Raw genomic sequence first — 70,435 nt, 5'->3', positions numbered from 1 at the left:
TCACGTTAGAAATAAAAGTAACTTGTGTTTATTTTTACTTAAATAGATAATAGAGTTTATATTTATATTTGATTGAATAATTATTTTTTATATTTTTAAATTAAAAACTATATTTACAAAAATATCCTTATATTTTTGTATTTATGCATTTCTCCTACATTTTCTCTTTCTACTTTTTTAAAACAAAATTATTTTTCGATTTTCATTTTAGATCGTATCCATTTTTCATTTTCATTTTCATACGACCGAGACCATAAGTGTGAGCTAAAGGAACATGAATATTAGTATTATTAGCGAGATAATAATGGAGATTTGGATTGAAAAATTGTTTCGGATTGGATTGATTGATCTTTAATTTATATTTATATTTTAATAATTTTTGGTTCAATCCTATCCAATTCAAGATTAGTCACCGAAAATTGATTTAAATTATGAAACTTTTTGTTTAAATGGTATATATAAACACACATCATTATATATATATTTTAAAATTTTATAATAAAAAATATTTAGAATCAATTAGGACCGATCGAGTTAAACTAGACTAGACCAGACCAAACTAGTTCAATTCTAATCCTAATCGATTTAACATTTTATTTAAAATTCTTAGAAATTTTAGTCTTAATTCGATCTGGTTCAAAGTGAGTGAATACTTCTAATCATGAAAGCATCAAAGCATATTTATTTGGTGTTAGAATTAATAATATAATGTTCTACTAAAATAATTATATACTTCGGGTAGATAAAGAGAAGGTTCCAACAAGGCTGTAAAGAAAGAAGGCAAAGTACTATTCCCCTTTTGGGAATCCTTTTGATTGGTGGGGCATTCGATTCCCCCTCTTCTCTTTTTAACTTTAATCTTTTAGCAAATATATATATATATATATATATTAAATTATGTTATAATGTACAAAAATGTTTTAAGAGTGATATTTTTGAAAAGTCAAAAATATCAAAAAAATATTTCGACATCGTTTTATAGTATTAAGAAAAAATAAAAAATACATTTTTTATTTTGAAAATTATTTCCGTTCACAAAGAGGTTTTTTTCATCTTTAACTTAAAATTTGTAATTTTTTTTATAAAATTTATTTTTAAAATTTGTTTGAATACATTAGATCTATTTTTAAATTGAATAATTATTTTTTATAATTTTTATATTAAAAATTATATTTATAAAAAGATTCCTATATGTTTTTATTTATGTTTTTCCTTACATTTCAGTTTCTTATTATTTTTCTAAAAAATATTCTTTTATTTCTATTTCGTATTATATTTATTTTTGTTTTTTGTGAAATTTAACTGTTTTTAATATATATAAATGGACAAATTTGAGTTAAAGTAATGAATATTTCATAGGAAATTATTATTTAATAATCAAATGGAGGCAATAATTGAAAGGAAAAGTGAAGGAATAATGCCATACTTACCCATAAAGAAAGAATAATGACGAGCTTCCACTTTTTGTACATGTGCCTACGGAGAAAAATATAAAATTGGAATAAAAATATTTATAATAATATTATTTTATTTTATTTTATTTATATACTTCTTGAAGAGAAAGATAACGTTGTAATGATTTGAAAACTTTGTTTAATAAACCAGTCAAATTTAAGCATACCCGTTTATGTTCATATTCATGAATAAATTTGTTTATAATTTGTTTAAAACTAGTTTATTAGTTTGTTTAGATGATTGTTTGTTTATTAAGAGGAGTATATATATATTCCTAAGATGATTTAGATGTTTTTATTCTATAAATGTTCATGAACAAACTCGAAAGTTTGTTCATGAACAAGCTCGATAAGTTTTTATAAATGAATTTGGTAACTTTTTGTTCATAAAGAAGCTCAAATTCGGATCATCTATCTTAAACGAACAAAGCTTGAACATAAAAATTTATTCATTAATCAAATTCAAACATTTTTTATGAAATTCTACTAATTTAAACTTGAACACCTTAATAAAATTAATAAACAAACAAGTCCAATAAAATAAAATTAAGCTCAATTTGACTCGACGTGATTAGCTTAAATTAAGTTTGTTTATGGGATTCTTACAATTAAAAAAGTTGAATTTCAATGCAATATTGATGGTGTAGTTATTCTTTGGCTAAAATCATATATAAGCCCCTCACATTTTCTCATTTAACCACTTAATCCCTTCAACTTGAGGAAGGACCTATTAGGTTCCTCAACTTTTAATTAAGGGCCTCTTAAACACTCTAACTTCTAATTTAAGACCCATCAGCCCCCTCACAGTCCAGTCAACTCACGCGTGAAGTAAACTCCTACTGTTTGCGCGTGAAGTAAAAACTGATAGTTTAAATTTAATTTAAACTATTACTAATTGCTCTCTTTGCTGTGATTTTCTTATAGTTCAAATTTAGTTTAAATTCTGACTATTTGCTTGGTTTGCTGTAATTTTCTTGCTACTCATTATAATTTTATACTTCTTATTTTTTACTTATTATTTTCTTACAATTTACTATAATTTTAATTTTTTTAAATGCCAATCTTTAAAAAATATAAGTGTTATATCCTTTAAAGTCAAGTGCAAAATCAATCCCCTGTTATATTATAAACGTGAAGATCAACTTATTCATATTAGATTATATAATAAAAAAATTAATACCCTATTACATTAATTCATAATCAAATATTCATTCATCCTGTGATAAAGCCAAGATTGGAAGTACCAGAATTGAAAGTAAAATTAAAACAAATTAATCTATTCATAATCAAAAATCAATCCCCTGTTGCATTAAACAAATATTTGCATTAAAACAAAATTAATTTTGTTGCTTCAGTACCAAGATTGGAAGTAAAATTGAAGCAAATTAAACAAATATTTACATTAAAACAAAATTAATTTTGCTATTGAGCTCTAGTTTGTTGCCGTCATCTTCACAATTTGTTAACATTTTTGTTGTTGAAGTTGATTGGTTGTTATTGCATTCTTTCCTTTCCATTTCAGCCCAGGTGGTTTAAAGCCAAGATCCCCTGTGACAATTGCTGAACTCTTTATCTTCCTTGGGTCATGTATGAGTCTGGGGGTGGTATTTAATGACTGTAACAAACAAGTACAAAATTCAATAAAATAGAAGAATTACAAAAATTTGCAAATAATAATGTATTTGACATATGTAAATAATATACCTGATATGTCATGACCCCAGTAACTTTGTTGTACAAGACTCCCATTCCGCTCATCACATTTTGTCGCTTGGCTTGCGAAGATACTGTTGGTGCTGCGTACGACCTTTTAGCACCATCAATTCCATGTCCCACCCCAATTGAACTTGTATTGCATTGATTGACAGTACTCATGTTTCTTGACTGATGTACATAGATATGTAAAATAAAGACAATAAATGATAGATAAATGTAATTAGATTTCAATTAAATTTGTTAATCAAAACTTTACCTCATGATTACTTGAACTTGCCTTGCACCCCTTCTTATTATGGCCAAATTGCTTGCAATTGGAGCACCTCATTGTTAAACCCGTTTTGGGATATTTACCAATTTTACGTTGGGATTCTTCTCTATCTTTCTTTCTCTTAAACCTTGGTCTACCTGGTTGTTTTCTAACTTGAGGTGGTTGAATAGTTGGATTTTGTGAATCTGGCCACAATTTAATTCCTCTCACTGGTTCCAAAAAAAAGCTATATGCCTTCAGGTAAGTCTCCTTTCGATACCACTTTATAATGTAGTCTTCAGGATTCAGTTGTCTATGAAACAAAACACATATAGCATGTTGGCAAGGTATCCCTTTCAGCATCCAGCTCCTGCAAGTACATGTCATGTTCTTAAGATCTACATTATGTCCATACTCCCCTTCCAACACCTCAAACCCATTGTCTCCATTCCACCGAATGTGACACTTCATTGCTAAGATCTTGTTCGCCTCCAACTTCTGCATTGCATGAGGTGAAATGTCTGATATCCATGTTTCTGCGAATTGTCTCATGGTTGCAATCCTTTCCATCACCTGTACCCTGATTTCTTCTAACATTGTATGAATTGACTTCATTCTAGCATTAAGAATCCAACCATTGAAAGCCTCAATCATGTTATTCTCCAATGTATCACACTGACAATCTGTTCTAAAGAATGCCCTGCACCATCTATTATGATTATAATACAATAGGTCATCAACTATCCCTTGTCCGAGCTTATTCATTTCATTTAATTTTTCCTTTGTCAATTGCTCAAACGGTGCTCGTGCAACCTCCCAAAATTTCTTCCTCTTGTCCTCACCTCTCCACTTCTTAGCCCAGTTTGACCATATGTGTCTAGCACACATTCTATGCTCTACATTAGGCAACTCGTCAACAATAGCAGAATCCAAACCCTTTTGCATATCCGTGACCACTGTCCAACCAGCACCTGTTTCCATACCAAGGTCCATCTTAACCATAGAGATAAACCACTTCTAGTTTTTCTTATTTTCTATATCCACAACCCCCCACGCTACTGGATACATTTGATTATTACCATCTTTTGATACACAACATAAAAGTTGACCCTTACATGGACCCTTGAGAAAGCATCCATCGAAACCCAAAATCGGTCTACACCCAGCCTTATATCCTTTCTTAATAGCATCAAAACAAACATAAAATGTCTTGAACTGTTGCACGCCATCTTCATCCATTTTTAGTTTAACAAAACATGTCGTACCAGGATTGGATCTCCTAATTTCATCTGCATAGTCATGTAGCCTACCATATTCAACTCTGTAGTCACCTGTCATACTTGCAATCACCTTATTCTTTGCTCTTCTACACACTGTTTTTCCCACAAACATATTCAAAGACTCTCTACAGAGTTGTTGTATTTCTCTAATCTTTATCTCAGGTTGAGACAAAATCCTCTCCCTGAAATGCCTAGCAATAAACTTTGAATTGCATAACCTATTCCTATTGCTTTTATAGCACTTGTGTACAGGGTTATAAGTCTTGATAATGAAGTTGTTTGATTTTCTATCTAAACTACCAAATAATAACCATAGGCATCCTTCCTTACACTTCACCCTGACCCTTTTCCTCTCATTAGGTCTAATGGTTAGCTTTACTCCTCTTGCCACAGCATACTTGGACACAGCCTCTCTGAACTCATCTACACTCTTAAATATCATACCCAACTCCCAGTATGGAAATTCTGAGTTTGGATCATAGCGAAAATTTCTATGTTTGTGTCCTCTTCCTTGAGTAACCTCAACCCCATCCTCATATTCTTCGTCAGTGCCCCCCCTGCTATCAGGATCAAAGCTATTCTCAAAAGGCTCATCACCCCCAACAACACCTTGAGATGTACCAGACATAACAAGTTCCCCATGAAACCCCACATCATTACCCACTTCCCCTAATGATAGTTCCCTTTCTTGTGTAGAACGAACACTCTTTCTGTCATTCCTCAACCTTTCTCTTGCTATTCTAACCTCATCATCAACATTAGTAAATATAAATTGTCCACCAACATCTTCTTCTGGTGGGTCAATACTTTCCTCACTATTGCTCTCACTAGTGTCAGTACTACTATCATCAGTGCTTTCCCTCAAACCCTGCAATTCGAAATCTCCCACCCCACTTTCCTCATTTCTTAAAGGGTTAACCTCACTATCTATATGCTGAACAAACACATCCACTATATCACCGTTCCCAATTATCGCACAAAAACTAAGCACATCTTGATCTCCTTCAATTAAAGTGTAATGCGGGACATCAACATCTTTTACCCATCTATAGTAAATGGCCACGTGATTGGTGTAACCCAACTCCTTGACACGTGTATTTAATTCAATAAATGACAACAAATCTGGATCAACAATGTCTTCAGTTTGAATGCCCCCAACATACCTCCTTACCCCATTATCAATTACAAAATTTCCCCCATGATTCCACCTTAACATCACAACTTTTTCAGCCATGTGCAAATCAAATTTCCTAAACAATATAATAAACAAAAATAAATTCAATTTCGGACCAACATCAAATTCAATAGAATCTATTCAATTCCAAAAATATTTTAATTTCCAAAATAAACCCCTAAAATTCATCAACAGATTGAACCTACAGTGAACATCAACAAAATTCATATTTTCATTTCCAAAATGAACCCCTAAAATTCATTTCCAAGCAAATTTACATACACCACAGTGAACATCAACAAAATGAACCCTAACATTCATATAGACAAATAGTAAATGTTAGCCCATTTTGCAGCAAATTGAAACACAAAGGCACCTCACCGGAGATAGCCAGCGACGGCGAAAGCGTGAGCGACAGCGAGATCGGCGATGGCGACAGTGAAATGTCGCAAGGCACCTCACCGGAGAGACCCAGCAACCACCACCTACAGAGCGACAGCGAGATCGACGACGGCGAGATATCGAAGGCGACATCGAGAGCGAGACCGAGAGCGAGATCCAACGCGAGATACCGACGAAGAGATCGACATCGACGATAACACAAGGGTATCGACGGAGAGACCGAGATCGAGACCCACAGCGACGGAGAGACCGAGATCGAGACACACGGAGACAAGAAGATCTCGACGCACAAACCAGGATAGATACCGAGATCTGGACGGAGACAGCGTGGGCGAGATCAACAGCGTGCTCGACGGCGTGGGCGAGATCAACGGCGTGGGCAAGATCGACGGCGAGCGCGAGAGCCACAGCGAGCGCGAGCGAGAGAAACACCAAGGCAAGTGTTCTGTTTGGGTGTTTAGGAAAAGGGGTTTTTCTTTTGTGACAGAAATGAGTGCGTGTATTGCACGCAGGTAGATCGGTGATTTTGAGTGTTTAAGAGGTCCTTAATTAAAAGTTGAGGTACCTAATAAGCCATTCCTTAAGTTGAGGGGGCTAAGTGGTTAAATGAGAAAAGGTGAGGGGGTTATATATGACTTTAGCCGTTATTCTTTAAACAAGCATGTCTTTTTAGGGTCTGTATATATAAAATTATATATGCACCATCCATGCATATATATATATATATATATCATGCGCACTTCATATTCTTCTCCCATCTCCATATCACCTCTCTCTCTCTCTATTAGAACAAGAGAAAATGTGGAATTCTTCATTGTCAACACAGCAATCGGGCCTCCGATCGGCTCATGTAATCGTACTCATTCTCTTGACCACTACAGTATGGGTTTCAGTCAGTGCCACAGATTCAAGGAAGCTTGATGCGAAGTGCGCAGCCTGCTCATGCTCCAATCCATGCGACCAGCTGATCCCTCCGCCTCCGCCGCCGCCGCCGCCGAGGTTCGTTTACTTTACTGGTCCAATGGAGAATGGGGGTCCGACTGATGATCCACTCGATCTGTTTGTCTACTCGGGTGCAGCTGGATGCGGCAGGGTTGTGGGTTTGCCAGTATTGCTTGGATGTGTATTGCTAACGGCTATGATATAATTTATGAGTTGATTGGAGTACTAAAGTTGCTAAATCCATTACGTACTGATCCAATTTGAGTACCTCAAACTTGCTTTCTTTTCAGGAAGGTTCGTTTTCTATATATTTTGCTCTCTTGAAAGTAAAACTTTGTCGATTTATGATTGTTCAATTCGTTTTATATTTTAAATCCCTTCCAATTAATAACTTTATCATAATTGAGTTGAATTTAAATTTACATAGAAATCAAACCAATCCAAACTGCCACAACAAGGCATTTAAATAACAATGATTAAGGTTTAAATTAGTCCATGACTTTTTTAATTGCGATCAGTCAAATTCAATTTTTAATTTATCATCTTATTAGTCTATGATTTTTTTTAATTGCCATTAATTAGACACAATTTTTAATTTATGGTCTTATTAGCCAAATACTTGTATTCTGCGGCCATTTAAACCCAAAATAACCTTTCCTTCAGTGCATGACATGACATTCATTCAGAAAAATAAATAATTTATTGTATTAAAATGTTTTTTTAATAAAAGATAAAAATTTGCCACAAAATAGAAGTATTGAGCTATTAAGATCACAAATTAAAAATTGAATCGGATTGACCGTAATTGAAAAAATCGTGAGCTAATAAAGCCATAAATTAAAAATTGAATCTGATTCACTGCAATTGAAATAGTGGTAATTGAATTTTAATCCAAATAGCAAATAGGTAAGACCCAATTCTTTGGCCGACCTAAACGGGCCATTGGGACAGCAGAGGAAACAGCCAAACACTGCTTTTGCTGGTTCTTGGCCTTTTTTTAGCATTTTCCTCTTTGTTTCCATCACTGCCTTTGGTTGCATGTGCCTGTGTTTTTCTGCATTCCCCATTTGCTTTCATCACTTTTTTATTTTATGTTTTTGGGTTCCCCTTTCCTTCTATTATTGTTTCCACTCAGCTGATACTCACTGGCAGACTTATCATCAACCACTCTGCAAAACTTAAGAGAGGATCATTTTTATAACTAAAATTCGATACATAAGAGGTTATAATCGCGAAAGAAGAAGCAGCTTCTTATTGTTAATCAAAACTCAACCATTTCTACCTCCAAAATGCAACATTCATCTCCCCACAAACTGATCTTTGTATAAAGTAATCGTACTAGAATCTTCATAATGTTAATGAAATCTTATTTACAGAGAGTTGAATCTATTATACATGGGTTTGAGCAGCATATTTGTTTCCCACAATAACTTAGGCTAGTCATCCAAGGAAGGAAGCAAATATAACCAGATTGATTCTAACCAAATTTTATTGATTTTATCAGATTCAATGCACCAAAAGAGAGGAGAAAAACCTTCACTTACTGAATCAGATTCAATCAACAGCTATTTTACAGGAATCCACCCCCCCCCCCCCCCCCCCAAAAAAAAAAAAAAAAAAACACTTAAGAATTTCAACCTCGTACATTTTCTGATTTATTAACATATACCGGTCACCTGGTGCCAGCAGAAAAGGCCTGGACCGGCATTCTACACCATCTTATTTATTTCCTCCTGGCTCCTGTGAAATTTGTTCATCAATGACCACAGGAGATGGAGGAAACTGAAAAAAGAAAGAGAAAGGAAGACAAACTCGTGTATCATTTGGAAGGAACTTCAGCAGCACAAGTAGGAAGAGGCAGATCAGCTGGGGTGCAAACCAGAGCCCTCTGCTGTAAATGTCTCAAGCTCTGTTCCATGCTAATCTGCACCATCTCGGCGAGCATCTGCTTTGCTTTCCCAGATTGATCCTCGACTTCAATATCAGATATAAGGTTGCTTACTATGTTCTCTAATGTGTCGGGCTGAAGCTCGGATCTGGGGTAAGGAGATTCTCTCAGTAGCTGCAAGAGCGTCTGTGCTTTCGACTGAGATTTGGGTGTTCCTTGAACGGTGAGCTCAAGAAGACCAGGGATCACGCCTTCTTTAAGAATAGGCTCCCTGTATTTACATCGGTCGCTCTGGCACATGGTCAGAAGTGTCCCAACTGCATGCTCACGGCTTTGCAGAGACCCGCTTTCCAGCTCCTCAACCACTGCAAGCACTCCCCCTTCTTCGGATGTCAATACAATTTTGGCCTCATCGAAACCTACTAGAGACTCTATAAGTGCAGTGCATTTTTCAGCAGTTTTTGGAGACTTTTTACAGTTTTTGAGCAGGTCAACCAGAGGAGGAACGGGTTCTGCCTTGAGAATTAAGCTAAGATTGTCTGAATGTGTTGATAGGTTGTAAAGTGTCATCACGGCATCAGCCTTGGCTTGTGAGCTTCCTATTCTTAGGATTTCCACAAGGAGAGGGATGACACCCGAAGCACCAATTATTGGCTTGTTGACAGAGGAAGCAGATAATGTGAGTAGAGACGCAGTAGCATGGTCCTGCAGATTTGACCTCTCTGACTGAAGAAAGCCGATTATTGGTTCTAGGGCACCAGCGTTCACAATACTAGTCTTGTTTCTGCAGATAGCAGAAATAAAATCAGAGAGAGACAGAGTTACTTGATTCTGATCCCATGAAGGAACATCTAACAGAAGGTAAAAACTAACTGTCAGCTTGATAGTTTGAGTTCACCACATCAAACTCCCTAAAGCCATTTGGTACTACCACATGTCTGATTGAATAATGGTTACTGGCCTCGTCCATAATAATGCTCATTGCAATTACCTCTTCAATGAGCCATGACATGCTCTATGTAAGTCGTGATATAACTTTCTGACTCATTTATGCATGAGGAAAATAACGTAAAGCATCCATTTAATCAAAGGTGCCTGCCTTTATTTAGCTAAAATCAGGCTTGATGCATTTGATGGGATTCAAAATGGACAATGCATATGTTGCTCAATATTCAGCCAAGAACTGGATTATGAAAATTGTACGCACTCCAAATGAAATTTCTAAAGACTCATGATGTCAAGATTCATAAGAATAAATAGAACAGACCAGGAATGTTCTCTTAAAGATTCTTTGCTACTCTACATACGTTGTCTGTGATGATAAGAAAAGAGGGATCACACGCATTTCTTTGGCTATCAAAAAGACAGATTTGAATATTTTGCTCATGAACAGAAATCAATGAACAATAATAGTTTCACAAGTTTTTTTCGTCATAGTATGAAAAAAACTTTGATGCTATCTGGCAGAAGGTGTAATAGCAAGAATCAAATAAAATGATCATTCCCTCCACTTTAATGTCTCGAATGGATCAGTGCATCCATGGCTGAAGGGTAACATGCCCAACTCATAATTGACAAATTCATAGGTCCAAGTCCTATTGAATGGCACTAGGCAACTCTGATTGTCCCATATCCGCATTGTGACACAAATAAGCATCTCTTATCTTTGATTGTTCCATAACCACATAGTGACACAAGCAAATGTCTCATTCACTTTTGCTGCATAACTTAGAGCAGAATGTGAAAAGGCAAGGGATGGAAAATATGACGTCAAATGAGGAATATTCCCTTTCCATATGGATCTTTCTACCGGTTGAGAAATATTGACCTTAAAAGATACAATAACTACAAAAGCAATTCAATTTTGGCATGCAATCCCTCTAATCTTGTCAAACAACAGTTCCATTGCTTCCTTCAGGCTATGGTAGATTGGACTACTTTTGAGTAGCATACATATATGTATATATATATATATATGAATATATATTAAGCATCCAAGACCTCAATTTTCTAAGATAAGAGTAACTGAAGGTGAGCCTTGGTAGAAACTGTAAGATTACTCCTTTGTCACTAGAAGGCCGTGGATTCAACTCATGGAATAGCCTCTTTGCAAGCCAGAATGCAGCTACATACGAAAACAACCCTTCTCCCGACCCCCACAATATATATAGCCTTGTCCACTAGGGATGCCCTTAGAGTAATTGGCTTGCTAGAATACTTATTTTAGAAAGAAAAACAAAAAAGAAATCATTTTTTCTTTTCCAAAGAGAATCTAAACAATAGCTTGAATCTTAAGTCACAACGAGAACAAGGAAAAGAAGACATTAAGACAAAAGAAAAGAGTAAATATGTAAAGAACAGAACATACCAGGCCATGACCTACTGCATAAAGCATCCGATGCTGCAGCATGTACTTAAAAGCAATGGACCCAAATACAAAACTCAACAACTTTTGCAAGAAAAATTACTATTTCATAATCAAAATCAACCCTCTACTTCTATTGTACCCTATTCTGTCCAATATCACGAACAATTCTGAATTAGATAAGAATCCCAGCAATTAAGCATCAAAATTAAAATCTTAAAATCAAAACTTCACCGAATTAGACAAAAAAATCCCAGCGATCAAACTGATCACGGCTCAGCCACACCAATTCTGAGACTTTTCGTGACACACGAGGATTTACTTACGATTCGTGTTTGACGGCGAGGTTGAGGAGGGCGAGAAGGGCGGCCTCGCGAGCTTCGCCGGAGTCTGACCGGAGCATACGGACGAGCGGCTCGACGGCGGCGGAGAAGTGTCGGCGGAACCTCTGGGAGGTCTTGGCGAGGCGTCGGATCTCCTTGGCCGCCTCGATTCTCGATTTGGGGTCCTCCGATTGGATGAGGCGGAGGGTGCGGTCGACGGAGGCGCTGGCTCTGGCGGCCTTCGGAGAGGGCTTGTCACCGCCGAAATGGGTCTCCAACTCCATCACACACACAGAGAGAGAGAGAGAGAGAGTGCGTGTGCGTGTGTGTGTGTGTGTTGTCGACACTCGACAGGCAGTGGAAAGGAGAGGAAAATGGGAGACAACACAGTGAAGGAGAAGGGTGTATAAAAGCAGCAGCCAAGGAAGCTCCTGCCCTGCCCCCATGTTTTTTTCTTTCTTTCTTTCTTTCTTTCAAAGGCACTACTCATTACCCTTGTGAATTTTTTTCATGCCTCTCACTCGTGACTCTACGTTGCCACGTGGCATCCAAGAATTATTAATGTCCCCAACTAAGTTTAATAGGATAATAATAACATCATATTCATGAGTTACATTTGAACGTCATTCCGTTTTAAGATTAAGATTTCACGGTAATATTGTGTCTAGTTAGATGCCTTATCCATTGGACATTAATCTTTACCATTTTAAGATCGGATAATAATAATAATATCATTAAAGTTATAGTCTAATGATAGATAATGATATTAGTGACTACAAAGTCTCGAATTTGAGCCTTAAGAGTTTGTAGTTACTCACTTACTCATTTTTATGATATTTATGTTTCTATATATGATAAAAGTATATTAAATATTATTTTATTAGGTGAATTTTAATTTATATGATCGAAGTATATCTTGATTTTTTAAAATAAATTCTCATAAAAATTTGACTCTATCCGAATAATTTAATAGAAAACTTAAATGTGATTTTTTTTTTTAATCCAAGTTGGAAGCCAACCATTGCTCCGGAGAGGGTGTGGGGGAAAAATATGTATTACTACTAATATTCGAATTATTCTTTTCTTATCATATAATACATAAACTAATTATGCTCTTAATTTTAATATTTTTACTTGAGTCAAATAATGGATTATTTTAAATTTAATTTAATTACTCAACAAAATTATCTATAATAATAATATTATTATAGTGACACATATTGAATATAAAATATGTTTATGTAATTAATATAAATATTTATAATATAATAAATTATGTGGTATTATTTGAATTCAATTTTTTATTTTATATAGTTATTTTAATTTAAGGAAAAAGAATAAAAAAAAAAAAAGGGGCGCGATTGCGTTAAGCAACAGTTAGATAAAAAGGGCGCATTTTGATTGGTCTTCCCAATGGCTTTTCTTTATCGACGGTTAGGATTTTGGTTTGGGGTGGGGTTTGTTGAAAAGATGCCTTTATCTTACCTATAATAAAAAATTAAAAAAAATTAATTTATATAGTTTATGGTGTTTTAACTCAATGGAATGAATTTGTCATTTAGAGAATTCTTATTAGAAATTATTTGAGATAATCTTATCCACTTCCTTAATTTAAATTTGAAATCTATATAGTAAATATCATTTTAAATAATTAATAAAGACAAGAAATAATTTTAAGATATTGAAAAAATGTCGATGTCCCTTACCTCCAAATTACATCACTTGTCTGATTGCTCTCACGAGTTATGCATAAGATGAATGTCAAACTCACGATCCACCGGTACGAACCTGACATATCGCTTATTCAATTGCTCGACTTATATCTTGAGGATTACCTATCACATTCTACTTGTTATGACTAATAACTGATCTGTGTGTTGAAGGCTCAACTAAGAAATCAAATCCCATTTCTTCTTACAAATACTCCCGTTAAAACAAATTTTGGTGATTTGTTTCTACCATCATAAAAAATGTTGTCAACACATCTCAATACTTTAATATACTTTAATATGTATGTTGTATGTTTATACTAATGTGACATAAAATATATCAAATTATTATAGAACATCACATTATAGAATTGGAGGGAAGTGTAAGGAAGGTGGGCCTATTGTGAACCCTCGTTTGCCAAGTATCAGTTCTTAGAGTGTAAGTTTGGCTTGCATGGGACACTTTGAATAAAATAATAAAAATTATAACACACACAAAAAAATAAAGTTTTGGAATTCCTTTCTTGGTCTTCAAGTGATTTTCCATCAAGGATCTATACTTTTACTAAAGATAATATCTCTTTTTTATATCCATCTTGTCCACTTTGGTATCTTCATCCATTCATCTTCAATTTATTTCTTTTCTTCAACGGGAGGAAACTTGAAATCCTAATTAATTAACAACTATTCTAATTAATGGAATTTAATGTTTTGGAGAATCGATTTTATATATAGTTTTATTTAGACAATGTTTTAATTATCATAGACTATCTTAGATAGTGTATATTTTTTCAGGCATCTCTACCTTTAGAATCCTTGTATATTTTATTTTATTTTATTAATTTTTCTTGTACTTTTGTTTCTTACTCGAGATATATCGTAACTTCGCTTGTGTGTGATTTTTCTATATTATGAATTTTTTAATTATAAAAAAATATTTTTTTTATTACTATTAAGATAGATGTTTAATTATTTGACTCCTAAAATACTAGTTCACCACATTAGTATGTTTTTGTTAAGAAAAAGTGTATTATTAATGGATGAAGACCACTTTATAATGTCACATTTTACAATAATTCAAACTTTTGCACAGTAGTTATTGTACTCTATTAAAGACCACTTTTAGCAAGTAATAAAAGAAAGGCAACCTTTTAAAGCATTATATCAGTTTTGGCACTTAAATTTATGGATAGTATGATGTCACCTTGCTTATTTATTTTTAGTAACCTAAGCATCTAACACGGATTTGTTAATCTTTATTCTGATAATTATAGAAATGTCTAAATCAATTTACTTAATTTGTAGATACTTTGGATAATTCTCTAAAGTCTGAATCTTTATAAACATTTTAAAAATATTTTTCATACGTTTAAATAAAAACTATCTTTTTTACATTATCCAAGTTCTCATATTTCCAAAATCACACAAAAAGATAAAATGTTTATTTGTTTGAGTGATATCTCTATTAAAAATCAAAATTCTTTTTTTAAGTTATTTGACAAAAATCATATTTATACTTCTAAATTTTTATCTTTTTTTTCTTGTGAAATCTTAAGGCTTGTTTTATTTGTTGTTTTCGGGTTCTTTTCTATTTTTAGTTTTTCAAAATACCCAAACCTAATTTACTTACCCATTTTCAAAAATATATATTTTTAAATATAAAAAAATTACACAAAAAATTCAAAAACACCAAAAATGCATTTTTGACTGTTTTCAGCCAAAACAGGCTGTTAAAATTCAAAACATGAAAAACGACCTACCTCTTCTATATTCTGTTCTCGCTCTTTCTCTTATGTATTCTCTTCTCATTTTTCAAAGAACACTATCGTCATCGACCAGCAACTAAGATCAACCCCTTTCAACCACTGTCATTCTTCTTTCTTCGGCCACTATTTTTGTTCATCCTCAATGTTCGCCACCGTCATCACTGCCACCACCCACCACACCTAGATTCACCATCCACGCCTTCCAAGCCTAGATTCATCATCACGCCAGCCACTGCCAATTTCTTTTGCCTTTTTACCATTTCTATTTTTCGCCATCGCCCTCTTACCCTGCCCAAATTGAATATGTAATATGTTTTTTTTATTAATTTATCTTTTCAATGATACTTTTTAAAATATGGATAAATCAATATTTTTGTAATGTTATGATTTATAATTTTTTTAATATTTATGTTGTGCGTAATCCCAATTTCAAAATTAATGACACATTTCAATTTGTAGGTAAAAACAAATTTATCATGAAACTAATAGTTGAGTTAAATTAAAAATGGTTTTAGAAAGCACTTTATAATTTTAATATATTATATACGATTAAATTATCAGTTATTTTGTATTATATTTTAAATTTTTTGAATTAAATTTATAATTTATTAATAAATATTTACAATTTTGAATTAAATTTATTAAATAAAATAATTTTTCTAAAAAAATTAAAGTAAACACATTTTTTAATTTTTTATTTTGAGAAATAATTTTTTAAACTGACAAAAAAAATGTGTAATAATCTCAAAATACAAAATCAAAAATAAATTCAAAACTCAAAACTAAAACACGCAAAGAACATCACCTAAATTTTTCGTAATTTTAAATATATCCTTAAACTTTAACCGAAAACATATTTATACACCTAAACTTTAAATTTTTTTAACTTTTTATAGTTCTTAAATGTACCTCTAAACTTTACAAAATCACTTATTTAAACACCTAAAATATGTTTAAATAAATGATTAAACACCTTAAACTAGGTGATTAGTGTTTAAATAAGTGATTTTACATAATTCAAAAATACATTTAGAAATGCAAGAAATTTAATGTTCCATAAGTAAAAAAAATATAAAAATTTAATAATATAAATATACTTTTGACCTAAATTATTTTATTATAAATTAAGTCACAAACTTGATCTTTCCCAAAGTAGATAAGTAGTTTTCTTCTAATAAGTGTGCTCTTACTTATTATATTGCGTATTACATCTAAACTTTAACCATTTTCTCATCTTTTTTATCTTCTACCAAACTTAGAAATTATATACTTCAAATTGTTGTCTTCTCTTTTAGGTACGTATATGCTGTAGGTTATTGAAATCATTAATGAAAAATATTTGGTCCTTGGTAAAGACCTCACAAACATTATCTTCCTTTTCATTCACTTTATTAACCATTTTTTGAATTCAGCATTATACATGAAGAACTTAGTAAAGCCACAAAAACACACAAAAATCTATTCTTCTTGATGTTATACGTACCTTATTTTCATATTTGCCAAACATCCCAAATCATCTTAAAAGTTATTTCAAACTAAGTTTAAAAATTAAGTCATTTTTTTGTAAAATTAAAAAAAGAAAAGGCCAATTCAACACCACCCCCCCCCCCCCCCCCCCCCCCAACTCAATAAAAAATGGGAAATGAGAATGAAGGTGGCATTGGAAGAAGAGCAATGAACAAAGACACCCCGATGGAAATTTTCGGCTATGAACAAAGATGCCCTGATCACAACCCAAAATTCATTGTTCATTTAATAGCTTGCCCAAATGCCAAAGCTTAGGCCAAACCTGGCAGATTATTGTTAATGGCTGACTAAGCCCTGGCTTAAACCCCATTGTCAACCAACCAACTAACCCATAATCAGCCTACAAACAAACCATGATCAATTTGGGGTGGATGGAATCAAAATAATTCAAATGGAATGGAAACTCCGTTCTTATCATTTGAAATAATAGGAAATAAAAAAAAATAATTCCCTTACTCAGGAGAGTGCTCCACATGAAGGGAATCACAAGATATTAAACAAATAAACGAAATTTTTTGATTAAGTTAAGGGTAAATTTAAACTTTAAGAAAACTACAAAGGTTAATATTTTCAAAACATTCCATTTCCATTTCATAACCATTTTCTCTCTGGAACGAGGACAGCTCCCTTTCATTCATTTCATTCCAGCCCCTCCTCCTAAACGCAGGTAAAAAGAGGAAGAACTATGAAAGGTAGCAAGAAGAAACAACTTTCAGAGTCACGGATGATACATACATTTCCTTCCTGCTTTTCCTGGGCAACCAGAGAGCCTACCGCACAAAACATGCGGGCATAGTATTTACCCAAGTTGACCACTTCAGTTAAAACTGCAACCATAGATCACCTAGAAGGATATTCTTAACAGCAAGTATTGGATTTGCCCTACATACCATGATACCATACTACACACAGTTGAATGGGGCACAAGAGTGACGCCTGATCCACACCATATGAACAAAGAAAAATGGAATGCGCATCTTGTTGCACCATTGATGACAGGTTTGAACCAGGGCAAGGCAACAACCTAAAACCTGCGTCTTTCCAAAAAGATGGTATATTAGTAGACTGGGAAGAATTTGATATCCTTATACAATCATCCAAATAAACATAATTTGTTACATGGGCTCCAAGAATGATGGTTTACCTAACGAGAAAATACAAATTTTAGCTGCTACTTATTGAGCGACTGAACAAGTTGGAACTTGACTAGCAACTGGTAAACTGCATATTAGCAACAATGAATCTTGATTAAGCAAAGCAGAAATTCTGATAGCATTGTGGCAAGTATTCCAAAACAACCAATGAATCAATGAAACATCACCAAACAGTAGGATACAAAAACACAGAACTAAAAGGCATGAGCGTAATGAAACCTAAAACACAAATGCAAAGTGGTCAAACATCAACATTGGAGGATCACAAACCCCAAACAATTAACATAGTTTGTTAGCTTAATAAGCCTAAAAAATTACCACAAGAATAAGATTTCACTAACATCATGAGATGTTACTTACATAGCATTAACTTGGACTTGCTTCTTAGCTTTCTTGTTCTTACGTCTTCGCTTTCTTGCAGGGCCTGAATCAGCATCCAGAGGCTGTTCAAGGACTGGAGGCACAAATTCAATTGGGGCAGTATTTGCAGCAAATGATGATGTAACTTCAGGTTGCATGAATTGCAGGGAAGGCTGCTGGTCCTTTGGAACATTAGTCAGTTGGCCCAAGCAAGTCTCTGAAATTTCAGACTTTGGTAAAGTAATGGGGCCCCCAGTAACTTGAGATTCCTTGTCCTTACTTGCATGGAAACCTAAACCAGTTGCCACATTTGCAGCCCCAAAGCCTATACCAGTTCCCACATTTGCAATGCCCAAGTCAGAACCAGCTCCCACATTTGCAGTGCCCAAGCCTGAACCCGTTCCCACATTTGCAGCACCCAATCCTGAACCCACTCCCACATTTGCAGTGCCCAAGCCTGAACCAATTCCCACATTTGCGGCACACAAGCCTGAACCAGTTCCCACATTTCCCGCACCCAAGCCTGAACCAGTTCCCACATTTGCAGCACCAAAGCCTAAACCACTTCCCACATTTGCAGCCCCAAAGCCTGAACCAGTTCCTATATTTGCATCACCAAATCCTAAACCAGTTCCCAAATTTGCAGCCCCAAAGCCTAAGCTTGTAATAACATTTGCAGCCCCAGGCATACCCCCACTGTAGGAATTGTGAGAATAATCCTTCTGAAATACAGTATAAAGTTTGAATTTAGACTTAATGATCTCAGACATGGACATTCCTGAGTCAGAATCACCTGCACAACAGTGTCAACAAGTCAAAACACTCAACAGAGCAAGTCTACTTGAACTTTAACAAAATAATACACACAAAATTGCATACATGTGAATCCACTCTATGCAAAAGGCAGAAAACTTTCTAAGAATACATTGCTTACCTACATACAGAACACAACTATCTAGTTCTCACATAACAGGAGAAAATGTTGATTCAGCATAGTGACAATTCCTTCTTATGTCCTGTGCTTTTTTTACAGAAAAAGATTTGCAAAATTTTACCAATTGGAAAAACCTATTATGGGTACCAGTATCAAGAGACTGCAAGCTTTTATTCAGTACAAATTGAAAAACCTAATTTGGGTACCAGTATAGCTAGTCCATCTTTGAACAAACTGAAAAACCTATCAGACAGTCTTGATTGTCACCAAATTTGATGGGTGATCTCCTCAGGTAAAAACAAAGCTAATCATGCACGTACCAAAAAAAGTACTCACTATGCACGTACTACGAGGTGCCAAGATTTCGACAAAATATGTAAGACTAGATATTCAAAACTGTCAAATACAATTGTGGCACATATAAAAAACAAATTTTATCTGTAATGGAGATTTGACACTGAATTCCTCAAACCAATGTTAATTTGGATAAAGAGACAAGAACAGTACAAAAAAGACACTACATTGGGGATGGCTCCTTTTTTTTATTTTAATACCCAAAAATAAAAACCTTGATTGACCGACCACCACAAAGAAGTAATTAAGAGCATAGATTTTGGTATGGAAGTGGTAACAAAATTTAAAACAGAAGGCTATACATAAAAGAGGAAAAGTGTAAGCACTTTAAACCATTCGATAACGAATGTTTCAAACCTCTATAAGACCCAGTGAATAAAAGCAAGTATCAAGGTGATCAGCTAACCTATATAGAAATCAGTCTCAGTTTAGCATGGTTAATCGGCTATTTAGTGGCTATTTGGGCTCAAATCATTCCCTAAAATGGCTATACAAATGTTTAATCCAGATCTCTGATGTTGGTAAACACCCTAATGCAAAGGGGTTGCATTTTGGAATGGTTTTGTAGACTCAATACCCTTGGTTGGCATGGTCTGTACTAGCTGTGATAAACTGCTGAATGTGTAGAAATAAGAGTTCTATATGCACCCAAAACAATTTGACAAGGAGTGGAAACAAAGAGAAATAAAAAGGGTGGCGAAAGCTTGATTCTTGAAGCAAAAATTTGGGGTGACTGTAGCTCCTAAGACCTCAGTTCATGGGCTGTTTTAGGTCCTAAAAGTGCTGAAATTGAACTAATTAGAGCTTAAAAATGATGACCCTTGTTACAATATATTGAGAATATTGCTAGAATATTTTATAGATCTGTTATATATTCTTTCTTGCACTTATTGAAGATAAGATGTTGCAGGCATGATTAAAATGGTTTAAACATGTGAGAAGAAAACTGATAAATGTACTTGTAAGACGAGCAGAGAAAATGAAGGAAGTTCGTAAGAAAAGTGGGAGAAGAAGACCAAAGAAAACTTTATGGGAAACCTTTAAACATGAAATATAATGACCTTACTGATGATATAGCTGTGGATAAATATGATTAGAGGTCTAGAATTCATGTAGTCAACCCCACCTAGTGGGATTAAGGATTGTGATTGTTAGTGCTTATGTGATGCTCTTCAAAAATAATCATTTATACTAAAACATACAGCAATAAAACAATCAGCCACAATGCCCATATCTTATGTTCCTAACATCAATCTTATCAGCTCCATCTATTTTATAATGGAACTCTCTTAAAAGAAAACATTATTTGGTTAAAGGAATATTTTTTTCCCTTTCCATCCAAACATGTATATCCTAATAAGTTCCATTTATTTGGTTAACAAGGTGCACAAAAAGATCAAAAGGAAACGGTAAACAAAACTGATTTCATCAAGCTTATACTACACATATAACACAACCATACACATTGGATAAATACCTATACCAAAAAAACTCTCCATGCATTTGGATGTATTAAAAAATGAAATTGTATATAAGGATTTTGGAAGGGTACCCAAAATTGAGAGGATAACAACACGTGCTGCCAACTGTTCAGCCTCTTTCTTGTTTCTTCCTGCCTTGCCCATATACGTGACACCATTGAACACCAGAGATGACACAAATAATGGAAGCAAGCCTTCTTCCTGAATCGTTTTATAAGTGGGCTTCTCTAGATTCATCTTGGCTGCATATTCATTGAGGATAGACTTGCAAAATATTGTATCCTGAATGAACGAGCAAGAGAGAGAGAGAGAAAGAATTGAAGGTTGTAACAAGAAAAAGGTGTAAATAATGCTCTTCTAAAAGATTTTGAAGCTAAAATTGATTTGAAGAAGAGTATATACATTTTTGGGGGGCAGAAATAATAACTAAATGGATGATTTTACAATGAATTGATTGAAATGTATCTTCTGGTGGTGTTAAACAAAAATAGCTGGAGAAGGGAATAGACCACTTTAAGTGACAATATACTGTCTTATACAAGAAACTGGTGCCAGAACTTGAGGGCATAAATATCAAAGGGGTGTAGCTACCTATCATAGATCAAGAGATGATGAAACTGTTCACAAACAAAAAAGAAAAACGATAATCAAAGGCAATGGTGTGTTAATTAATAGAAAAGAAACGGAAATGCAAGGAGATATATTTGAGCCAGAGTTGTATGACCTGGTTGCAAATTTCTACTTATTAATGAGCATTACAGAACAAGTATGTGGCACAGTGAGAGGGAGGGAGAAACTAGATGTGGAAAGTAATGTTTAAGCCCCGTGCAGTTATATTAAGGGAGAATGAACTGCAAAATGTAGGTCACAAAAAGGAAATTTTCCGAAGGGTATGAAAGAGTTGGGCTGCCAAGCAATTTATGATTCCAAGATAACACAACACTTAGCTCAGTGACTTTTAATATAAAACTATTGCATGTCATAGAACAACAGTTGCTTAGCCAACAAGTCCCTAATTAAGTTAGAAACAGAAACATGCCTATTGCATACCTCACCAATGAGGGGACATCCTTCATCTTTTATCTTTTGCATTATAGCATCCAAGGCAACCCGAGCAGCATCTTGCTCTGCAGCCCTTCGATGTCGGAATGCGTTTGGTGATGTATAATAAGCTCCATCCACCAATACAGTAGACCTAAACATTGGTGCATGTTGAGATCCTTCATTAACTGTGTCATATGATGGGAAGGGCAGGACCGATCTTTGCGTGTATTCTTGTAAACGGTTCTTGTACACTAAGGGTCCTGGGACATCTAACAAAAATGAAGGAAAATAAATGAAAAAGTACAATGTCTATGCTCTTTTATGTATCATAAAAAATCAAGTCCTTGTTGATAATATAGAATTAGAATGCATGGTATTTTTTTTATATATAAAGGCAATGGATAAAAATGAATGGAAATCTAGGATTCATGGAGCCAACCCACCTAATGATATAAAGGCCTAGAATGTTGTTGGTATTTTTGTATACAATTTTTACCTTTCAAATTTAAAAAAAAAAAAAAGAAAAAAAGAATGCACAGTATGGAAAGTAAGAGTTATGCATGCTTACAGAAGTACAAAATTTAAGGAAATTCATAATCAACTAGTTAATTTTCAAGATTTGTCAATTCTAACCTTATCTCAAGAAGAGAAAAATTGAGGAGTGACTTTGAGATGGCCAAGGACAAGATGTGGAATACTTTTCACATTGATAGCCAACTAGTTGATTTTCAAAGCTTTGCCATCTCTAACCTAATACTAAGAAAAAACAAAAAAAGACAAACAGGACTTCATGAAAGTACAAGGACAAGATGAGAATATGTTTTCCCAGCCACAAATGAAGCTTCAAAGAAGTTCATCAAGCCGGCAAAACTTCTCAAGAAGACCTAATTTTACAAAAACATGTTTAAAAAAAATCTCAAATTTCACGTTTGGAATACATGCATAAAAACCTCAAAAATTATATAAGTGGAAAATAACACATAACTAAGGTTATATATTTGAAATTTGGTTGCATAATATATTGGAAAATATTTAAGGTATAGCACAACTATGTAAATACATAATCACAAGAGCACGCATGCCAATAGTTGCTTAGTAAAGATATGTAAAATCTACATCTGAAAAGACCAGTGATGTAAATGGGAAGTACATATAATATCAATGCAACATAAAGCATCAAGAGTATATTTAGGATTATGTGAAATATTATTTATAGGAAATTCTACTAAGTGTTCTATTTCTATCCTAAAAGAAAAGAAAAAGATAAAGATAAAAAGAAATCATGTCTGGCAGTATTTCAGCAACAAACAACAAATGTACTATCTTAAAGGAAGAAGCTTTAAGCAAATAGTCAATGGAACTGGATTGGACTGTCTTTTTCAATTCACACAAGAATTGGCAACCCGGGCAGCAACACTTGATTATCCAGCTAATATAAGAATGCAACCATTGGTTTCAAAAGGGAGTAACGATTTCAGTTTTAAATTCATCGGAGCACCAACTATTGAAATTGTAAATGAAGTCTTTCAAAAACCGTAATCAATCAAATGTGTCAACAAAACCGTAACCCTCAGAACAAGAGAACTTGCTGCCAACCAATAGCCCACACCTTGATTTTAACAAAACATATCTAAATATTTAACAGCCAAGGCGCCGACTTGATGCCGTGCTTGGCTCTGTGAACGACCCTTAAGCAACCAAAAGTGTAGCAACGTGAATATAAACATAAAGAACAGAGCTATAAACAAACCCTAGCCACTCGCTCAAAAGCCCCAAGCAGAAAACAAAAACCTCAATGAGATCGCACAAACAGGCTCGTCTTCGAGAAAATCGCATCACTAACTCCTTTCTTGGCCATTTCCTTATCAACCAAAGGGAGACGAGAAAGTGCAAGAAAACGAAGAGAAAAGGAGGCGGCTTACTGGCGGCCGGAGCCGGAGGAGGCTTACTGGCGGCCAAAGCCGGAGGAGGATTACTGGCGGCCAAAGCCGGAGGAGGATTACTGGTGGCCGGAGAGGGAGGAGGATTACTGGTGGCCAAAGCCGGAGGAGGACTACTGGTGGCCGAAGCTGGAGGCTCCATAAGTGAGCCTGATGGTCCCAATTGGAGCCCCGGCGGGACGGTGTCTTCCGCGGACATGGCTTGGGAGAAGAGAGCGGCTTCGAACTCACAGACCAGATCTAGGGCTTTAAGTACAGGCTGTACAGCAACCGTCTGTGTATTGGTTGTCTTGAGAGTGGCCTTTTATGTCTCGGCTCAACTTCCAAGGCAGTTTGCGCGAGCCGCTGGTTTCAGGGATTAAATGGCAATTATAATGGATTTCTAGAATATCACAAATTTTCCCCAAAAAATTATCAAATTATCGTGCTGATCCAGGAAATCATGTCCTTTTCCCAGTTTTACCCTTTTCAAGTCATGTGAAATGCACGTGCCGATAAACCTACATTTTCCAGCTCTTTGTTGTCATTTTTGAAAAATAAATAAATAACATAAGTTGAAAAAAGTGAAAATGCATAAAATGTGTTGGTGGGTTTTAATTTTTGAATAAATTTATGTAAATTTTAATTTAAAGACTTATTATTTTTTTATTTTCAAAAATTACTCATCCCCCTAAGTTTAAAAGATTAGAGCACTTATTGCTAAAATATTTCAGATATTTTATTATTATCTTTTTAATATCATATTTGAAATTTTATTTATTATATAATAAGTTAATTTAAGTATAATTAATATCTCATTTATAACCATCAGACATTAATTTTTAGTCTTCTTATTATTTTATTCCATCGTTATCTCTATCCGATCACTATTTAATTATAATAATAGACAATTTATTAGTTTTTTTGTTGTTAATAAATATAATAATATTTTAATATAAGAATAAAATTATTTTCAATTCAAACTAAACTTGTTTTCACTGTTTAGAGTATAAAATATTTTAAATATTTATTAAAAAGTATATAAAAACAAAGAATTATTAGGAATATTTAAAATATTTTATAATTTAAAAAACAAGTGTCATCGCTACTAAAAATAATCAATCTCTTGGGGCGTTTGTTAAAATGAGTAAGATAAAAGGTATCAAGATAAGTTTGGAATACATTCCGAATCGGGATATGGAATTATCAAGATAAAACTGGAAATCATTCCAATATTTCTATCAGAATGTTTGTTAAATTTTTTGGAATCCATTGATAATTGTTTTTTTTTTTTCTTATGTGTTTGTTAATACATATGATAAGCACCAAGATAAGAGTTTTTTTACCAAAATATCCCTATTACCAAATTTATGATTAAAATAGTATTTTATAATTAATATGAATTATCAACAAAATTAAAATTAAAATTTTATTTTCTAAATTCATGTTTAAAAATAAATTTAAAAAGAGTTGAAAAATAAAAATAATTATTGTTAGAATTACAATAATTCCACCTAGATAATTAAAAATGGCCAAAACATATTTTCATAATAGGTAATAAAATATAAAATTAAATAAAATAATTTAAAAATTGGTGAAAAGAATTATATTAGTTAATAAAATATATATAGAGAGAAAAATTTAAATTTTAAAAATCAATAAAATGAATAATGTCATTTAAAATTTAAAAATTGTTAAAACATATAACAATTTAAAAATGTATTAAATAATATTAATTATAAGAGTTAAATAATTTTTTTTAATAAATTTAAATCTTTAAAATATATTAAATGGCATTAACTATCCTATAAGGGGCATATAAGTAATTGAATTTTATTTTGAAAGAGTTAGATAAATTTACCCGATGAGAGAGTTTTTCAGAAAATGGTCAGATAAGGTTAACAAACACGTTAGAAAGGCCAAATATCCGAAATACTTTTCATATTTAATATTTTCTCCCTCTTATCTTGATTAACAAAGACCCCCTTAATGTATTACATTAATATTGTAATTTTACTAAGGGTAAATTCGTCCACACATTATCTATCATTTAGGTGTTTTTACCAAAATATCCTTATAGTTTTCAGTTAGTGCTGGAACACCTCTTCCTCGGATAATGGGCTGTATATGGTGTTAACTAAAATGGTGTTAACCAAAATAAAATTAATTCGTACTTTTGATATTGGGCTGGATATGGTCCAAATCCTATTTACTAATGATCCTTGGATCGATGAGAAGCTGATCACAGCCCAACAAAAGGTTGAGGCGTGAGCCCATATAACATACAGCCCAAGCCCAAATCATGGAGAACGAATCCGAGCCCAGTGGGCAAATACCAAGCTTCTGTAGACTACGAAATCAACTCAAAAGGGGCTTCATTTGGTGAATCTACAAAAATAAATAGTCACTAAAGAGCTTTAGGCTTAATTCATTTAGCTATATGTCATTGGAAAGGTTACTCAATAATCTACAACATATTCAAAGCTCATTATATTTTAATAAGCTTTTAACTTTATTGAAACTAGTTTTGTTGTCGCTTGAATATAACAATGAATTTATTGATTGAAAATGTCATCATCAAGCTACTTATTCTCTATTTTCTGTAAGAAAAATAGCGATCAAATTGCGTTGAAAAATTTTAACACAAACACTCAAATATTTAAGTCAGATACTGAAGAATTGAATGCTATATTGAACCTAATACTAAAGATGTACCTCTTTTATAATGATGACTCATTCATTTATAGAGAAATATGTAAGTTTTTAAATCTCCTAAAATTAAAATTATTTTTGATAATATTTATTTTAATATTTTTAGATTTATTAAGATTAAGATTTTTATAAAAAAAACGTTTAATATGATATTTTGAGATTTATTAAAATTAATTTTTTTATAAATAATATATATATATTTTTTATAACTTTAGAAGGGATTTATCTTTTGGTATTCTGAACTTAGTATTCACGTATTCTTTGGCGAAGCATGTGGCGCATGTGAGAAGGAGTGAGCTAAAGTGATTCATGAAATTATTCCAATAATGTGTGGGGGAGAGTAAAAATGGCACCAATTCACATGCCCTCTCATGTGGGCCTAATAAATAAGGCAGCATCTAGCGAGAAGGACTTGGAGGCCATAAAGAAAGAAAGAAAGAATGGCTAAAGAGATACCCAGCTCCCTCAATTTTTTCCATTTACTTATTTTGCCCCTGAATGTAAACAGGAATCTATTGACCCTTCAAATTTCAATGTTGAACTTATTGCGTCATTCAATTATTAATTTTATAATAATCACATACTTGAATTCAGCAAGTATTGTGCGTGAATTATATGCCCGATTAGACAGGGGCTCTACATTGACTAAGTCAATAAAAATGTGTCACGTGTCTCGCTGTTGCAAGAGAGAGAGCGAGTCAATGACAGATGACGCGACAGACAACCTTCGAAAGATGATCGAGGAAAGTGCAACAGCTCATTGTCGATGACGAAAGAGGAAGACAATCGCCCATTCTACCGTGCTGCTGCTTGCGCATTTCCCACGTTATCGGACCGATCAACCCTATGTCTTTCATGTTGTTGCCCTATATTTGCTTGCCCACGTCTAGTCACTACCATCGTCGGCCCCCTAACACCAATTGATGTCATCGTTAGCCATCAACACAAAGAAGGCAAGCCACCGACCAACTGCTCGCCTCTTATGCCGTAGGTCCAAATCTACTTGTCCACACCTAGTCGTTGTTATTGACGGCCCCCAACCTTGATCAATGCCATCATCTGCCACCAACACAAGGAATATGAGTTATCGATCAACCTTTCGCCTCCCATACTGCTAGTGATTATCGATAAAGAGCGAGAAAGAGGCAATAAGCACCGATAAAGAAAAACGAGACCATATATAGGTCGGTTGGCAATGAGAACATAAGAACCAGAGACAGTCAATAGTGAAAAAGACAAGAGATAGTACAGAAAGCAAGAGGTTGTCGGTGATAAGAAAGACTAAAAAAAGAAAGAATAAGATGATGGTATTGCATGTACTTCAATCGCATAGATAACTTATGCGCTAACTCATGTGTCTAATAAATTTAAAATTAAAAATTGAGGGATAATAAATTCTTTCTTAATTTTAAGGGACAAAATGATTACACGGATAAAATTAAAGTAATAAATTTAAAATTGAAAGTTGAGAGGCAATAGATTCTTTCTCAAATTTAAGTGGCAAAATGATTAAACGGTTAAAGTTGAGGTTGAGGGGGAGGGGCGTCTCCTTAACCAAGAAAGAATTAACAAAGACTTTCAATACATTGGAGTTGCGGCAGGCATGCCATAAAATGCTTGTATGTGTCCTACTATGGCCTTCCCATTGCAGACACTTTGTTGACTCTGACAGTCAATCATGTCTAGAGCTGAAATAGGATTTTTTTTTTAAAATAAATTAATATTACAATATTTAATGCCATCTTTAAATGCAAAAGATGAAATTCCTCAATTTAAACGATTTAATGCTATCTTTTGTTAGAAATTACGTTGTTTTTATCTTAATGTATGAGGATAAAAGGGCGAATGATGCCATGCTAATACCCAACATGGGTTCTCATGGTCGTGTAATTCTTGTTTATTTTAAAAATAATTATTAATTGTAATATAAAAAAAAAAGAGATTAGGCAAAAGTTAAGATAGGATCACATTCGAACGGAGAGTCTCTTAATTCTGATCTTATTCTTTATAAAGAGAAGAAAAAATAAAATAATATTATTTAAAAAAATTATACAATGAAGTTTTTCACATCATCGTAAAATCGTTAGGTAAATTAATATTGAAAGAACCTACAATTCTTTTAAAAAATAATAAAAAGTTGTTGGTTCAAACCTACAAAGAAGTTTTACAAATAACTCTCATGTTCATATTAAAAATTAACAATAATTCATAGTAATAACTAAATTTATTATTAATTTTAGATAAAATTATTATAAATTTATATATGTTATGTTAATTTATAAGAATTATTTGTAAAACTTATTTGTATTCATAGTATTTGCCAATAAAAAGACGATGGTGACGACGAGATAAGCCACCATTTCACCACACCTTCTTCTCCATCCTTTGTACTTGTCACTATTTCTCATGTCTCATAGCAGGTTATATCTTGTCCTCTCACATTGTCTACCCAACTTTATTGTTAGCTATGGTTCTCGCTAGTTCTTAAATTCCTGCAAACCCTTCTAGTCTTAACTCATTTTTTTTTTTCATCATCTTCATCTCAATCTTTGTCGGCCATTGAAAGAAGATATTGTGGCAAAGAAAATGATCGACGACGAGAATTTCTTAGAGATAGGTTACAAAGGATATAGAAATAATTTAAGCATTTTAACTTGCCTACATTACACGTTCTAACTCAATTTGAAAGAGTTATATGTAATTGATTAAAAAATATATTATTTATAAATATAAGTAAAATAACAAAAAAACATTAAAAATATTTCAACCACAAAATAAATATAAACATACAACCACCATGGTGGACACTCGTTGAAGAACTTGGCGGGTTTCTCAAATCTAGGTTACATATTAACATCTTATTAAATCACTTTAAAATATATTAAATTTCAATGAGTTTGGGAAACTTTGTCCCCCCAATGATCGGCCTAGGTGTAGTTAATTATATAAAAGATATTTCATTATGACAAGCAACAAGTTAATAATAAACATCAATGATAACGACGGGACAACTAATGATTTGGTTCGCACACTTGAACGCGCAACATTTGTATACCCCTTTACTGGAAATAGCCTTTTACCACAAAAAAGGCTATCATGGTAGAATGGGTATGGATAATTGGGAAATATTCTCGCTTAAAACACTACTTTTGACAATCCATTATGAGAGAATGTTACGGCACAACATGGTATAATCTTCTCGTTTAATAAATGTCTCAAGACACCTGTTAGCAAAATCTTAATTGTAATAATGTTTGATGAAGTAAAGATCAGATTCATATTTTTTTTTATATATACTTTTATGTTTTTTTTGTATAATTATTTAATTTTTTTGTTATTTCAATATATCATGAAACTTAATTTTAAAATTAATTTAATTTCTGCATTTTAATTTTTTTTTGTGAGTAACTCAAAAATTTCGTTATTTAAATTATATTTCTAGATTTGTATTTTCAACTCAGTTTAATCCATACACTTTCATGCATAAAAATAAATAATAAAGTGAGATGATAAAATATATATTGTACTTTGTTCACGTCAAAGTACATGAGGGTTAATGTTGAAAAGATAAACCAAATAAGACATTAAATCAAACGAGACTTACCTAATTAAATAGTTAAATTAATGGTATAAACAAAATCATAATAGATGTCGTTTGTATCCATAACTTAAGAGTCACACATGCAGAATTGATTTGAAATTTTTGAGAGTATTTTTCAAATTGTCGTTTTCTTTTCATATCTCTTAAAAGAATGGATACTATGAAAGACTTCGAGAAAAGGAAAACCATAACAGAGGAAGTGATGTTCAGTGCCATTGGTAGTTGTTTCTTCTGCAACCACACACAACGGTTGTAGATTCACGTTTGGATCTGAATTTTGATTTGACACTAATTCACGTTTAGATCTACAACCACACATAACTTAGTTAAATTAATTTAAAAATATATATATAATAATATAATTAAAATAATAAAAAATTTGAGTTGCGACAAAAAAAAATTTTAAAGTATAAGTTAAATTATCTCAAAAATATAGATTCAGTGATAAAATTTAAATAACGAAAAATTCAAAAAAATAATATAAAAAAACGTAAAATATAAGAAGAAAAGTACGTCATCACAACCAGATCAGTAAGCCGTCGACACATGCGGCACACGTGTTGCCTTAGTTTATATGTGTGGCCAATTATAGGAAGCCCGCCTCACCAAAGCTCTCCTACGACCACCCTCGTGGCCCATTTGACACCTCACCGCTTTTATTTGTGTTGGGGATCCAAATCTTGTGTCCCCAATTCATAATTAAGGCTGCAAATAGAGAATTTGAAGATCTGTCTCCCCCTGCTTGGCTTTAGCCATTTTTTTTTCCCAAGAAAATAATGTATATGATGTATTTTTATAATTATGAATTTATTTTATAAATGTTTTTTAATTTGGGTTCATTTGTTTTAATGTAAAACAATTAATTAAATTATTTAAATATTAAACATAAGGTATAATAAATATATGTTATCTGAAAATAATTACACTTATTATCTTTTAATCATTGCACTTAAAACGCTAAATAGCTTTTCTCTTTAATTATGGATAAATTTTTAAAGCATTGTGGGGAACATCTATTAACTTTATATATATATATATATATATACACACACACATTACCTTTTGATATTTATAAAATTAACACCATTTTTTATATTATTAATTACTTTTCAAAATTATAAACATTTTTTATCATGTGTAAAAAGTGTTTATAGTTTTTGAAGTATTTATAATTTTTGAAAAATAGTTGATTTAAAAAGAAGTGTTATTAATTTTTTTAAAAAAATAATATTTATAAATATCAAAACTAAGTCTCAACTTAACATTATTATATATATAATGTTAGAGTCGCTCTACAGGGCCTGACAGGCCTACAGAGCGACTTATAGAGAGGGGGCAAAATGACGATTTTGCCTCCATCCGCTTTGCAAATTTGCAAAGCGGGCTACTGCCTCCCCTGCTTGCCATGGTTGTCGCTTGCCTTTCTATCGTGCCTCGCCGCAATCGCCCGGCCTCGTCTCCGTCGCCTCGCCTCGTCGACAATCGCTATCGACTGTCGGTGAGGCGAGGCGAGGCGAGGCGGAGATGGCGGCGAGGCAACGGAAGTGAGGCCGGGCGACTGCAGCGAGATGCGACGGAGAAGCGAGCGGCGGCCATGACAAGTAGGGGAGGCACAGAGCAGGGGGGAATTCATTGGAGGGGGAAGGGGAGAGCAGGGCGTGGGGGCAAAATAATCTTTTTGCCCTATTTCGATAAGTCTGTTGATAAATCCGTCGGGTTCTTTAACATTTTCCATAATGTTAAGCCAAGCTTAGCCGAGATTGAACCAAGCTAGTAGTTTGGGATGGAATCTGCCATCAGAAGTAGAACGAGGGTAGGGTGCTGTGTTCTGTGATGACAAGAGTGGAGCCGCCCAGCTCGGCTGCGGTGGTTGGGTTTTGGGCAAGGCGTTGGGCGGTCACCAAACCATAGGCATATCCCATCCCATCCCATCTGACTTGCCATCTGCTTTCTGCATTAATTATTCCGTATATTTTATTATTGCCCCTTTGAAAATAAAAAAATCTCACAAACCCACAAATTTCTGCTTTGCCCTCTCCATCTAGACCCCTACCTACTCTCTCTCTATCTCTCTCTCATCTCCCATTATTCAAATCCCCAGTACTCTAATCAGCATTTCTCTTTCTTCTTGGTCACAGTGACGAGCCTCTAGTTTTTCTGTACCCTTGAAGCTTCTGGTTGTCTCGTTAGGCAATAACATCAAGAATCTCTCTCTCTCTCTCTCTAAACTTCAAGCTTTTTCAGTTTTCTATTCAACATACAATGGCACCAAACTAACCAATCAGAATATTTTATTCACTTGTTTTTTTGGGGGACCATATGCATTTCTTTCCACCTTCACCCATTAATGGAATAGAATAGTATAATTCAATCCACTTCACACCTGTCCATGTTTATATATACGTTTGTGTGTGTGTAAATATATATATATTTATACATACACTACACCCAATTGCCAAAATTCTCTCCGCTTCGTCAAGCAAAGCAAGCCCAACTTTTTCTCTTTTCAACTATCTTCATTTCTTTATCCATCTTGTGGTTCCTGGGTTTCTGTGCTGTCTAGAGATCTACTTCAGAATGGGGTTTTCCCCAAGTGGTTGCATTCACTCCACAGAGCCTCTTCCCAACCAAATCGCCCCTACCGATCAGTACTGCGATGACAATGAGCTGAAAATCAAGCCCTTGTTGTACAAGATGGTTTGGGAATTTGGGTTGGCTTGTTTCCTTCCTTCTTCTCGGAGGGCCAAAGATCAGAAGGCCGGGAAGAACCCAGAGCACAACAAGGCGTGGCTGCTGGCCGAATCTGGTGGGTGTGGCGCAGAGTTGTCAAGCGCCGAGCCGCAATCCGTTCATTCTTCTTTCAGGTTCAGTCTCTGCTCCCAAGTTGAGCTTGAATCAATTAGTGTGGCAAATGCTTCTTCTTCTTCTTCTTCTTCTTCTTCTTCGGCAACTGTGTTGATGGTGAATTTGGACAATGGGTTTTCGGACACTCGATCTAAAGAGCTGAAATGGCGGAGAATTGAGTCGTTGGAGAGGAGTATTTCTCCTGTGGCTCATTCCTTGGTTAGGTTTAGCTACGATGAAATTCTATCTGCAACTCGCAGTTTTTCTAAAGGTATTCATTCAATCGGGCTTTTGTTCCTTTCCTTTTATTCTACTTCACTCTTATGGTAGCAATAGTAAGATTGTTCTTATGTAACAAGTAGATTATAGGTTTAAATTGTGTACATGGTCTCTTTCCATCTCGACCCTTGCAAAGCAGGGACTCTCTGCACTGGAAATACCTATATTTTGTTCTCTCATATGGGAGATAGGACATAGCTATGGCTAATTGAATGTAATTGATTTTTGTGGAATTGGGTAGGCAGAGTTCTGGGAAGAGGAGCATTGAGCTGTGTTTTCAGGGGAAGGGTTGGGTTTTTGAGGACTACAGTGGCGATCAAGCGTTTGGATAAGGAGGATAAGGAATCTTCAAAGGCATTTTGCAGAGAACTGATGATTGCTAGCTCACTTCACCACCGGAATATTGTTCCTCTTGTGGGCTTTTGCATTGACCCAGATGAGGGTATGTTTTTGGTCTACAAATATGTTTCTGGTGGAAGCCTGGAGCGGTTTTTACACGGTAAGATTTCTGGGTCTTTCGACTGAGGAAGAAAATGATTTCTCGCCTTTTAAATTTGGAAATCGGTATCAGTTTTGATAATTTTGAATGATTTGAGGAATATACCCATTTGCAGAGAAGAAGAGGGGAGTGAAGGGTGGCCCATCACTTCCATGTTCCGTGAGGTATAAGGTTGCAGTTGGAATTGCAGAGGCCATTGGCTATTTGCACAATGGAACTGAGAGATGTGTTGTCCACAGGGACATTAAACCTTCTAACATCCTTTTATCGTCTAAAAGAAAACCGAAGGTAAGAAATCGAAACTCGGATTTGGCTCCATGAACTTGTAGTAGTTCTGATCTATTATTTTGGTAAGGTTCTAACATTTTCATTGGCTTTTGTAGTTGTGTGACTTCGGATTAGCTACATGGACTCCTGCACCTTCAGTCCCTTTCCTTTGCAAAACCGTGAAAGGAACTTTCGGGTACCATTCATTCTGAACAAATCTTTGAAGCTTTTGTTTCTTATCGAATTGGTGGTTCGTTATCTTTTGCTTACAGAGAGTTTGGTTTGAATTTGCAGTTATTTGGCCCCCGAATATTTCCAGCATGGGAAAGTATCTGATAAAACTGATGTTTATGCCTTTGGGGTTGTCCTCTTGGAGCTAATTAGTGGAAGGAAGCCAATTGAAGCAAAGAGGGGTCCAGGAGAAGAAAATTTGGTTGTGTGGGTAGGTCACTGATTTTAATTTCTTCTTAAATTACCTTTGGTTTCATTAACTTTCTGGCAGTTGAATCAGTGGTCCCCCCTACAGCTTCCAGTATTAGAAGATCGGTTTTAATGTCTTGGACTTGGCTTTTAAATCAGAGGAGATTTGATTAATTGACAAGTTTCACAGCAATAAATTCATTTAACATTGCTTTATATCTATAAAGACTTGATTCTGGTGATTCTGATCATAACATTCGGCATTGTTGCCATTCATACTGTACTTCAGATTTCTTTGAAAATGTTGATTTCTTACTGTGATATTCATAATTTTGACATGATTGACTTCACTCTTGTTGAAATATTTGCCTGTCCTATAAAGGTTTGAACATAATTTGGCTTTCTGTGTCTGCTCAAGAGTTGTTAAGGCAATAGATAAAATGATTGTCGAATTAGAATTTATATAACTGACCTCTCCTAGTGTGATAAGGTTTTGATATATTGTTGTCGTCCTTGTTGTCTGCTTAATCAGGCATTATGAGTGTATGCTAATTATCAATGTACTTGATGAAAGTAAGAAAGAAATACCAAATGTGCTGCTCTTCTTCTTTTGCAGGCGAAGCCACTGCTGCAACAGGGAGCAATCGAAAGGTTGGTTGACCCAGAGCTGAAACTGACCCCTAAGAACTCGAGTCGAGTAGCTTGGATGGCTCAAGCTGCAGCCACCTGCATAAACAGCGAAGAATCCAGGAGGCCAGGCATCAATGAGATTATTGCAATAATAAGAGGAGAAGAACCTATTGGCTCTAACAGCAAGAAGTCTAGCTTTCGCAGCAGTTGCCCTCAGTTACAACAGATGAGAAGTGAGATGACAAGCCATTTAGCCTTGGCAATGCTAGGAGTTTCAGAGTTTGAAGACGACGATCACCTTTACTGCCGTTGAGACTTAGACTCGTCGAACAACCTCTCGTAGTATGTTGCTTGCCCGATGAGCAGGTAAATCTAAAACTAGAAAGGGTTGATACTGTACATAGAATGGAGTCTCATGAAAATTTGTGTACAGTTTTTCATATTTTGCCATTGCTCTGAAAGCGATGATATTTTGTTTTCTTTTCTCTTTCTTCTTTTCAATGAATCTCAGACTCCAAATTTCTATAGAAGATTGCTGAAAGTACTCTTTGGATCTATCTTGCTTCTTCTCCTATTTACAATTAGAACTTAGAAGCACTCCACATGCATAAAACCAATGGCAATTCGAGTCTGTATCACGAAAAAGCAATCTTACTATTACAACCAATACTTGACCAAGAAAAAAAAAACAATCTTCACAAGCAGACAGGCAATGAATGTTACAGAACAATTTATGACTTAACTACCAAAACAATCTGTTGATATGAGAAAGCTGGAAGGGGACCGACTCATCAATCAGTACCGAGGGCGGGGCAGAGGGCAGGGGAGGGATTTGAGACTATCAGAGTACTTTGGCGACATCCTTCATTAGGCCCCTGTTGGCAAGGGCAAAGTCTATGTACTCCTCGTAAGAAATGAAGCCGTCGCCGTCGGTGTCGATCTCCGACATCATGCGCTTGACCTCGTCCTCTGTGACGGAGCCGAGCGTCTTGAGAACGTCGCCGAGCTCGGTGGACGAGATCTTTCCGTCGCCATTGGCGTCGAAGCGCTTGAAAATTCGCTCCCTGTCAGCCTTCTCCTGTGGATCATCAGCCATGGTTGGTTGTGAAGGTTTCAAATGTTGAAGCTTTGTGGAGTGTAGTAGAATGTTGGAGAATGAGAGAATTGGGGCTTTATAAGGATATGGGAATGCAAGAAAGAGTGGTTGCCCTTTGGATTCGGGTTAGTAATAACGGATAGCCCAAGAAATCAAAACTCATTAACTGTTTTAACCCTTGAAAGGAAGAAAGAAAAACGATTGGTGCATGGCTGCACGAGCTTGCATGGGACTCGTTCAAAGCCTCTAGGGAATTAGGAATTAAGTAAATATGATAAAAATATATTTCTTATTTTAACTATCTTGTCCTAATGTTACAAAAACACCCTCAATAATTCTTTTTTTATTTTTATAGATAATTAATTTATAATCTCTGAATTGTTTATTTCCTGGAATAACTTCACCTCTGATTTTTGGTATCTTTTGTCCCAATTCACGAAGACAATTTACCCAAGTAAGAATTGGATTGAATCAATAATCAAGATCTATTATTTTTAGATCTAGACTAAAACTAAACTAATCATAGAACTATGTCATTTAAATAAGGTTATGTTTGGAGAGAGAGATTTAAAATATTCACACATAATGAGACTACCACTTCAAATTCTTTTGTCCAGTGGGTCCAAGTCCATCTTGGAATTGAACGAACTCAAATTCAAATACTTCCGCATAATTTTGTATCAAAATAGTGAATTTTAAATTTCGAATGATAGAATCAAATCTGCCTTTAAGACTAACCCTAAAATGATTCAGTGTATGATAACTAACATATTGTCACAACCAATGTGCCCACACCGTATATTCTGACGTTGGGATTAAATGCAACAAGATGAAAGTCCGAATATCAAAATTAAAGGGTACAACCAAGCTGTATCACTAGAACTTATGTCTACAATAGGTTGATCAAGGAACTAACTGTGCAGGAACCATATTATTCTGAATAGGTTCTCAGAGGCCTCAAACACACATGGTGAATTAGCACATGTATAGGACTAAACTAAACCATATAGTCTGCACAACATCATCATTATTGCAAGAAAAAATTAGCGAAGCTCGAATAGTATCAAATAATTACAGGGTGATGAATTGAAACTTAGGCCACCGACTCAAGCAGGGCATTGAGCACAGCTTCTCTGGTAGGCAAAGCTGGGATCGCCCCTCTCTCCTGGACCGTCAACGCACCGCAAGCATTGGCAAACCTCAGAGCATCTCTAAGCCGATTCTCATCCTATAAAGAAGGCATTTTACCAATTTGTTAAGGAAAGATTGGCATAGACTACGGTTAGACAAGGAAAATGGAAAGTGAGAATGATGGTTGAATTAAATTGGTTGAGAAAAACTCCCTAGACATTTGGAAACCAAAATTTAAGTGTAAGACAAAGTTCCCCGAAGGAGGGAGGGGACAGAGATGGCTGGAGGAAGAAACATGATATGCAGAAAAGCCACCTAAGACATGTTTTGTTCATTACATGACTGCTCTCTGAGAGCCTAGAAGAATTAAACAAAATGCAGACAAGCTTATCCCAAAGATCAGTTCTTTTACAGGTGAATTCTAGGGGTACCAATGTTACATTGCCTATAATTTTATTTTTTCATTTATCAAGGGGTCTAGTCTCCTTGCCCTCTTTTAGCAATAGACAAATAAAGGCAACTCCAGTACACATGCCTAAGCATCATTTAGCATTTCTGCCAACAAGATTACCTCTAACAATGATACATCAGCAGCTAGTTGTGATAATATTCCAGCTACAAAAGCATCTCCAGCACCAGTGGTGTCTACAGCGTCCACATTCAGACCCTTAACTCTGCCGCTGCACTCCTAGAAAAATATGTACCAAGACTAATAAGTTATTGGAACCTAGTAATGCAGAAAAGTTAGGAGACTCAGATACCAGCTCAAAATGGTTAACAAGTGTTTTCTAAATAAATAAATGGACTAATATGTCCAGGTTGACTGCCAAGACAGCCCCCTACAGAGCTTCCACTCCAAGAAGATAAATGTAGCTTTTGAAGGTCAAGCGGTACGGTCTACTTTGGAATGCAGTTCAATGGTTGAGTTGTTAAGAGGACAGTCACATTTCATGTGTTCATGAGCAGAATATAGTAGAATTTCAACCAAATACCATAGACCAATGCAACTACAAATCCTCTCCTCCATTAGATGACCAATGCTGAGCACAACCCTTTTGGACAATTAATCACACCAAGGAACATGGGTGATTTCATCTCATACAGAACCATATTTGTAGATTCAAGCAAAGTTAATATATACTGAAATATTTTCTTTTGGTAGTTCTGGATAATTCAGCATTGTAAGTCTAACTTTTAGTGCAAACATGAAAATACCAGTCCCATGCTTTCAAAAGAAGAATGCTTTTTTAGTTTTCTTTCAAAGAAGTATAGAACTTTTTGCTTTCATTTAGAGAAGCAAGGAAAGTAGGTAAAACATAAGGTGAATCAGATTTGATGATCTCTTCAGCTCAGTTGGATCAATGTTCCACTATGTATAGTAGAACTTTTTTACTTAGTAAAGGCAAAAATTATAACAAAAGTTTGCCTTTCAGCACAACTTAACAAAATAATATACATTTGGAGGCTTACCTTGGTGTAGTACCTGCACCCATCTGGGCCTTCAGTTACAAGGAGCAATTTAAGATTTGGATGATACAATTTACGAACAACAGCATCATCATATGGATCCTCTCCTTCTGTTAGAAAGGATATCTCTTCTTCACTTATCTGAAAAGTTATTGAAACAGAATCATCACAAATGAAGTTCCTAAATACTGTTGCATTGTTACTCTTAACTGCTCTTACGAAAAGGGTAGCAAAATAAGAGAACAACTAAAAGCTGGAAGACAATGTTATGGATTTAACCTGAAGACTACCTTAATAATATCAGCGATCTCCCATATGCTCAAAATTCCTTCTCTGGCTTTCTCTACAGATGGCCACAATGGAAGCCTCAGATTGGGGTCATAAGACAAAATCACACCAGCATCCTTTGCAGCTTTTGCAGCAGCAATATGGGCTGACTTGCAAGGTTCAGTAATCAAACTTATGGAACCATAATGGAAAATTTTTGCCTGCCAGAAGATATTTACAAGTTACTAGATGTTTCTATACAATTGAACATTAAAATAAGAATACCATTTGTATTATACATAGACAGTGATAATAGCACAATTCTACATATCAAGGACAGACTGTATATATGAATAGAACAGCTGTGAATATTTTAAAAATCAGAGTCGTTGGTATAAATGTTCAGAGATAAAAAGAGGACAGGAACAGAAACAAAACAGAATCCAATATAGTTAATAGTCCACAGTATTCTTTCTCATCATGGGTTCCCTTGCACTTAATTCTCAAGCACTCCTCATTTACCTTCTTAATTAAATCATAATCAAGTTCAGATTCTTGAAGCAGCATATCAGCACTAGGATTCCGGTAAAACATGAACTCACGTTCCCCATCACTTCTCAGTGTCACAAATGCTAAAGCAGTTCGGGCACCAGGGTCAAAGCACATCCCTTCATTGTTTACATTATTCTCCTTCAAAATATCTGCAAGCATGTATCCAAATTCATCTTCCCCCACCTGCATGCATAGCATGAAAGATAAATGATCTCTAACCGAACTATTTTTTCCTCTGCTAAATTCTTTAAGTGGAAGCTACAATTATGGCCTGTTGGTCAGCCTGGTCTAGAAAAGTGAATCACACATATTCACAAACATACACATTTCTCACTGGCAAGATGCATAAAACAGGATTCTCCAACTATGTAGCTCAAATATAAATCCTCCAGTAAATGTTAAGGTAAAGACAGGAAAACAGGGAAACCTACTTTAGTCGATTTGCATAAACTCGTATGATCATACCAATTAGGTGGGCTCATGCCACAGAGGTACAAAAGAGGCTAGAATTGATATACACCTAGTGAGTATATAAAATTCAACTAAAGCTTTTCCCATCTGCATTTTCCTTTCCTTTATCAATCCAAGGCACATTTCATACAAATAAGCCTTTTAGAGAGCAGAAAACTAGAGGATGAGAAAAAATAAACTACAAGAACTGCGTCAAAAATAAAGAAAACCCAGATAAGCTCTTCTCCTTCTTCCTCTTCTTTGATTGGTGTCTTAATGGGATTTGAACTTAGATCATGATATAGGGTGACTGCAACCTGAACTGCTGAGTTGTTGTCCCATAAGGGGCATACACCCCAGTAAGCTCTTATTTGTTTATGCATTTATGCAATTTTTAGTTTGTGGTTTAACTAAACTTGTGACCCTTGATTAAGGTGATAAGTGAAATGAGATTCATGCTGCCAACAAGTAGTTGGAAATGGTGCATTTCTGTTATTTTACTTTTGTTACGTTTTGTGTTTTTGCTTTTTTTTTGGGGTGGGTGGTAGGTGTTAATAGTTCCTCTAACAACAAGAAACATCATAAACCAGAATAATACTAAGACAGAATGGATATATTTCAAATGATAAAGACAGAATGGATATTTTGGCTTTGTGATTTACCATATTGTTGCAGACCATTAAACAACACTACGACAGACTGGATATATTTCAAATGATACCTTTCCCATGAAGGCAGATGAACCACCAAGACGAGCAATACCAACAGCAACATTAGCAGGTGCACCTCCTGGAGCTTTCTTAAATGCGGGTGCATTGGCCAATGAGAGCCCACTTATGGTTGGAACAAAATCAATTAGCATTTCGCCAAAGCAAACCACTAGTGAAGATTCATTAGTTTGACGTGCTCCATCTTCACTTGGCATTGCTTTAACTAAAAAAGCAAGACAAATGGAATTAACCAACAGTAAAATAAAAAGCTGTATAATCCAAGATATCATTATACTTAAATGGGTTTATTTACCAATTTAGGCTGTTAATCAATGTTTACTAAGTCCTAATAAATCTTAAATCTCATTTATTGGATCCAGCTATTACAGTTTAAAACTAAGACATTATCTCAGTGAAAAAGCTTTAACCTGCTATTTTTCTGCTAATTTGACACATTCCAAACACACGCAAAATTCACCACTGGAGTAGAATCTTGAGAAATCATTCAAGGTCATTTTTCGTCATTCAATAAAGAATGCTATGAAATCATAGCTCAACCAAATTGGCTGGCTAAGTCATTTTGGACAACAACAACATATCAAGACTTCATCCCACTATGGCCAAGTAATTTGGACGATATTCATAAGTTAAGATAACTTGTAATGTGATTGTCTAACTTTAGTTCTAAATCAACTTACTAATTGAAGAATAAAAATGATTAACCGACTTGAATTTTGTATTCTTGACGACGATGCAATTGATCCAACAAGTAATTGATGAAGACCTAGTTCCTTCTAAACAGAAACAGAAAGGGAACCAACTAAACAACACAAGGTAGCAAACACAAAAAAACCTAGCAATTAGCAAGCAGAATCAAGACGCAAGAAATCCAACTCAAATTTAATTTCAAAACAAGTACCTCTAAGATGAAATCGGGCCCGCGAAGTGAGAGGCGAGGAAGAAAACGCAGAGACCATGAGTCCACAACGCCGGAGACCAGCCGAACCCGAGAGCCGATGCCACAAAGGAGTTCGATTGTCCGCAGACACGCTACCGAAGCACAGAGCAGCTGAATGCAGAGCCATAGGTACAATATACTAGAAATAAAAAACAAAAAGGAAAAATGGATCGAACACAAGGAGCTAGGGACTCCGGCGATCAACGCCGAATCAGTTGATCATTGCTAGGCGATGAGCTCAACTCGATAAGCTTCAGATGGAAATGGAGTGAAAAACAAGGTAAATTCGCATAGGGTTGATCGAAAAAACCCTAGTTTTTGAGCTTTTATCTGTTGCTCTGTGAGGAGTGAGTGATGAGAGCAGCGGGGAAAGCAGAGAGAGAGAGAGAGTTGAAGCGAACGGAGCTCAAGAGCCTGCCAAGTGTCTACTCGTTTTGTAGTTGGCTTCTACGTTTATGTCTTTTTTTTTTTTTTTGTGATTATTCAAAATTTTTATTATTTTAATTATTATTAAATCTATAATTTTAAATTAATTTAATTTTTATATTTTAATTTTTTTAATAATAATTTTAATTTTTCGTTATTTCGAGCACATTCCTATATTTATAATTTTTAGTTAATTTAATTTTTATATTTTAACGTAAATAATGTGTGACATGTATTTTATTATTTTATTTATTTTTTTATATAAAATATATGAATTAAATTGATTTAAAAATTTAAGTTGTAATTAAAGTAATAAAAAATTTAAATTATTATATAAATTAAAATAATTCAAAAATTAAGTTTAACAATATAATCAAAATAATAAAAAAATGATTGATTACATAAAAAACATGTTAGAATATTAAGGAAAAATAAATAAATTTGGCCACTAATGTCCCTTTCATGTTATTCCTCTTATTTATAGAAATATTTTTAATGTTTTAAAAATAATAATGATATTTTAATTTTTTTTTTCTCTCAACTTCGACTTCGAAGGTCAAATTAAAAACAATATCAACAGTGAGCATCTATTATTGGCCGCCAATGGTTTTGTTTTGGATTGCCTAACTTATAGTCATCATATTTTGACTTCTACTTTGTTGGGAAGAAGGTGTGGCAGACATACTCAAGGGGCTTAGAATTGGGATTGACGTCCATGTTGAAAACAAGGGGGCAAGAAATATGAACCACACTTTTAGTGTTATTTGGAATCATATCAAGATGGGACGATGGGAATTTTGGTATGATGCTTCGTTGTGAGAGTAACGCTTAACTTTTTAATTTTGTTAGAAGAAATAAATTATGAAATGTGTCTTAAGAATATCAAAATTCGAATTCACGATCCATTAAAATGACACTGACATATCATAACCCGTCTTTTATCATTTGAATTATGTCTCGAATGTATCATGATCTGATTTTTAATTTATAAAAGTACTTGTTGTGAAGTGGTTGAGATTTAAATGAAATGTCAATTAGAATCATTATCATTCAAATAAATGCCACTAACCACATAACTTTAAGTTAAATAAAAATCATCCATAATATTGAGAATTCTGATAAAAAAGATATTTTGTCAAAATGATAGTGTGATGGATTAACTTACATTCGATTCACCATAAAATTTAGTAATTGTGACAATGGCACAATCATTTAAATGTGAAAACAATATTAGAGGTGATAAGTGATTGTTCTCTTTCATATTTTAATTTTTAATTTTGAGTTTTAAATTTATATTTTGGGTATCTATTTTAAAATTACTAAAAATGATTTTTTTTTTGTCTGTAACATTTTTCACATTTTAAAAATTGTAAATATATTTTGTGATGAAAATAACTAAAATATTTTTTTTATTTTAAATTTTTTTATAATTTTTTTCTTATTTTTGAAAATTTAAAAATAAATACAATTTTACTATTTAAAAAAAATAAAAAATAACTTAAAAATAATAAAGAAAACCTGGTATTAGAGTTTGAGGCTTTGAACAATTAGTCTATTTTTTAAATATTAATATTATTTTATTTACTTAAAGTGTTTGAATTTTATCTAATTAATTTTAAAAGACGAGTGACTTCCTCCTCATAATATATATTTTAACTAAATTGAGATGCAAACATAATTTATGCCCAAATCTGAACATTTCATTCACTTCTTATAAAATTTATCTTTCAATTTTATTATTATCTTTCAATTAAATGTGGTCTCCAACAATAATTCAACCTTCCATATGTCGAAAGAGATGAAAGGCGTACAATAAAAGAGTATCATGTTCTGGGCCGTTGTCTCGCCGTAGGAGAGCAAAGCAGTCCACTCGTTTTTAGTTTCACGTAACAATCACTGCCCAACTGCCCATTTCTGACAGTGACAGGTACCCCCTGTAGCCACAACCTTCTGCTTTATTTCATCTTCAATTCTACCTCACCCCCACCAATCCCGCCAGCCCAGGCTCATTACCTCCGTGAGTGCGATTTTGTTCACTCTAGGGGTAACTTTACCCCCACGGGTTCGTTTGAGGAGTGCAATTGTGTTCACCTTTTGACCGGCGAACATCATTCTCACAATTTTTGTGAAGTTGAAAAAAAGTAACGGAACGATATAAAAATATTAATTACTGTTCCATTACTTTTTTTATACTCACAAAAATTGTGAAGGTGATGTTCACCCCGTTAAAGGGGGTGAACAAAATCGCACTTTTGTTTGAAGATAAAAAAGTTATTTCAAGGGATTAATAGTCACTCTGTTTCTCTCTCTCTTCTTCTTTTGCTATCGTTGCTAACTATATCGCCTTGTTGCTGTATCGCTGCCTTACCATTGCCTCATGATTGACGAGGCGAGGATGCAGCAGAGAGACAAGATAGTCGGCGTGCAATAAAACCTCAATGATTGACGTGTAGAGGTGGTGGCAACATGAGACTGGTTGGAGAAGAAGAGGAATGAAGGGTGAAAAAAAAAAAAAAAACTTGAAAAGTAGACAAAAATAGAGAGAGAAGTCGCCGTTAGCCTCCACGGGAGTTAAAATAACCCCATTAAATGGGGTGAACAAAATCGCCCTCCAGTTAGGTCATGTCACGTCAAGAGTTATAGTAGACGCGGCCTCACTCTAACTTTACTACGCCACGCGAACGCGTCTCGAGAACCGCGTGATCCCCCGCTATAAATGCTTGCGGACGTTGCTCACTGGTTCGGAGCGGGCGAACGACCTTTGGCTTGAACTCTCGTTATCTGAGCGATGGCGAGAAGTTCGGTTGCCGTTAAACACTCCGTCACGTCGCTAGGGGACGTGGAGGAAGTGGAGAAGGTGTTCAACAAGTTCGATGCCAACGGCGACGGGAGAATCTCCGCCGTCGAGCTGAGAGAGGTGCTGAAGGCGCTCGGATCCGACGCGTCGGCGGAGGAGGTTGGGCAGGTGATGTCCGAGATCGATAAGGACGGGGACGGCTTCATCGATCTGAAGGAGTTCACTGAATTCCACATGAAGCGCCCGTCGGACGGCGACGAGTGCAGCAGCAAGGAGCTGCGCGACGCGTTCGACTTGTACGATCGCGACAGGAACGGCTTGATATCGGCGCGCGAGTTGCACGCGGTGCTGAAGAACTTGGGAGAGAAGTGCTCGCTGAAGGACTGTTCTCGGATGATCAGCTCCGTCGACGAGGACGGCGATGGATGCGTTAACTTCGAAGAGTTTAAGAAGATGATGAAGGCGTGACAGTGAAATCCATCTTTTTAGAATCAACCAGTGCTGCTGCAGAAATTGAATCGAACGATTGGACTAGAATTGACGATGGCACATATCCTGACAGATTGCAATTTTCCTCGCTTCCAGAAGGCAAGCAGATTGCGATTTTCCACTATCAGATCTCTCAGAAGGCATCAGATCTGAGAGATGCCGTGGAATTGGAGCAAAGTAGCAATTTGTCAGGGGCTATAATTGACTTGTACTTTTGGTAGCTTGTAGTGCTAACTTTTGACCATTGAATGGCCTATCTTTTTAATTCGTGTGCTCAGTAATATTTCCCTTGAAAGTTTCAACGAATACGAGATGACTTGCGTATCCCTATTCCACGTTTCTTTGTTTTGGACTTTAACCCTCATTTTCTGCTTCTTATTTTTTTTTATTTTTTTTTCCAATCATGCTAGATGACCAACTGCCTTGACAATTCATGCCAAAATTAGACATCTATCCTAAGTGGTAATTACACATCTATCCTAAGTTGCATCTACGGCCCACGCCTTCTTATCATTCTCTCTTTTTCCACCAAAAACTTTTAAATACCCGTCCAAACCTTATTTCTCTCTCTCTTACTCGGATACCCAAGCTTTTTTTATTACTGATATATTCTCTCTCTCTCTCTGATGTATTCTCTCTCTCTTTCTCTCTCATTCTTGCTCGTGGTTGTCCGAACCTCCATTGCATAGTGCGTGACCGGTAGTCGATCTCGAGCTGGCATAGTTTCTCTCTCGATCTAGCTCACGACTGTCCGATCCTCCATCACATAGTGCGTGATCGGCAATCGATCTCACATTCTCGCTCTCACTGCTAGTTTCTCATTTTTGCCGTCCTTTTGATCCTCCATCTCATTGACGATCTGTCCATCGAGAGCTCGCCTTCATCTCTTTGTCTCATTTTTTTTTCTCTCTCTCATTCTCCTTCCCCCCATATCTTTCTTTTCTCGTTCACCACCAATGTAATGCCACGTTTTCCCAAGTGAGCATTATCTCGAGATTTTGGGAATATTTTATTATATACAACATAAGTCTCTCAATATACATACTCGTATTATAATCGTTTCCCGACAATCCCGATCGTACCTTCTTAGTATATCAAAATTTAAGAATTAATAGACTAAGACAAGTAATATCAATCACATCAGCGGAAGCAAGATCGAAACCTCAATAATATTTAACCGACAATTCCTTTTACAATAACCAAATCGATGCTTCACATGAAAATATCAAAATATTACATAACCTCTGAACATCATAATCATGGACAAAAACTTACGAAAACTAAACATAACCGCTACATCTCGATGATATTATTTCCCTTGGCGCCACTGCATTCACCTGGAACGTTTGAATATTCCAGGGACATAGTCCAAATTAGATACTGAATCATCTAAGTAAGAGTTCAATAACATTTTCATGCAGATATGCAAAATCATATGCATAAAATTGATAAATCCTGACATGCCCAGCCTAAGAGAATCCCACACAGCATTTAGCCCTAACTGGGAAAAATGCAATCTTTCTAAAGGCGACACGACCACACCGATCCATTGGCAAACCAATCCTGTTTAAGAGAGACAACCTTGACATATGAACCCGGGAATCACCCTATTGTCATTGTTAGGCTTTACGCTCCTACTCAAAAGCATTCCAAAACACAATCCAACACAACCCTAGCCCCAAGAGTGTCACATCAGCACTATCCTTGGAATCGATGTCACCTCGGCATTAATGCTATTGCTCAAAGGAACCTGAGATGGTGTCCACTCTCAGCCTCGCCACTTGAGCCAACAACCGAGGTGGTGTCCACTCTCAGCCCCGCCACTTGGGTCCCGTAGGGTGAAGTCCGTCTCAGCCCCGTCCCAAGTGGGTCACCTAGCATTAATCCTAGGTACGCATCCCGAGTGCTGTCACTTTGGGCTACGTCACAGGTTACCAACCCACGTCCCACATGGATGACACAAAACAAGCCAATGTCGAAAATCATAATATGCATAGCTTAAAATTAACATTTCGATGTATGAAATTTACCGTACGAAATTTAATGCATGTGTAAATAATTGTTTGGACAATCCATCACAATAAACCTAGCCACAGGGATGAACACTCACAGTAAACCATTCATATGTTACTTAAAGTCTTTTTGGGTAGAATCACTCACCTTTAGACGAAATTTCAAATTAACAAGCGCGGTTTGCCTCAGCTTACGTGCCTGCCTCGATTTGCGTGCCCTCTTCTCACTTTGCACGAGTCACTTCACCTCAAGCCGCAAGGTACCCTAATCATGCAATAATATAATTTTCTCACATTTTCTTATTTTCTCCTATTTTTCTTCTCTAATAATTCAAAATAAATATCTACACAACTATTTTCTCAAATATTTTTACATAATAAATCATAAAATAATTAAATAAAATTTCTGGAAGTCGAATTACCAAAAAGCCCTTCGTCATGCGCCTTCACGCGCTTGGCGCGTGGGTGCAAGCAAAGTCTGGCGCATGCAACTCACACGTCACCGTCTTCAACCTTGAGCCAGCTGCTGGCGGTTGCTCCGATGCCCTCGAAACCGGTACCCCTCGAAAGCCCACGAAGAGTCGATCACAACCCCACCGATTTCAAGCCGAAAGGCCACCGGGAAGCCCATCGGAAGTCGAGTTGCAGGTCGCGGTGGCGGTCCACCTAGGGCTTTTCCGGCAACCCTCGAAACACCCTCAAAACTCACCAAATTCTCCAGAAATGCTCTTCTTGCCTCAAGGATCAAAAGCCCCTTATTGGTTTCCCTCAATTCGTTCTCAAACTTGAGCGATTTGATGATTCAAATTTGGCCGAAACCCTTGGCTATTTATAGCCAAAATTCGACCCCCACGTGGCCGATTTCCGGCCAAACCTTTCCCCACACGCTTCCTAGACTACCCTAGGCCATGCCCTGATGAGATTTGTTGCCCAAATCTCCCATTTTTTCTACCGAATTCGCGGCCAGATCTGCCATGCTTTGGCAGATTTTCAAAAATTGCACTTTAGCCCCTTAGAAACTTCCTTTTGCATTTTGGCCCTTATCCTCAAGCCCCTGATCTTTCTAGCACCATCACTAAGACCCTCAAGATTTTTACTTCTCATTTCTCCCTTGAAACTTCTGAAAAATTACCGTTTTGACCTCCCTCGGGCAATTTTAAAAAATTATACTTAGGCCCGATTGATCAATTTGACCTCAAATCCACTCGATTCAACCTGAAACCACTTAAGGGTTGTTCTATACATCGAATACTAGTCCTTGACACTCTCTGTTAACTTTTTGGACATCGTTTATAAAAATTCGGTAATACGACCTAATTGGCGGCTGTATTTTTGCTGTACCGAAAACTGTTCCCGATCTCATTTCTTTTATCACTAAAAATCATAATTTAAATCACTCGTCGATACTACACCATTTATCTTGGCTATCTAGGGTCCGGGATACTCCCTCTGACTAATTCGGTCGTCCAAATCTGTGTTGGTGTGTCCTATAATCTTATTTTTTCCACAATTCCATTTATGCCCTTTATCAAATATCATCTTTATCCTCAAATTATTCCCAAGTATTACAACCAACGTAGCCGTCTTCGTCACTGTTGAAATTGTCATTTCCATTCACTGTCGTTCCTTGTCATTTCAATATATTATACAAAATATAAATATACACAAATTATATATATTACATAAAATATTTATATATATACACACAAATATATTTTTTAAATATAACTATAAACTAAAAATATATTATACAAAACTATCTAAATCAAATTAAATCTATTTTGTAATTTTTAAAATTTTTGGCTTGTAACATATTGAAACTTTTAAGAGCGTTTGCTATTTTTAAAAAATTATTTTGTACTTTTGTTCCATTTTTTAAGTTATAAAATAAAAAACAAACTATAGACTATAAAATTATAATATTCATTTTTAATAAAAGATATATTCATATATATCAATCACAATACAATTATATTTCTTCTCTTTAATATTCATATAAAACATAAAATTTTATGTATTTTATAATTATCTTATATATAAATAATTATATATATTTTTATGTTATTATTCATTTATATTGCTAGAATTAAGAAATTAAAATTTTTATGTAAAATTATACAAAACCATAGTATTACAATTTCACGTTATACAAGTAATACAAATAAATAATAATATAAAAATATACTTTTAACCCGGAATATGTTATTTATTTGTATGTCTGTTTAGTTTATACTTTTATTTAGAAAATATGTATATTTAAATCAAAGTTATATACAAATACATTTTCAATAAATATACTATACATTTATATATGTGTTAGTTTAATATTTTAAAAATTAGAAACAAAATGATTAGAACTTCTAGTTTCTGAACAGATGAGAACGAAGAACGACGATAACAAAATGATCAACATTTATGTAACATATAGAGGTGTTAACATGGTTGGAGATAGAGGCATCGGTGGAGAGAGAGAGAGAGAGAGAGAGAGAGAGAGAGAGAGAGAGAAAGAGAGAGAGAGAGAGAGACAGAGAGAGAGAGATGGATGTGAGCTCTTGACAGACAAATTGATAGTGAGATGGAGGACTAGACGAACAACGAGAGCAAGAGCGCAAGATTGATGACAGTAATGGGTGAAGGAGACACCAATGGCAGCAAAGAGGGTCAGTATAAGTAGGTGACAGAAAGAGAGAGTAAAAGACAACAATAGGTGGAGGAGAAGCTGGCGACAACAATGGGAAGAGGAGAAGCCAGTGATAGAGAGGGGGGAGAGAAAGAGAAAGAGGAAGAAAGCGTGGGTATTCAAATTATTAATTTTTTGGATTCAATTTATCACTATATTTTAATATTAAAATATCGCAATAAGGTAAGATTGTTAAAGAAGTTGTAAGGGAGTTGTTTATCTACTACTATCCATCTTTCTAATTCGTGTGCTAAAGCTTCAACCAATACGAGATGACTTGCGTATCCCTATTCCATGTTTTATTGGTTTGGACTTGAAGACTTTCCCAACCCTCATTTTCTACTTCTTCCACTTGTTTTTTTTTCAATCATTTACTGAGAGTAGCCCACAATTTCAAATAGAATAATGGTACAACAACTTAAAAATGGATCTAAATAGGTAGGCTTATTAAATTATTAGTATCGGACAACATTTATATTGTATTACTCGACGTGAATTAATAAGGGGTGGTGTATGAACCCTATCATCTCTTATGGGACTCACGTCTTTACTCTCAAATTATTTGTGTCGGACAAATATTTTGTTACTCAATGTACACAACATGACAAAATCATCCAAATAGGAGACTCATAGATTTTGCTCCAACACCGACAATCAATAATCTAAAGATCAAGAAAGTCGACTAATGAGAAGTGTGTGGTTGCATAAAAGCTTTATTGGCCTCACACTTTTCTGCTCTATTAGCATTTTTAAGATCCAAACTTAAGTTACTTTTTTAATTTATATGTATGTGTGGTCCCATAAATATTATTGTTTTATAAAACTTGGTATGTGAAGTTAGCATAAATAAATTGCCACTAGATCAATTTTAGATATTGAATAAAATTGTGTTTAAAATTATTAAAATCAGTACAGAAATGTATTGAATATTTCAACATAATAGAACTATGTCAGGTGATTTTATAAAATTAAATATGATTATTTAAATATTTAAATAACCTTTTGGTAATTTTATGGACAATAAGCGTGATGGATCTTTGAATTGGTAAGGAAGCAAGCTTACGCTTTTTAATCTCTTAACAACGACTTTGTTTCATCGCGACCGAATTGCAAGGCATTAAGAATGCCTCTCAACTTCCAGTTAGCAGCCAAAAAGCATTAAGAATAGGCAAAAGGCATTAAGAATGCCTCTCAACTTCCAGTTAGCAGCCAAAAAGCATTAAGAATAGGCAAAAGGCATTAAGAATGCCTCTCAACTTCCAGTCAGCAGGTAATGTGCATGCCCGTGTAAGGGCCGGACCTTGCTATATTTCCCAAACGTGGATGAAGCATAAAATAATTGATCGGGCTTCAATGCGAGACGCAGCAGTGAAAATGCAGTGGTGAGGTGGCAGCAACCGGGAGACATCAGGGAGGCAGCCTCAAAGGTGGCGATGGTCGACATGAAGTGAGGCGGCGAGGCGAAGGTGAAGGCAATCAGCATGAGGTGAGGTGATGGGGTGGCCATGAAAAAGAGAGAGAGAAGAGGCAGCTATAGAAGGGAAACAAAAATATTTTTCCTGAGAGAGGAAAATTTTATCATTTTGACATTTTCAGTGATCTCATGTATCAATCAAATTCGGATAAAATAACATTTCACATGCAAGAACTCTTTGGCCCCATCTCTGACGGCTTCGATGAGCGTAGAGATAGAAAATTCCATCATCCACTGAAAATTCACATTATCGAGGGGTTTCTGGAGAATACTTGCGACACTTCCGGGAGGTCAAGTTGGCGACACTAGTGGAGCTCATGGAGAGCTGCCGGAGCTTCGACCACCCCGTGGACTGCATCGTTTATGATCCTTCTTGCCTTGAGCTGTCGACGTTGCCAAGAAACTAGGGCTGGTCGGAGCCGCATTTTTCACTCATCCTGTGCCTTTGACTACGCAGACCACAGCTTTTATGCTGGAGAACTGAAGCTTCCTGTTTCACTTGGGTATGAGTTTTTGTCCTCGAATTGCTGTCGCCTCGAGCTTTGGACTTGTCGAGTTTTGTCACTGGCGATTAACCTTACTGCTGGCATCCGGTATCATTGGTGGTGAACTTTAAGGGTGAGCAAAAGTTCGGTTAAACTGAACTAATCGAACTGAACCGATAAATTTGGTCGATTTGGTTCAATTTTTCAAAAGGAACGGTTTAGTTCGGTTATTTTTGTCCTTAAAAATCGATTATTCGGTTTGATTCGATTATTTTAGTAAAAATAACAAAAAAATTGAACCGAACCGAATAGCAATAACTCCCGCTCTCGAATTGAACGGCCCCCCTCCCTCACGTGGGCGTGGCAACTCCCTTGCCAAATCGAACCGGCCCCCCTCCCTCACGCGGGCGCGGCACCCCATGTCTGCTACTGTCTTCTTTTCTCTTCGTCTTTCTTTCTCTAAGACTCTATCCCTCTCTCGCCATTTTGTCTTTCTTTTTGAGATCTGGCCGGCCGCAGCACTACCTCATCTCATCTCTTCATAGATCTCAGATTTGGTCGCGCGACAGCACTATCTTTGGTCATCTCTTCGTCCCTTCTATTTTCCTTCACCATCACTCGCCGTCTTCGATGGCAAAGATGAAGGCTCTTTGAGGCTTCGTAGATTAGGTCGCCTCATCTTTTCGTCTTTTCTCTCTCCCTCCACCATCCCTCGTCGTCGCCTATGGAGAAGACGAAGATGACGCCGATGCGAGTTGTTGCTGATGGCCAGAGAAGAAGATGACGCCGATGGTTTTTAGGTAAGTTTTCTAGGTACAACTTCTCTTTTACATTGAAAGTTTGAAACCTAGATCTACTAAAATCTAACCATTAGATATTTTTAATTTTTGGGTATGTGGGTCACCGCGGTTGGGAAAATCTGATGATCGGTTCCGATCATTGGAATCACCGGCCGACTAGGTGGCCGGCGACAACAGCAAGGCAGTCTCTTGGTTATTTTTGTGTTCCAATTCATTTTCAGTTCGGTTTGGTTCGGTTAGTATGGTTTAGGCTTCAGTTAGTTCGGTTTCGGTTACTTCAATTAGTTGGGGTGGGTCGGCCGGTTCGGTTCATAATTTTTGAGCGGTTCGGTTCGGTTATAACCGATTGTACACCCCTATCGAACCTTGCTAAACTTCAGACTCGCAGGCCGTCGTTTCTAGTAGGGGTGTTGAAAAAAATCGGTGCACCGTAAAAATCGGCCAGACTGAACCGATAGATTTTTTTTTTGGGCGGTTGGAAACGGTTTAAAAGCTGTCCAAATCGAGCGATTCGCAGTTTGGACAGAAGAATTTCGGTTTTAAACCGAACAACCCAGAAAATAATAAAAAAAACAATTAAAAATAATTGTTTTGGAAATAATTGGTTTGCACAGTACATTATTCAATTACATGTACGTATATATATTTGGAAATAATTATATGTTGTATATTCATTGTATGATGACATGCACTATTTGATGTTATGTCACAGGTAATCATGATGGTAATCACAGGTAATCTTTATTTACCATTTTTAAGTAACATTTTTAGTGATTTTAAGACTCACCTATACCATATTTTCAAACTGCGGTAAATCGCACCAAATCAGACTGCAAATGCGGTGTGGTTTGGCCACACCCAAACCAAACCATGGTCTGGTTTGGTCAAAAAACCGCACCAACGGTTTGGCGTGTTGAAAATGGTTCAGACCAACCAAATCGCACCGCCAACACCCCTAGTTTCCAATTTCCCTGGGCGATCATGTTATATATAAGTGTATATATTAGTATTATTTAATAATAATTTTTGTTATTCTTATATTTTTTGAAGTGTTTATATTTGAAGCCAACTTTTAAGAAGTGAAAGTCGACTGTTGTAAATGCTGCAGAAATGGCTCCTAGTTGGGTCAGCTAAAGGCTTGCAAAAGTCGGTTGTTGGCCACTAGAAGTCGACTCTTGCACCCTGGAAGTCGACTTTCTATTTCAAGGAGTCAACTTTTGTTGGCATTTAGAATCGGTTGACCGTGGTTTGTTAGCCCGCATTGAGAAAATAAACACAAATACAAAGGAAAGAAACGAATAGAACAAATGACAAGTTGTACGCAAAAAAGTTTTACGTGGTTCGGCCGAAATGATGCCTAGTCCACTAATGTTCTCTAGTTATTCTGGCAGAGTAACAGTATATCATTTCTCGTCCCCCATTTACAATGGTTTTTCAACCCCTATTTATTGTGTGAAGTGTTTATAATTTGAATAATCTACCAAATAGAAAGATAAGATCACGTTAATTGAGTTCTCTTATTAGTTCCCCGTAGTTAAGAACAGATTCCGCTTTTGTAGGGATTTGATTTATTTTGAATTGGGAAGGTTGACTTCTTCTTTGCAAGCTATGATGGGTTTTCGATAAGCCCGCAAATGTTGCGTTGAGCAAGCTAAGTAAGTTTGCGGGAAGTTGGGCATGCAACACTACTCACGCCATTCCGTGACCTGAATTTGATGTAGTGACCTGCGACTTTGATTCACCTTGGATTGACAGGGTTTCAGATGATCGGGCTAGCCTTTTGGGCCATTTTCGACCCAACCAATGCGGTTTGAAAATACACATAACAACTTTCGATCTGAATGTTAGAATTCCAATAGCAAGAATTTGAACCAATATGTTTTTTTTATTTTTTTATTTCAAGGGCATGTCTTTAAATTGGAGGGATGTGACTTTTCCAATGGATAAGACTATTCCTAATAGTCATGATATTTCAAATAAATTATGCTTTTTTATTTAAGTTGTGTCTATTGATAGCACCCATTTAATGTCTATAAATAGTGTAGACAATTGGGATGTAAGGTGACACTTCAAGCCACCTATTCTTCTTCATTCATTTGTTATTATTTATCTCTCTATTTGCTATCTATTCTCTCATTGTTGGGTTGAGTTCCTGATTATGGAAGAAATCAAAAAGTGTAATTTTGATTTCTTAAAATTAGGCATTCTATTATGGGGGTAGAATTTCTATCAACTATTTGCACCTAAGTGGATAAATTACTATCCTAAAGATAGTTTTTTGGAAACGTCTTGCCTTAATATTCTATTTTTATTTTGCCTTTCCTCAATTATTCTATCAGTTTCTTTGAATTACCGCAGCAAATCTTACCTGCCAAGCCATCGTCGTCGAAGCCATCGGAAATGGTCTCAAGGGCAAATGAGCTAAAGAGGCGGCCGACAGTCTCTTGGTTCATGATTTTGTTGAAGATGAAGCGGGTGGTGATAAGTGTAACTTTGGCGTCTTTGCTTTGCAAGTGCTTGGAGTAGGGTTGTTCACAGTTCGGGTTGGCCAGTTTTTGGCCATTTTAGTACATCGAACTGCACATGGAGTTTTCCTTTAGAGTCAGATCGTGCGGTCTATTTTGATGTAAAAAAATCGCACCCAGTCGCACCGCATTTTGTGATGCGGTTCGGTGCAGTTTCTACAATTTGATTACATTGATTCACTAGCACAACAAATCAAGAAAAAGAAGCAAAAAGAATATAAGACAACCAGATTTGGCCTGGTCTCCAAAGGAAACTAGAAAATCAAAACATAAGACCAACGTCTGGTCCCAGAAAACCAAAACAAAAATGACAAACAACACAAGGCAGCAGTACCACTGTTAGAAAACATGATCTGATCATACGCAACGGAAAATAAATTAATTAAAAAAACAAAAATGGAAAAGGGGGGTCGGGGCCGCACGCGCGCGCAGTCGTGTGGCCGGGCCCTTTGGCCTGACCATGAACGCGGCTAATGCCGCGCTCGTGGGCCAGGCTCACGCCCAGCTGAGGGGACACGGGCCCAGCCCGCGTCGTGGGGCACAAGTCGCCCTAGGCGGTCGCGGGGCATGCCCGCGTCGTGCGCCCCCTCGCCACCGCCTTAGGCGGTGGCCCCTACCTCTTACCCCCCGCGACCACCGTCGCCAACAGCTACGGCAGTCGCAGCAGCAGCCATGGCCGCGCTGCCCAACAGCACGGCTTTCGGCCATGGGCGCCGCTGGCAGCGCCAATCGTTGCATCTGGCGCCTCCCAGCGACGCATTTTCTTTTGGCGGTGCCGCTTAGCGGCGCCGACCGGCCCTGCCGGCACCGCCCAGCGGTGTCGCGGCCATCAACGGATCGAAATCCACCGCTTTGCCTTCCCCTGTTTCCTGTTTTTCTTTATTTTATTTGCAAAATATATATATATATATCATATATATACATATACATATACATACATATATTACGTTCCAGCAAAACTTCAAAACAAACATATATATGTTTAAATAAAAAACTTTTGTTTTGTTCTTCCAACAACATACACGTACGTATATCTCATATACATAAATTTAATTTTTGATTCAAAACACAAAAAGATATCCGACAAACACATAAATTAAAACCATAAGTTTGGAAAAATGATGGCTCTTCTTCTTACTTATTGTTTTGGCCCCCTGTTGTACTTGCGTGGCCTTTTTCTTACTTTTCCCCTTCCTAGTCTTACTAGAAGAGGTAACAGCCATCACAGTACCTGATTTCATGTTGCTTTGTGTCGTAATAAGCATGTTCATTAACTCAGCCGGAGTACACTCTATTTTATTCATATAGAAATTCGATATGAAATTTCCATACGAATCTGGCAAAGACTGAAGGATCAAATCAATTTAGAGGTGAGAATTCAACTCATCCCCCAAACCCTTCAGCTTCTTTAACAAGGAGATCATTTTGAGAATGTGTTCCCCCACTGATCCTCCCAGAGACATCTTTGCCCTAAATAGTGTCTTAGATATCTCATATCTCGCACTCCGACTTTGTTCACCATACAACTCTTGTAGGCGAGTGATGATAGAGTACGCGTCAAGCATATTCGCATGTTGACGCTGTAATTCACTACTCATTGAAACAAGCATATAACTCCTAGCGGTGAAATCATCATCTTGCCACTTGGTAAGAGTATCTTGCTCCTCTTGAGTAATGTTTTGAGGAACACTTTTCCCTTCATCATCATTAGCAGGCACGGAGAGACAGAATGAGGTTGAATGAAGCACTTGAGGAGATATTCCATTTTCTAGAGATTTCAGCGATCTTCTTCGCTTTCTGGGTCTTCATCGATTACTTTCTCCCAAGCTCATTCGCCTTCCGCCGAGCCCTTTCCCCACTCTCCTTGTCATCGGCCAGCTCTACCTCCTTAACAAACCCTTCCACCAGACGCTGGCAAACATTTCTGCTTGCCACGACCTTGTTCTGCTCCTCTCAGGCTCTCTGGCGAATCGTTGATCGAATTGGGGGAGGGTGTGACTGTAAGGGAGAGAAGATAGAGGATGATCGGTGATCAGATTGGGGGAGGGTGCGATGGCAGAGTAAAGAGGATAGGAAGAATGAAAGGGGGATTAGGGTTGGGGTGGCTAGGTTTTAAGCTTTTATATTTATAGTAATAAAATATTCTTTATTTTTTTTATTGTATTTATTTTCGGGCAGTGCCAAATGTTTAAACCGCAAATCGGCTTGTTTGGACATTTTTCAAACCTTTTTAAACCACAATACTCAAAAAATGCACGATTTGGTCCAACACCAAGCAATGGGCTTTCTCTCTCATGATTCTCTTTGCCGTTGGTGTTTCTCTTATCCAAGAGCTTCACCGTGCAATCACATGTTATATTTTTTAAAAAAAGGTGTAATTGTTACAATTTACAAAATTAAAAATTAAGAGGTACAAGAGGTTGAAATTTAAGTTATAAGTGGCATATGGCCAAAGTGACAAAATGTACTGGAGTTGGGCGCAATCAATCCATCGAGATGCGAAGCCAAGCCTTGGCTGGAAGCAATCATTCGCCTTAGCTGTTGTTATCTGTCGGCGGGCAATAATCTGACCATCTAATTTTTGTTTAGTTTAAGTTGCCGGATGATTATTTCTACACGTAATTTGCTCAATTATGCTATGCGCGTATGGTTACAACTGTCGCAATTTGCAACCCCAATTGTCGTAAATAAATAATAGAAAGAGAAGAAGAAGAAGAGTGATCGGAGATAAGCTGTCCCGAGAGATCGTCAAGAAGCATCGCGTAACTCGATGTGGGTCCCACGCCAGATCGCTCCACATGGTTGCCGGATCGTTGGGATATTTCATGTTTCGACAAAATTAAGTATACAAGTTACAAATGGCTATAGAGCTATGCCTTCTACAATTTCTAATATTCAACAATTCAATGTCACAGATGGTTGTTGGCCTCGTAGTTTAATGCCCTGTTTCCAGGTCTCGTGGGGTTCGTCAGGAAAACACTTTACAGGTATACAAACAATTGCAAACAGATCCTGCAAAGGATTATGATGAACAGCCAAGCAAACTTTTTACGATATAGTTACAAGATAAGGGGAGCAAAGTCTTAAGAGAGTCACAGGACATTTATGGACAACTACTTCAACCATCGTTCGGAACAGATTCTGGGTACCACTTTACCAGCATACCCACCACTAAAGTAGGGAACGGTGAAACGAGGGCAGCCCTTCAATGACGCCGAAATTAGTCCCTCAATGCAGAACCATACAATCTTGATGTAAACGGGAGGCAACATAGGCCGGATGAGCCTCGTGACTGGATTCCTCCTCGTTGACAGTGGTCCCATCAGATCCGGCCTCTGCTATACAGGCTGCTTCCAGGATATGGGCCATCACCTCTTCAAACCTCTCCGACGACAGGGAAACCTGGGCAAGAAGTTTCCAGGCATTCTCCTCTGATGCATCGTCGTAATCCTTCCTTCTCTTCAGTACCATATGACCGCTGATTTCCCATACAGCAGGATTCACTTGTGTGTCCAGAAGTTCCTCACTTACTTCTCCACATGCTTGTTTCTTTGCATAACACTGATCATTCATTCAGAAACAGTTTAGTGTTACTAAAATGTTGACAATGCTTGTCTCGCTAACATTTTCCCACCCTTTCCTGTTTCCTCTCCAAGTATTATCTACTATTTAATCAATCTCTCTTTTCTATAATCCCTTTGTTTCTATCTGGTCTGCAACAATTTTGGTAAGGGAGAATCTTCATTTCCTCGTTTTTCTCCCCTTCCATGGTAATTAGCATATTAATAAATCACCACAAGGACCCATTATGCAATTAGCAGAAAGCCAAACCTTACATATACTCAAGATGTACTCTGAGAACATTGTGAAGCAAGGCCAAAAGTAAGAATAACAGAAACTTTACCTGAGGGAACAGGAAGATCTTTTTCCCACAGTCAGCAATCAGAATATTAAAAGGAATGTTATTCTTTTCAAGATGAATGCAGGAATTAGCAGCTGCATTGGCCAAGTCAGTCAGCTTAATTCCACCCTCGAGCACAAGACCGAGCACAGGATAATTCAACAATTGTGAAACTGTCACTCCACTATCTGACAGCTTCTTGCCAGTCATTAACTTTTCAGTAGGGGCCTTTTCAACTGGAAAGGGTACAGCTAAGTAATATGCCTGTCGTTTGCATCAAATTAAGCATCAAATTAATCACCAATTCTGAAAAATATTGTCAGAACTAACCAAACAGCAAATATGTTGGTAAGAAACAAGCTACTCAGAAGTAGAACTACCTGAAAATGAAGATGATTAATGGTTGCAAAGGCACCCAAACTGTTGTAACCCAATCTGAAGGCCGGTTCTGCAGCTTCTCTAGCCAAATGTAAGGCAAGCAAGAAGCTTTCATTGTCAATCTTTTGTGGGAGGCAGTCAAGAACACGGGGAATCAAAAGCACATGTCCATACTCAATAGGGCTCACCTATAAGCAACAATGAGAAAGTAAAGGAAAGAAAGGGGCCTACTAAAAATCATTAGCCATAAGGAAAAAACCACAAGCCCCACAGAAATAATAAAAGGTATGGTGAAGATATCCACTTGATTACATTAATAGCAATGATATTTGGTGAGTTTGAATCAGCACTGATTAGCGCGTTGGGAAAGAAATGGGAATTGTTGTCATTGCTCTGTTCAAATCTGAAAAGTACTTCTTCCTGGCCAACTTTGGTGAAGTTGAACTTGCTCTCATCAAAAGGTTGAAGAACCTGATCAACACGAAACTCAGTGGGCCTCTTTTTCAGGTGGCGACCCTCATTAAGTTGTGCAATAAAACCATACTTCCCAGGAATAATTTTTGTCTCACAGGTGGTCACATCATAACGAAATAATCCTTGGGTCATTCTTTCCTCCCACTGCCCCAGTAACAAATTGTTCAGGAAAGCTGTTGGACATCCTTCACGAGAGAAACTATGATTACAGTTACCAATTGCCCCATCTTTGTCTTTCCTGAATGCATACAGAGGAAGCTTAGAACCTGAAACATCAACAAGTGCAATCAGTAGAGGGGAGGGGGGTTGGGAAAAGGAGAGGAATGATTTGTTGGAAGAAATTAAAAAATTCTAGTATCTTTTCTTTTCTTCACTCTTTCATGTATGCTATCTTTTGATAAGAGTTTGCAAGGGAAAACAAAATGGAAAGAAAAATATAGTAAAAAGTTAATTAAAGTATTGAACTTATATTTATTTATTTTTTTCATTTGATTGAGTTCAAAGATGAGAAGAAAGTAGATACTTGTCAAAAAAAAAAAAAAATCATTTTTGGCTTGATTAACCATAAAAATATATAGCTTTGAGTAACTCCACTTTCCTTTCTCTTAAAAATATATAGCTTTGAGTAGCTTTGTTCTCCAAGTTTGAACATACTGTTAAGACTGTTTGTTTGCCAGGAGATGCTCAAATCGCCCATCAAAGTTCACAGTTCTCTATAAAGATGGGAGAAGCAACAAAAGAAAACTTGTATCTTAAAGAATTTTTGAATATCTACTTATCTAGGTATCATAATTCTATGGCAGCACAGAGACTAGGCTAGTTTAATTATACGCCAATGCTTAAACTTTATGTAATACCCCCAATTGCCATGTGTCAATCTCGTGTATTTGACATGAATAAGCCTAAACTACTAAAATAGGAAGTGAATGATTTTGGACTTCCTTGACAAGGTATGGATTATTATCATCCTTTGAGAAATTGGACCAAACTATAAAATTTTTTGAATTATTTTAAGTACCATCTTCAACAGATACTAATGCGCCAGAGCAGAAGGGATTGTGGACTAGAGATTGGAGAAATTATCCATGTACAGGAATTAGCTGTCAAGCCCCGGAATTGGGGGGCGGACAATTCTGGTATTTTGGTTCTTAATTAGAAACAGAAAGTGAGAGAAGAGAGAGAAAAGGGAGAGAGATAAGAGAGAAAGAGAATTGGAGGGAAAGATCTTTCTGTTATTTCTCAACGTATCGACATTCTCATACCGGCAGGCCCTATATAGTGCCTGCCTTCTAACCAAATCATAACCATCATAACCAAAGGAAGTAATCTGTTGTACAGTTAGCTACCCAACCTTCTAACCAATTATCCACCCAGCTAACTGACCTTCTAACCAATTAACCACCCAGCTAACTGTTAATACAAGTGGCTAATCTTTCCAACAAAATACTTGTTTGCCCTTACGGTCGTGACATTAGCATCTTCGGAAGACACTAATAATTAGCTCAGAACCTTTAGGGAATTGTGTATTGAAGGCTCGAGCAACGACTAATTTGCCCAAATATTTTTGTTTTACCAATGTAGGAAGGGAATTTCCAAATTCCACATGTCCTACATTAATTTTTCCATTTGGTTTCTACATTATGTGGTTTCGATTCAACGACTCCACCAGGACAGGAATCAAACCTACATACATTTATCCATAATCACACACAGAACAGACATTACAAAATTGTGTGCGCACGCGTCTGCGTGAGGTATCTGATCGATAAGAAGAAACATACCAGGTAAACAACACTTGCCGACGCAATTGCGGCCACAACCGAGGGCTCTGGTCTGAGAATCGACGACCAGGTCATCTTCAGAGTGATCCTCGTCCTGGTAGTTGGAAACAACCGTCGGGACCCTTTTTATGGTCAACATCTTCTTTCCTTGCGAAGAACCAACCAATATCTCCAGGTATCTATCAATGCAGGTATATACCTATCTAGTCTACTAAGAATGCAAATTAATTAACAGAGACGAGCAGAAAAAGGCGGAGGAGGCGGCCACCGCCGGCGAGGAAGAGGAGATCGGAGGGGGAGCCGCCTTCGGAGGGGAGAGCGCCTCTGCCGCCGTGAGGGGAAGGGGTCCGGTGCTTCTCAACGCCGCGAAGAACAGAATGGCGGTGGATGATCCACCGGGGGGATTTAAGTCCAAGCAAAGCCGTGATGAGATAACGTAAAGGCGTTACCGAAATCGACAAGGGGAGCCAGCGGTTCGTCTTCCTTCCGTTGCTCGATCGATGGATGGATCGCTCTTCGATTGAGAGAGAGACAAGTTGGGGCTTAGATTCGGTGCGATTTGGAGGGCTTAGGTTTAACGCTAGTTTGTCTAAATATGGGGATGCCTCTCTCTCTCTCTCCAACTTTTCAAGATTTCACGGCAAAGTGGAGAAACTGCTATTTCTAGTTGACCCGTCTCATATGATATAATTAACGAGAATCTGGCAGGCTCTTGGTATCTATCTATCTTTTTTATTCCACAATAGTTTAATCATTCTCCAATTAGCGAAAAAGAAAAAGGTTGACAAATTATTATATTCTCACCAATTCCTAGATCAGGGGCGGGTCTATAAATTTAGGTTGAGGGCTGAAATTTAAAAAATTAATGTAATAAAATTTTTATGTAATTAAAAAGTTAGTACAATAAATTTTCATTAAACTTGTGTTTAATGAGATTTTGAAACAAAAAATTTACCTACAACAGAATCTACATCTATTATTGTCAATTCAAATATTTAATAACAAATTCCAGACTTCCAGCCACACCAATTCCTAAGTTCTTAGTTAAATGCAGTAGTAAAATAGGCAAGCAGAAACAACAAATCAAGCATAAATAACAAAATCACTTACTTAAAACTTGCTGAAAAAAGCCAGCAATTTCAACAACAAATCAAGCATAAACAAGTAAAAAAAATATGGGAGAAAAATAGAAAATCTATCGAGATTTAGCTGTCAATTGAGAGAATCAAGGAATTGAAAGAAGAGAAAACATACTTGGGCTTGAATGAAGCAAATCTGGATATTTGGGGGGGGGGGGTAAAACGAAGACCTGAATGGCTGAATCAGAGGCAGGGGCCAAGGTAGCGAGCTAGAGGGCGAGGCCGACTGGCCGAGCGAGCGTGGAGGCAAGGGCGAGCGAGAGTAAGAGAGACTGAGAGAGGTAGTCAGGTAGAAAGCGAGGGCGAGTGAGAGCGAGAGCAAGAGAGGCAGATAGCGAGTATGAGAGGTAGTGAGGGCAAGAGCAAAAGAAAGGCAGCGAGAGTCGGAGGGCGAGCAAGAGCAAGAGAGAGGCAGAGAGCGAGGGTGAGAAGCAGTGAGAAGACGAGCAAGAGAAGATGAGGCAGAGAGCGAGAGGCAACGAAGGTGAGCTATGAGCGAGAAGAAGGTCGAGAGAGGAAGGAGAAGAGAAATGTGGGTTGAGGTGGGATGGAGTGACTTTGGGCTGGGTTAATACTATATAATCAAAAAAATTACTTCATAAACTTAATTTTTGTTATGGGCTGCCCTGGGCTTCAACCCAGGGCAGCTCACATATAGATCCGCCCTTGTCCTAGATAGAATATGAAGAAAATATGTAAAAATATTTTTATAATATTAATAATAGTAATAAAATATAATTAAAATTATAAAATTGAAATAAATTTTTATCATTTAACAAAGAGTAATATTATTAGTTATGTATCGTCCTCGTTGGAAGAGTTGTAAGACAATAGAAACAATGACATATGATCTCTTTAATATCCTTCAATGAAAATGAGTCACATGATTGATAATATCGTCATCAATCATAACTCCTAACATTATTCTTTAACAAACGGTAAAAGTATATCTACTATTCCTTAGAAAAACAATCCAAAATTAGTTCTCAATTTAATGAGCCAAATCTATATTTTTACTTTTTTATTATCACTGTTTTTGTGTGGTCATTTGATTTTTTTTTTATTTGAGTAAGTTTAATATTTATTTTGACTTTTTTTTATATGATAATTTAAATTTTTTATTATTTCAATTATACTCATCTACCTATATTTTTTAGTCAATTTAATTCATACACTTTGACATGTAAAAAAAAAAAGGGATTAAATCGATTTATTTCACTTTTATTTTATACATTAAAATATAGGAATTAAATTGACTAAAAAATATAAATACAACGGTGCAATTGAAACCACAAAAAAATTGATTTATTACGTAAACAAATATCAAAATATAAAGATTAAATTGATTCGAAAATGTAGATTCTAGGGAGTAATTGAAATAATAAAATGTTCAAGTGACTATATAAAAAAATATAAAAGTATAGAGATAAAAATATGAATTTATCCTAATTTAATGCATTAGTAAACTTAAATTCATTCCTTGAAAAGTTAACACATACCCTAATGAATATAACAATATGGATCCTATCAATTGGGGTCGCAAATGGAGCTTCAATTAACTTTATTTACATATTTATTTTAAGCATTTTTAAATGAGTCTTGTATTTATATCTTAATTTTGCACCTATTTATTTTAAGCGAGGTTAATTGAGACCCATTAGAGACCTCTTGGATATTACTTGTGGATTGATAAATGGATGGAGTGACAAATATTTGAAATAACTTCTTAAAAGTAAGGGTATTTGTTTGATCCGAATTAGCGTGGGGTTAAAATCGAACCAATTTTGTCCAGTTCAATCTTAACTGATTTTGAATATTTTTTTTTTATTTTTCAATATACAAATTTTCATAAAAAAATTTAAATAAGTGTCAACTAATTTGCACTTTAATAATATATTATATTGTGTATTATATATTAGTGTTTATTATTAATCAATTTTTTTATTTTGAATCGTATCCAGATTAGAGCAAACTAAAAACTAATTGAGATAAAAATGTGGATTGAGGACTAGACTGAATTCCGATCCGTCTTAGACTGAAATTTGAACACCTTTGCTCAAGAGTGCAACCAATTTTTTTTTTCCCCTATACGAAAAGCATGTCCTGCAAGATGGGCTTCACACCAAACCCAATGCTTCCGGGCCCTTAAAGTTGTCGATATATGGGCTTCATTTCAGGCCCACTCATTCGAAGATTCGTGTGGAAAGTACAACTAGCGCACTAATAATATTTGATTAGAATATTCGCTAAGGGGACGTTTGTTAAAATGAGCAAGATAAGGTAATATCAAGATAAGATTGGGATGCTTTCCGGATCAAGATATGGAATGATCAAAATAAGGTCGGGAAGTATTCTAAGAATTCTATCAGACTGTTTGTTAAATTTTTTAGAATCCACTGATAATTGTATTTTTTCTTTCAATGTGTTTGTTAATACATATATGATAAGCACCAAGATAAGGGTTTTTTTTTACCAAAATATCCCTATTATCAAATTTATGATTAAAATAGTATTTTATGATTAATATGAATTGTCAAAAAAATTAAGATTAAAATTAAAAATAATATTTTATTTTTTAAATTCATGTTCAAAAATAAATTTAAAAAGAGTTGAAAAGAGTTAGATAAAATATATATATAGAGAGAAATTTAAATTTTAAAAATCAATGAAATGAATAATTTATTTAAATTTTAAAAATTGTCAAAATATATAATAATTTAAAAATATATTAAAAATATTAATTATAAGAGTTAAATAAATAAGATTTTTTAATAAATTTAAATCTTTAAAATGCACTAAATGACATTAATTATCTTACAAGGAGCAGATAAGTAATTTAACCTTATCTTGAAAGAGCAATATAAATTTATCCGAGAGGAGATGTTGGATAAATTTATCTTGAAAAGGGGGAATAAGAGGTCACGTGAGGCCTTTTCCGGAAATGGTCAGATAAGGTTAATAAACACGTTGGAAATACCAAATATCCGGAATGTTTCCCATATCTAACATTTTCTCCCTCTTTATCTTGGTTAACAAACACCCCCTAACTATTGTTAAATATTTCTTTTTATTATTTATCTTTTTTTGTGTAAATAAAATTTATTAATAAAAAAAACACACAAACATTCACTAGAGTAAACTGAAGCATACCTCGATAAGAAAAAGAAACAAGACAACACTCACAAAAAAAAGACAACGAAAAAGCGAAAAACAAAAAACAACCTCGAAAAATAAAAGGCTAAGAGAAAGTAACCCCAATAAGACCAAAAAAAGTAGGAGAAGAACAACAATTAGCCCAAGGCACAATGGCGCTCGAGAGCATAAGAGAAACGCTAGAGAGAGAAACAAAGCTATAAACTGCCCTCATAGAAAGTTCTCGCCAACCGTGGAGAACAAAATGAAAGGAAGAGACTAAAATATAAGCAATTAGTAGTTGGAGGCGATCTCCAGAAGGTGGAAAAAAAATAAAGGGAGAGAACTTAGCCAAACCTGCAAACACACCAATCTCACAACCAAGAAGATCAGAAGCATTTTAAAAAATAAACAAAGCAAAATGACAAAAAGACTCTAGCACAAACAAAAAGGCGGTAAACGCCGCAAATGAGTCCAAAATGAAGTTGGGATCTGATAGGCAAGCTGAGAGGGGAAGCACATACTCCATCATTTTGTTAAAATTTTTAACAAAAGGATTATAATATTTTGAGATCCAGTAGAATTATAATTCTTATAGATAATATTTATTATTTTGTTAAAATTTTTTAAAAATTTTTTGAATATCAAAATTATTTTCTCTGTGTTATGTATGGTGGACTTTCTCGATCAAGAGGAAATTCACATAGTAGCTTATAATTCCCCAGTACGTCCGGCCTTCGGCCATCGATCTCTGATACGGTCTCCAGGAGACCCTTTTTTTTTTTCCCCAAAATCCGATGATCTCATTTTTTATTTTTAATCTCCAAAAATTATTTCGGACCTATTTGATATTTTTTTGGTCTTTTCGGATGACACTTCAAATATAAACCTGCGGTTGTCGTTTCTGTTTTCATATAATCTCATTCAGTCCTCTCCCTCTTCCCATAATCTTGGACGTGTCCAACGCCAGCCGGTGATTGAGAACTTAAAAACAAAACAAGATTATTAAACGTGTCCACATGCCCACCACACCATGCACGTACGACGAAGTAAAGTAAAAATATTGCACCTGTTATGATTACACCAACTTACTCCGTTAAATATCGATACTGTTAGATAAATACAAAGGAATTGTTTGTATATGCCTCAAGAGAACAACATAAATATATATATATATATATTTACTTAAAGATAAATATATTAATACCCCTTTACTTATCTTATTTAACATTCCCCCTCAAGTTAGAGCATATATATTGAGCATGCCCAGCTTGATACAAATATAATTCACACGAGACTCTCTAAGCAACTAGGTGAGTAAATCAGCCAGTTGATCATTGGAACCCACATATGTTGTAACTACATCCCCAGAGAGCACATTTTCTCTAACAAAATGACAATCAATTTCAATATGTTTGGTTTTCTCATGAAACACAAGGTTAGAGGTAATATGCATTGCAGTCTGGTTGTCACAAACCAATTGCATAGGCTTAACCTGCGTAACTCCTAACTCCTCAATTAATTGTTTCAACCACACTAGCTCACATGTTGTTACGGCCATTGCTTTGTATTCAGCCTCTGCATTGGATCTGGCAACAACAGTTTGCTTCTTACTTTTCCAAGAGACTAGGTTTCCACCACAAAAATACAGTATCCAGATGTGGATCTCCTGTCACTAGGTGATCCTGCCCAATCAGTATCTGTATATCCCACAATCTGACTGTGCCCATGATTTTGATACAATATACCTCGACCAGGGGTAGCCTTAATATATCGAAGAATACGGATCACTGCATTCCAGTGACTGTCACAAGGTGAATCCAAGAACTGACTTACCATGCTCACAGCAGATGAAATATCAGGACGAGTGACAGTGAGGTAATTAAGTTTCCCAACTAATCGACGGTAGCGCCCATGATCAAAAAGAGGCTCTCCCTGTCTCGGTAACAGCTTGATATTTGGATCCATAGGGATATCTGTAGGTTTACATCCAAGCAATCTTGTCTCTTCTAGCATATCCAAGGCATACTTCATTTGAGAAATATAGATGCCTTGCTTTGACCGAGCTACCTCAATACCCAAAAAATATCTCAAATGACCCAGATCCTTCGTCTGAAACTGTTGGTGAAGATGTGCCTTCAATTCAATGATACCAACATCATCATCCCCTGTAAGTACTATATCATCAACATACACCACTAGAAGAATGTGGCGGCCAGACTGAGAATGATGAAAAATAGAAGGATCAGCTTCACTTCGAGTTAATCCAAACTCAAGAACAACTGAACTAAATCGACCAAACCAAGCTCGAGGAGACTGTTTTAAACCGTATAAATATTTTTGAAGGCGACACACCAGTCCAGACTCCCCATGAGCAACAAAGCCAGGAGGTTGCTCCATATACACCTCCCCCTGTAAATCGCCATGGAGAAATGCATTTTTGATGTCCAATTGATGAAGAGGCCAGTGAAACATAGCAGCAAGGGATATGAAAAGGCGAACATATGAGATCTTAGCAACAGGAGAGAATGTATCACCATAATCAAGACCATAAACCTGAATGTATCCTCTAGCAACAAGGCGAGCCTTAAAACGATCAATCCGGCCATCAGGGCCAACTTTAACAGTGTAAACCCAGCGACAACCAACAATAGACTTACCCTTGGGAAGAGGTACTAAGTCCCAAGTCCCAGTGGAATGTAAAGCAGACATTTCTTCGACCATAGCAGCCCGCCACCCTGGATGGGAAAGAGCTTCGGGAACAGATTTAGGAGGTGAAACAGAAGATAAAGAAGAAACAAAAGCAGAATATCCAGGGGACAAATAATCATAGCTAACAAAATGGGAGATAGGATGGCGAGTACCTTTACGAAGAGCAATAGGCAAGTCAAGATCAAAAGTTGAAGGCGACGGACTAGAGGAGGAAGAACGAGTTGGCACCGGGGATGAGTCAGGAGACGGCTCCCACGGACTAGCGACAACAGTTGGTGCTGGTTGGGCTATGAGATGTGGACGCCGTTGATAGACCTGAAGATCAGAGCGATCAAGGCAAGAGGCAAATGATGGTGGAGATGGTGAAGGCGTTGGAGATGAAGGTGATGTGAGGTCAAGAGAAGGAACAGGTAAAGGTAACCCAATAGACACAGAATCGGAGATCGCAGATGAAGAAGGGAAATAAGGAGATGACTCAAAGAAGGTAACATTCGCTGAAACAAAATATCGAGTTAATTGAGGAGAGTAGCAACGATACCCCTTTTGAAGGCGAGAATAACCCAGAAAAACACATTTGAGGGAACGAGCAGATAACTTATCACGATCTGGGGCAAGATGGTGAACAAAGCACGTGCTCCCAAAGATATGAGGGGGAAAAGAATATAAGTCAACCCGAGGAAAAAGAATGAAATGAGGAATCTGGTCATTAAGAACAGAAGATGGCATGCGGTTAATTAAGTAACATGCAGTTAAGACAGCATCACTCCAGTATTGAAGTGGAACATGCATATGAAGAAGAAGCGTGCGGGCTGTCTCAATTAAATGGCGATTCTTGCGTTCAACTACCCCATTTTATTGTGGGGTTCTAGGACACGAAGTCTAAGATCTAAATGGGAGAGACAAATATTCAAGAACATTATCATTATGAAGAACACGGATAGGCAAATTGAACTGTGTTCTAATTTTAGCACAAAATGTAGTGAAGACTGAAAATAACTCTGAACGCGTTTTCATTAAATATAACCATGTAGTCCAAGAGAAATCATCAATAAATGTTACAAAATAACGAAAATCGTCTTGTGAACTGACACGACTGGGACCCCATACATCTGAATGGACTACTGAAAAAGGAGAACTAGCACGTTTAGTAACTCTACTTGGGAAAGAACTACGAATGTGTTTCCCAAATTGACAAGACTCGCACTCTAAGGAAGAAATACTAGAGAGACTGGGAACCAGCTTCTTGAGATTGGGAAGAGATGGGTGCCCCAACCGACAATGGACTTGTAGTGGAGAGGTTGTTGT

The 70,435-nt window shown here is 36.0% G+C and overlaps 7 protein-coding genes across 9 annotated transcripts; 2 read left to right on the top strand and 5 right to left on the bottom strand.

Moving 5' to 3' along the window:
• Positions 1–8,846: 8,846 nt before the first annotated feature.
• On the bottom strand, positions 8,847–12,262 carry LOC127809889 (U-box domain-containing protein 4-like). The gene is made up of 2 exons (XM_052349046.1): positions 11,798–12,262; positions 8,847–9,890 (listed from the first exon to the last, which is right to left on the bottom strand). Exons 1-2 carry the CDS (start codon positions 12,238–12,240, stop codon positions 9,038–9,040), a joined length of 1,296 nt encoding a protein of 431 aa, XP_052205006.1. The 5' UTR covers positions 12,241–12,262; the 3' UTR covers positions 8,847–9,037.
• Positions 12,263–17,289: 5,027 nt separating this feature from the next.
• On the bottom strand, positions 17,290–24,361 carry LOC127809888 (uncharacterized). Of its 3 annotated transcripts, none has more exons than XM_052349045.1 (6): positions 24,073–24,361; positions 22,130–22,392; positions 21,151–21,361; positions 18,311–19,103; positions 17,941–18,017; positions 17,290–17,827 (listed from the first exon to the last, which is right to left on the bottom strand). In XM_052349045.1, the coding sequence occupies exons 1-5, from the start codon at positions 24,260–24,262 to the stop codon at positions 17,972–17,974; spliced, it is 1,503 nt and encodes a 500-aa protein (XP_052205005.1). In that variant the 5' UTR covers positions 24,263–24,361; the 3' UTR covers positions 17,290–17,827; positions 17,941–17,971. The 3 variants fall into 3 exon arrangements, with proteins under 3 accessions (XP_052205005.1, XP_052205003.1, XP_052205002.1); XM_052349043.1 differs by having other exon boundaries at positions 17,290–17,833; positions 24,046–24,359; XM_052349042.1 differs by having other exon boundaries at positions 24,046–24,358.
• An 8,036-nt stretch (positions 24,362–32,397) lies between these two features.
• LOC127810297 (probable serine/threonine-protein kinase PBL7) lies at positions 32,398–35,831 on the top strand. The gene is made up of 6 exons (XM_052349686.1): positions 32,398–33,470; positions 33,720–33,977; positions 34,093–34,265; positions 34,361–34,440; positions 34,539–34,686; positions 35,281–35,831. The coding sequence occupies exons 1-6, from the start codon at positions 32,933–32,935 to the stop codon at positions 35,605–35,607; spliced, it is 1,524 nt and encodes a 507-aa protein (XP_052205646.1). The 5' UTR covers positions 32,398–32,932; the 3' UTR covers positions 35,608–35,831.
• Positions 35,832–35,842: 11 nt separating this feature from the next.
• Positions 35,843–36,419, bottom strand: LOC127810299 (polcalcin Ole e 3-like). Its single transcript, XM_052349688.1, has one exon. It carries the CDS (start codon positions 36,388–36,390, stop codon positions 36,136–36,138), a length of 255 nt encoding a protein of 84 aa, XP_052205648.1. The 5' UTR covers positions 36,391–36,419; the 3' UTR covers positions 35,843–36,135.
• Positions 36,420–37,161: 742 nt separating this feature from the next.
• On the bottom strand, positions 37,162–42,336 carry LOC127810298 (probable fructokinase-6, chloroplastic). The gene is made up of 7 exons (XM_052349687.1): positions 41,887–42,336; positions 40,979–41,190; positions 39,778–39,990; positions 39,279–39,476; positions 38,992–39,129; positions 38,093–38,209; positions 37,162–37,618 (listed from the first exon to the last, which is right to left on the bottom strand). Exons 1-7 carry the CDS (start codon positions 42,050–42,052, stop codon positions 37,484–37,486), a joined length of 1,179 nt encoding a protein of 392 aa, XP_052205647.1. The 5' UTR covers positions 42,053–42,336; the 3' UTR covers positions 37,162–37,483.
• A 2,742-nt stretch (positions 42,337–45,078) lies between these two features.
• On the top strand, positions 45,079–45,967 carry LOC127809416 (probable calcium-binding protein CML23). The gene has a single exon (XM_052348177.1). It carries the CDS (start codon positions 45,140–45,142, stop codon positions 45,614–45,616), a length of 477 nt encoding a protein of 158 aa, XP_052204137.1. The 5' UTR covers positions 45,079–45,139; the 3' UTR covers positions 45,617–45,967.
• Positions 45,968–58,497: 12,530 nt separating this feature from the next.
• On the bottom strand, positions 58,498–62,802 carry LOC127810564 (GDP-L-galactose phosphorylase 1-like). Its single transcript, XM_052350104.1, has 5 exons — positions 62,148–62,802; positions 60,205–60,632; positions 59,895–60,080; positions 59,518–59,778; positions 58,498–59,174 (listed from the first exon to the last, which is right to left on the bottom strand). Exons 1-5 carry the CDS (start codon positions 62,284–62,286, stop codon positions 58,842–58,844), a joined length of 1,347 nt encoding a protein of 448 aa, XP_052206064.1. The 5' UTR covers positions 62,287–62,802; the 3' UTR covers positions 58,498–58,841.
• Positions 62,803–70,435: the final 7,633 nt, after the last annotated feature.

This window comes from Diospyros lotus, chromosome 9 (genome assembly GCF_014633365.1).
Source record: "Diospyros lotus cultivar Yz01 chromosome 9, ASM1463336v1, whole genome shotgun sequence".
Taxonomy (NCBI): Eukaryota; Viridiplantae; Streptophyta; class Magnoliopsida; order Ericales; family Ebenaceae; genus Diospyros; species Diospyros lotus.
This window is presented reverse-complemented; position numbering and strand designations above follow the sequence as displayed.

Coding starts and splice junctions, on each gene's coding strand:
- LOC127809889 (XM_052349046.1), bottom strand. CDS start 12,240: ATGGGGGCAGGGCAGGAGCTTCCTTGGCTGCTGCTTTTATACACCCTT. Junction 9,891..11,797: donor CTCGCCGTCAAACACGAATC/GTAAGTAAATCC, acceptor TGCTATCTGCAG/AAACAAGACTAGTATTGTGA.
- LOC127809888 (XM_052349043.1), bottom strand. CDS start 24,262: ATGTCCGCGGAAGACACCGTCCCGCCGGGGCTCCAATTGGGACCATCA. Junction 19,104..21,150: donor TGTTATCCTCTCAATTTTGG/GTACCCTTCCAA, acceptor ACTGTTGTGCAG/GTGATTCTGACTCAGGAATG. Junction 18,018..18,310: donor CAAGTCCAAGTTAATGCTAT/GTAAGTAACATC, acceptor GCTAATATGCAG/TTTACCAGTTGCTAGTCAAG.
- LOC127810297 (XM_052349686.1), top strand. CDS start 32,933: ATGGGGTTTTCCCCAAGTGGTTGCATTCACTCCACAGAGCCTCTTCCC. Junction 33,471..33,719: donor AACTCGCAGTTTTTCTAAAG/GTATTCATTCAA, acceptor GGAATTGGGTAG/GCAGAGTTCTGGGAAGAGGA. Junction 34,266..34,360: donor CGTCTAAAAGAAAACCGAAG/GTAAGAAATCGA, acceptor TGGCTTTTGTAG/TTGTGTGACTTCGGATTAGC.
- LOC127810299 (XM_052349688.1), bottom strand. CDS start 36,390: ATGGCTGATGATCCACAGGAGAAGGCTGACAGGGAGCGAATTTTCAAG.
- LOC127810298 (XM_052349687.1), bottom strand. CDS start 42,052: ATGGCTCTGCATTCAGCTGCTCTGTGCTTCGGTAGCGTGTCTGCGGAC. Junction 39,477..39,777: donor ATTATGATTTAATTAAGAAG/GTAAATGAGGAG, acceptor ATCTTCTGGCAG/GCAAAAATTTTCCATTATGG. Junction 39,130..39,278: donor AGATCGCTGATATTATTAAG/GTAGTCTTCAGG, acceptor ATAACTTTTCAG/ATAAGTGAAGAAGAGATATC.
- LOC127809416 (XM_052348177.1), top strand. CDS start 45,140: ATGGCGAGAAGTTCGGTTGCCGTTAAACACTCCGTCACGTCGCTAGGG.
- LOC127810564 (XM_052350104.1), bottom strand. CDS start 62,286: ATGTTGACCATAAAAAGGGTCCCGACGGTTGTTTCCAACTACCAGGAC. Junction 60,081..60,204: donor CAAATATCATTGCTATTAAT/GTAATCAAGTGG, acceptor TGTTGCTTATAG/GTGAGCCCTATTGAGTATGG. Junction 59,175..59,517: donor AGATCTTCCTGTTCCCTCAG/GTAAAGTTTCTG, acceptor ATGAATGATCAG/TGTTATGCAAAGAAACAAGC.